The 63,206-nt window shown below is 39.6% G+C and overlaps 3 long non-coding RNA genes across 6 annotated transcripts; all 3 read left to right on the top strand.

Annotated features, from left to right (window-relative positions):
- The first annotated feature begins 2,612 nt into the window (after window positions 1-2,612).
- On the top strand, window positions 2,613-17,942 carry LOC140687392 (uncharacterized). Of its 3 annotated transcripts, XR_012061645.1 has the most exons (7): window positions 2,613-3,044; window positions 3,617-3,780; window positions 5,005-5,097; window positions 8,437-8,528; window positions 12,293-12,411; window positions 12,622-12,713; window positions 16,938-17,942. It is a non-coding gene; the product is annotated as an uncharacterized lncRNA (long non-coding RNA). The 3 variants fall into 3 exon arrangements; XR_012061644.1 differs by lacking the exon at window positions 2,613-3,044 and having other exon boundaries at window positions 3,439-3,780; XR_012061646.1 differs by lacking the exons at window positions 2,613-3,044; window positions 3,617-3,780; window positions 5,005-5,097 and adding an exon at window positions 6,149-6,323.
- A 6,737-nt stretch (window positions 17,943-24,679) lies between these two features.
- On the top strand, window positions 24,680-27,752 carry LOC140687391 (uncharacterized). Of its 2 annotated transcripts, XR_012061643.1 has the most exons (4): window positions 24,680-24,874; window positions 25,614-25,681; window positions 26,150-26,221; window positions 27,475-27,752. It is a non-coding gene; the product is annotated as an uncharacterized lncRNA (long non-coding RNA). The 2 variants fall into 2 exon arrangements; XR_012061642.1 differs by lacking the exon at window positions 24,680-24,874 and having other exon boundaries at window positions 25,566-25,681.
- Window positions 27,753-52,848: 25,096 nt separating this feature from the next.
- LOC140687251 (uncharacterized) lies at window positions 52,849-56,806 on the top strand. The gene is made up of 2 exons (XR_012061432.1): window positions 52,849-52,965; window positions 56,515-56,806. It is a non-coding gene; the product is annotated as an uncharacterized lncRNA (long non-coding RNA).
- The last annotated feature ends 6,400 nt before the right edge of the window (window positions 56,807-63,206 follow it).

Here is a 63,206-nt window from a genome sequence, read left to right as displayed (position 1 = left end):
GTATTATGGTGTGTTCCCCCTTAATCACTGCATTTCTGAAACTTCTCTTTAATTCAATTTCCATTCTCCCTCTCTCCCTATTTTTTTAAATCTACTGATTATTTTTCTTGAGATGTGTTTTACTGAGAAAAGGGCGGAAGGAGCCGCTGACCAGCATTTGGATGAGACTTGTTTCAGATTCATTTTCTAAAATGTGACACTGCCTTCTATCTTTTTAAAATTTCTTTTCTTTTTTCTCTTCTTTTTTTCTTCTCTTTCCCTCTTTCCATGACATATTTCAAATGTATAGAAAAATGTAAAACTTCCAGTGCAGGCAGCCATGACACAGATGTCATAAAGAATAATGTTTGACTGGATTTCCTTTTGTATATTTTTAATAGAAATACAATGTTACTTATGTATGAAGTTGCAAATGTGTCCCTTCCCCAACTCCACTGGCTTCTCTCCATGAGTCAACCACTCATCAAGATTTGTGTGTCTCTACCAGTATCATTTTCCACATGGATGGACATTTATGCTGTTTTCAAAATTTACTATTAAAGAAATTATAATGAAGTGGGGAGGATATGGATCAAGTGGTAGAGTACATGTTTAGCACACACAAGGTCCTGGGTTCAATCTCCAGTACCTCCTCCAAACATAAATAAATAAGTAAACCTAAATACCTCCCCCCCTCAAAAGATAAAATAAAATAAAATTTTAAAAGTAATTATAATGAATATTTCTGCATTTATTTTTTTGTGAACAGGTATAAGGTTTTCCAGGCTATACCTTTGTGGGAAACTTTTTGAGTCATAGGTAATCTTATATTCAACTAACCTCAATATTTTTAAATTGTCTAGATTGGTTATAATGCCACCAGTGGATTATGAGGCTTGTTATGTCCTCATATCCTCTCTAACTCCTGAGATTATCAGTCTTCTTAATCATTGCTCATCTGATAGATGTTCAATATCGTATTTCTTACGTATATGTCTTTTTGAGGTATAATTTGCATATAGTAAAATTCACCCTGTGAATGTAGAGTATTATGAATTTGGATAAATCATACATTTGCATAACCACCATCACAATCAAGGTATAGAACATTTCCACCCCCCCCCGAATTCCCTTATTTCTCTTTATAGTCAAACCTTCTGTGTATCCCCAGCCCTAGCAACCACCACTCAGTTTTGTCTTATTATATTTTGTGCACTTAGCAGCCCATGAATAGTAGTAGGTCAAACACATTATCAAGAAGCCAATATTCATACAATGGAATACTACTCAGCCATAAAAAAGAATAAAATGATCCATTTGCAGCAACATAAGTGGACCTAAAGATCATTCTAAGTGAAGTAAGCCTGAAAGAGAAAGAAAAATACCATAGGACATCACTCATATGTGGAATCTAAAAGAAAAGGAAAAAAGAAAAAAAAGAGAAAAGGACACTATGAACTCATTCACAAAACAGAAACAGACCTGAAGACTTAGTACTGTCTCCTCTACTAGCTCTTCCAGTTTTCATCCACGAAGAAGAAACCGGCCGTCCAGGGTCATCTAGTTCACTCTCCTAAATCCTCCAGCGCCATCCCTGCCTCCCTTCCATCCTCTGGGTGACCCTCTAGAACTCCGTCTGTCACTCCTTGGAACAAACTGCTCCAGTACTACCAGCTCCAAGGCTTGTTCTTTCCTGCGTGTCTCTGACCGGAACCGTCCCTAGACGGCAAAGTTTTGGAACCTGGCTCGCAGCTTCCGGAGCCCAAGGAAATCCTGGTCTCCAAGCTGCCGGAAGTGCGGTTGGAAAACTTCCGGGTCAGGGAGAAGGTTGCAGAGGATGCTTGACCCATCTTCGCTGTTGGGATCCTCCTCCAACTTCACTCTCGTAGTTTTCTTCTTCCTCGCCTGGAGTTGGGATGATAAGTATTGCATATTCTTCCAGGGACTGTGCAGACGTCCTGATTTATATTCCTCAGGCCCGGGAACCGCAGCTGCTGAGCGTCCCCGGCGAACGCACAAACGCCGCTCACAAGCCTGTTTCCTGGTTGCTGAGTTTTTGAATCTGATTGTTGTTCCTCCATATTGTTTTAGTTTCTTTCTCATAGTTTTGTTTTTTGTTTGTTTGTTTGTTTGGGCTTGTTTTGTTTTGGTGGTAAAAAGATTTCTGATTGCCTTAACTTTTCTAGCTGTTGGCAGAGAAATTTCTCCTGCTTGTTGCATCTCCTGCCTTTCCTCTTGGGAGCATGATTCCTGGTATGGTTTGGAACTTTTAATGTGCTGTTGCCTTTAGCTAAAGCACAGTTTGCTTTTACTGTGGAATTTCTATCTCCCACGGGTTGTGGCGGGGTCCCTGTGGAATAATTTTTGTCCTTGCTAGGCCATGGGTATTTTTACTGGTTGTGAAAGTGTTGTAATGTTAACGTTCTGACTTGGGATTCCTACATAAAAATACGGTGCTGACTTAGGCTTTGTATGTCTCACAGGGGAACATTATGGTCCTGCCTTGTTTTGTTTCTCTGGCATATCAATCAGGGTTCATTGTAAGGTACAGGAAAGGGTTTAATAGAGTAAATTAGGTTGGAAGAATTGAAGAAGTGGATTCTAGAAATGACTCCCAGACTAACCAAGTCACCCTTCCCTGGAGACCACCACCAGTTCTGTCATGAAGCTACTCTGGGTACCCCTATTTCTATCCCCAGTGCCTCTCTACTCCCAGGAAGCTAAAGAACAAGCACTAGACAGATACAGCTGAAAATTTCACAATTCCACAGCGCTACTAACAAAAGTGGTTGAAGAACGGGCCCAACTCTTTTCCACCTTCCAGTCTCAGGTGAAGGCGATTATTGGTGGAACCGGCGACCCCAGCTCCCTTGCTGCATGGAAATCTGGGAAATGTAGTCGATTTTGGTGTCTGCTTCTGATTTATTTTGTTTTGATTTGCTTTTAGAACCTCCAGGCAGAAAGAGGGTGTAAAGGAGCCTGAATAAATCCATCAGTAATGGCCACACCTCAACTAAAGGGGGATATTCCCCTCAGGGAGGTGGTTTTAAGTCTCCACTTCTCAGGTACTGATAGTCACCTGTCAGATGAGTCCTATAGGAAGCAGATTCAGAGATGGAGTTAGGAGTGCAAACAGTTTACTGGGGAATAACACTTGAGAACTGAGAAGGGAGGAAGCCAGTTGGGAGAAGGATCTGACTTCAGTACAGATCTAATAAAGTCTGCTAATGCGACAGGGGGCTTCAGGACAAAGATGGCCTATTAAAGGACTCTATTGGTGTTTAGAAATGGTCAGACCCCCCAGCCACGGGCAGACTCAGTCATTGGCTGCAGCAACCCCGAAGCTATCAGACTGAGGGGGGCCTGATGTGATTAACTAACACCTGAAGGCTGTCAGCTAGTGACATTCCTCCTCACAGCTGGACAATGTGCTTTTTCCTGAAGGGAGACCTTGGCAGGGCCTCACTGTGTCTGCCAGAGATCACTTGGCCTGTCACCAGGTGTGTGTAAACCTTTGCTCCCACCTACAAGGGCCCACATCTGCTCTAATACCCAAATGCATTTCCATTGTATCAGCTCTTATTTACTTCCCTGGTTCCCTCTTCATTCTGGAAAATGGTCTTTTCTTTCTTTCAAGCCTGGCTACATCATCAAAATTTCTAAGTGGTACCAGTAGACAGTCACCTGTTTCTTGTCATCTCAGTCTGTCTTTTTGCTTCACTCAATTTTTTTGCCCCCAAGACATCAGTTCATAGAGACTTACCTGATAGATGACCCAATTAAGATTATGTCACTGACACGGTAAGTAAAAATGATCTTCTTGTTGCCATGAATTCACCTGTAAACTGTCCTGGTTGCTAGGACTGATGCTTAAATATCGGGCTGATTCTAGACGAGTCAACTCACAACTTCCTATTTTGGTTGACAGTATTAGTGATCATTATGCTAGGAGTTGGGAGGTAAATAGAAAATGGAAAACAAATCATTTCTGTATTCAAGAAACTCTTAGTTGGATGTACTAATACACAAGGAAGAGTTAAAAAACAATTAGTGTGAAACTATATGGCTTAAACCCTTCCTACTCAAAGTGTGGATTATGGACTGCCGGCAATGGCCACACCACAAACACATAGGAAATGCAGAGTCTCAGGCCATATTCCAAACCTGCTAAATCATAATCTGCACTTTAAAAAGATCCCTAAGGATTCATATATACTATAAGGTTTGGAAAACACTAGCTTATACAAAAATGCCATTGGCAATGGACTTGAGAGAAAGAAACTCAATAGAATGAGAGAGAAAGAGGACCCCTATATGGTTGCATGAGCTCTCACCTTAAAGGAGAATAAGGAATGGACTTCAGTTTGGTGGAGCAAAATGTGATAATACAGCTTTAAAATCTTTCAGAGAAATCTCCAGTACTAACCCCAGAATCCACTGTGTTATCTTCCTCAGTAAGATCTTATGGCCCATCTAATAATTTTCCTTGATACTGACATTTAGGTTATATATCTTTGATGCTATAGGAATTTCACAAAATACATGAAGTTCTTTTGATAATTCATTAACTTGAACTAGAATGGGCTGAGGTTATAATGAATTTCAATACACAGTCAAATTTGCTATTATAAGGTGCTTTATGTCCAAAATATGTCATTTCATTCCAAAGTGGTCTTAATAAATTCTACTACATGCATTCCTCTGGATTACAGGGAGGCTAATGTTTTTATAAAATGGGTTTTCCCCCATGGTGTTTTCTAAGCACCTTTTCCCTGTATCCCTCCCTCTTCGGTGAAGTGGAAACTGTAACGTTACAAAGCAGATCCACATGCTCGGTAACAGTGGAAATGGGGGCTTTTGTTATAAGTTAAAATGTTCTCTTCTTTGATTTCTGCTCACATTATTAAGACAGGTAAATTGCATTTTCATGAAATGTTTCTAGTAAAGAAAAAACAAACTCTGCCGATTTATAATGTAATTTCAGAGGGGCTCAGCAGTTTGCCATCCTTTTATGTCTAATTCCAGATCAGAGGGAGGGGAGAAACCTTGAACTGACACAGCTGATTCAGAATCTCAGTATATGGAGAGAAGGAAAACACCTCTAGATACGACTTCAAGGTAATTTGTAAAAATTGTCCTTAGGGATTCTGATTCTTACAGTTTGAGTTAGAAGACATAATAGTGGTACCTAAGAGGGAAGTATGAAGAGGAACCTCAGTTGCAGAGTGTAGTTTAAGCTCGGTATATTAGGAAGGAGGGCACTGGCTGAATTCCAGTTTGTTTGTTTGGGTATCTCTTCCTGTTGAGTTTCTTCCTCCCAAGTCCATTAACAATGGTATTTTTGTATAAGTTAGTGCTTTCCAAATCTTAAAGTTCACACCTCCCTTTTAATGCTCTTGGTTTCCTAATTTATAGGCAAGTTCTAATCCTCAGTAGTACTGAAAAAAAAGACAAGCAATGGGTTAACCAATTTAGTGAGTAAACAATTATGCTTCATTTTAACAAATTGGTTGAGATATAATTCACACACTATAAAATTTATCCATTTGAAACTTACAGTGCCATGGTCTTTAGCACATTTAACATATTAATGGTTTAACCATCACCACAATCAATTTGAAAACACTTCAGTCACCCTCAAAAGAAACCCAATATCCTTTAGCAATTGCTCCATATTCCCTCGTACCCCAGCCCTGGCAAATACTAGTTGACTTCCTGTCTCTATGGATTTGCCTATTCTGATATTTCACATAAATAGAATCACACAACATGCAATCTTTTGTGGCAGGCTTCTTTCATTTAGCATGTTTTTCAGATTTGCCTATGTGGCAGCATATGTCAGTACTTCAGCCATATGATTGAATGGACATAACAACCTGTTTATCCATTCATTCATTGATGGACATTTATTATTTCCTCTTTTGGGCTATTATGAATAATTTTGCTGTGAGCATTGGTGTAAAAGTTTTCTGTGAAGTCAATATTTTCATTTCTCTCAGGAGTGGAAATGCTGGGTCATATGGTAAGTCTACTTTTACCCTTTTAAGGAACTGCCAAAACTATTTTCCAAAGTGCCTGCAACATTCCACATTCTCACCAGCAGTGCATAAAGGTTCCAAGTTCTCTACATCCTTGCCAACACTGTTACTGTCTGTCTTTTTTATTTGAGCCATCCTAGTGGGTGTGAAGTGGTCTCTCATTGTGGTTTTAGTTTGCATTTCCCTGATGGTGAATGATGTTAAGTATCTTTTCATATGTGAATTGGCCATGTGTATATATTCTTTGGAGACATATCTGTTGAAGTCCTTTGTCCATTATTACAGACTACTGGCTGGAGACTGAGGGTGAGTGTCAGGACCCTGGTGTTTGTTGTTCTTGTTATTATGTAATTGAGCAATCTGCAATATTTTTATAGCACCTTATGATATATTAAGATTGATCTTGGATTATCATCCACACGAAAAAGATAACCTTCTATACATAAGAAAAATGGTAGATTTTGGCAGATTAAATTCTTCCCCAAGATTTGAGAAGGTCTTATTTCAAGCATTTATTTCATATAAAGGGCTGTCTCTGGTGCGTGTGTGTGTGTGTATCTATGCATACCATCACTGGGAATTTACCCTTTTACTGAGTTTATTGAGTTTTAATGAAACCTGGTATTTTCCACCAGGGATCTACTCTCTCTGTTGGGTTCCCTGGTGAATCAGTTGATGCCTCAAAAGCTGATGTTCATGTCTAAGGGCTTGGGGTTGTCTGGTTGTGTCCACTTATCTGTAGAGTTTGGGGCAATAGCAAGATTTGTGGACTGCTCCACACCACTCCAGTCATTTATGGGAAAGAGCTGATATTTATACCAGTGAATTAAATACTTTGCATTGGTCCCTGCCAGCTTTTTCCTCTTAGTTTTCCTGGCTACTTGCATTATCTATCTTAGTTCCCTGTGATAAATGTACACAATGGCTTAGTCTTTTGAAACATTAGGAAAAGGATTTCATTCAAACTAGTAAGAATAAGGAAAACAATAGTTACTTAAGACAAAGTGAACCAGACTTAGGAACAGGAGTCAGCTGCTCAAGGATAGCTATAATATTGGCTTTAAAAACATTTTTGGCTATAAAAAGTCATAGGAAAAAGGTGAAATGTCATAGGAAAAAGGTGAAAAATATTATAAGAAATTAAAGTATTTGAAGGAAGTGGTTGTTCTTTCTGAATTTTAGTTAAGGATATTTAGCTGTTTCTGTTTAATTTTAGTAATAAGAATCGAGGCTGAAGTTTTTTAACTGATCAAAGAAGTTTGGATTTCCAAATAATTGTCTAAATGAATTTAGCATTAGCAGGGTTCTTTGTGTGTCTTGTATAATGAACCTTTTGCAGCAACTGTGTTTTGCTTTCTTATTTGCCGTTCACCAACCACTCTTTCAAGTGTATTTGCATTGTCTGCACTAAGCTATGCAAATAAATGAACTTTATCAAATAAGAGACAGAAAAGGAAGAAAGTCTAAAACACAGTGAGTCTAAAATTATTTTCTTTACTCTTCTCTTTGATGTTGTATGTTCTCGTGGCTCTACAAGCCTTCTGCACCTACTTATGTATTTGGCGCACATTAAACTTGATTTTTTTATTTGGAACCATTCTCTTCTTCATTTGCATTTGGCTTATCTCTTTCATTAAGGTGGAAACTACTCCAGGGGACTTGGTTTTCCCCGTGGCTGAGAAAACCAGCCCTTTGTTGAGTCACCGGCTGCTTCTGTGATGTAGGAGGACCGGCCAGCAGAGCAGGCATCATTGTTATTTTTTAACTAGGATGTTAGATTCCAGAAGTTATTATCCTATATGTGACATCCTCCTTCCTACCCATCCCATCCCTGAGTCTCATCTCTGTTGCTCTTGGGGAGGAAGAACATTAGGCAGTCAGTCCTGCACTGAGCAGCTGAGTTGTCCACCTCAGGTGGAGAATGGAACCACAGAAGAGATACTGTGCCGTTGTGTTGAGAAAGGTTTTAGACTAATGAAAGCAAGAAGGAAGAACTGATGTCAGTCTGAGAGTAAAGGTCTAGATTCTTGTTTCAGTGCAAATATGATTATATTGCCAAATCTTTGCAAGCATTCAACATATGAATGGGTCTTTACACAAAATCAAATGATGGTGGCAATGGGCTACATTTATTTACTGCATTCCCAAGCCCCTCACTGTTGAAGCAGTGTAAATGTGACTCTCACCAAACAAGTGTCTTTAGGAAGCACGGAGAAGTAAGTGAAGTGAAAATGGGAAGATTACTTGAAGACAATTCAAAGGCAATGGAAGTGACACTATTTGAAAATCTTGAATGCTCCCAACTTTACTCATATGAAGTGCAGCATATTTTTAATTTTCAATTATGTTTTTATTCCTGGGAATTTGTATCCTCCCTCAGCCAAATCCTCATGTATTTGTTTGCTCTCATCTTTCCTAGAACTTCCATATTTTATAGCAAGTAAAATGCCTGGTTAACCAAAGGTACTCATCCAGGAGGAAGAGTTCCAGCAGGAAGCATTTCTAGACTGGGTAAGTAACAGACCAAATGAGCAAAGAAACAGACTGGCTGAGCTACTTTTTGGCTGATACTTTTGGAAGCAACACTCCAAACCAATTTGCAGCTTTGCAAAGTTTGGGTTTTAAAGCAGTCCATGGCTCCTCATTCATTAGTAAGTTTGCAGGGTTAGCAACTGAGTGATTTCTTCCAGGTGCACGTGTATCAGTCCCAGAGCCGAGACTATGTGCTGAGAACATCCATCAGTGCAACATAAAAAGTAGAATCATTAACATTTTAACTTTCTTCTTTTTAATTTGTAATAACCTCCTAACTGCCTCCTCAGTCAAGGACATTCTAAGAAATGTATAGGGACGGAGACTACTGTATTGGGCTATTTTTCAAGTGAATGGCAGGACAGCTTTTTTTTTTGGAGCAAAGTAAATTGAGAGATTCCAAAATAAATGAAAAAAGATCAAATTTCCTAGTAAACTTCACTTTAAATAATTTTATTTTTTTTATTGTGGTGAACTATACATAACATAAAATTTACCGTCTCAACCATTTTTAAGTATACAGTTGAGTGGTATTAAGGATATTCACATTATGCTGTTGTGACCACCATCCATCTCCAGAACTCTTTGCATCTTGCAAAACTGAAACTCTGTTCCCATTAAACAACAACTCCCAGGTTCTCCCCACCCTCAGTCGCTGACAACCACCATTCCACTTTCCACTTTCCCCTCCATGAATCTGAGTACTCTCAGTACCTAATATGAGAGGCATTTTTAGTGACTGTCTTACTTCACTTAGCATAATGTCTTGAAGGTTCATCCACCTTATAGCATGTACCAGAAGTTCTTTCCTTTCAAAGACTGAACAATATTACGTAGTGTGTGTATGGTGTATCTTGTTTATCCATTCATCTGCTTATGGCCCTTTGGGTTTTCCACCTTTTGGCTCTTGTGAATAGTGATCATCAACTTCATGTTGAAAGGGAAAGGTCTCCACACCCAAAGTGTTAGTGTTTCATCACAATGTTTTATGGTTGATCTGAAGACAGCGAAACCCATTGAAAAAAATGGAGATGCAGATATTGTATTGAAATCATAGACAGTATTTGTTTATTTTTCTTGTCCAGGAATAAAATACTCCCAGAAACTTTTTTATTGTAATATAATATATTATATATTATCCAGTCTTTCAAGCTTTGTGTTTCTGGGTCCACTGACTGTGTTTACTGTGTAACTGTGAAAGGGTGACTGCATTATCTTCTGGAAGGGAGTGATACATGCTCCCTTTGCCTGTGATATTTATGGTAAGGACTCTGTTCCAGGGATCTGGGGTTTTATGAGGTTATCCTCAGTGGGATGCCTTTTAATTGCTTGAGTTATATTAGTCCTTGAGGTAAGATCCTTTTCTCAAGTGTCCAACCAAGTCTCCTGATCAACCCTCCTCAAAGCCACAGTAAAATTGGCATGCTTAAGTAGGGAAGGAATGCTAACATCCCAGATCTGAGAGAGGTAATTTGGTCCAAAATGCACTCCAGTGATGTTTATGTTTCAGATAAAGTGCTTACAACACTGTTGCTGCCCTTTCGACCCCTGCTTCCTTGTTCGTGTGCTTCTAGGAGAAAGTGATACTTAAATTCAAATCTTTACTTTTATTAGCTCCCAGAGTGAATTAGGATTTCAGTCCAATCTTATCTGTGGTATAAACATCCTGTTACCATTCATATCTTGCAGATATCTTGGGGAAAACAATTAAATACATTCCATCAAGGGAACAAAATGGAAACTCACCATAATCAATCTTTTTCTTTCCTTTTCTTCTCTTTCTGTTCTTTCTGTTCTTTTCTTTCTTTCTTTTCCTTCCTTCCATCTTTTCTTCCTTCCCGCTCCCTCCCTTCCTCCTCCTTTCTTGCCGTTTTTCCTGCTTTTCAAATTCACGACCATATATGTTGCAAACTCAAGGAATATAAAAGCGCACACCCTGCAGTGGCTGTTGTGGGGAAGGAGGGGTGGCCCATGAGGTGGGAGTGGGGAATGGGAGCGAGGGCTAGAGTTACAGCCATATGCGGAAGTTATTTCTCAGGCTGGACTCTCCTGTGTGGACAGCATCTTCATCTGAGCCATAGAGGCTGAAAAATCACACTTTAACTTACTGCAAAACACAGCAGTGAAGACGCATTTCCCAGTTTTCTTAAAAGCAAAACCTGCATGTGCCTTTAGAGATTTACAACTTTGAATAAGTAGGATCACACTTCCTGTGGTTGGCTCTGTTCTCCTAAACCGCATCTCTTCAAATGTAACAAGCGAAGGGGTGTGAGCAGAGAGGGAGGAGAGCTTCAGGCCACTTAGCTGATGTAGCCTCTGAAGGTAGGACAAGAAATCAAAAGTTGAAACTGAGGCCAAAAGGCAGTTAAGTCTTTCTGTCTGGGAGAAGGCTTGTGCCGGCCAATTGAATGGTGAACCATTTTATTTACTGAGGATATTAAAGTGGTTTAGACAAGTAGATTAAACAGCTCAATAAAACAGAATTCTGCACATGATCAAATTTCCGTTCTACAGTAAAACTTATCTGTTTGTTTGACAGAAATCAATGAGCTAGTAAATGTGAAAGCACAAAGTGAACTGAAGCCAAATGCTAGAGACATAACTGTCAGCACCTTGCGTTCAGTTGGTGCTTTTCACGTGAGAAGCATGAGACGGGGGGCTCAGCACCTCACCACCAGTGTGGGCCCGAGCAAAACCCTATCGACCTGGAGTCCCGAGCAAACCCCACAACTGCCTGTCGTATCCAAAGACAAGGGACCTCATATGATGAAGACTGCCTGGATCTTACTGTGACTTTCTGAAGTTCCTTTTATTTTATTTTAATTAAGTAGCTTTTCTTGTGCAAAGGGAGAATCATATGTTCAGTTTCTGGCCCAGAGATTGTACAAGCAGAACCACCCTATTTTCTGCAATTGTGAATATGTATTGTGTTAACATCTGGAATCCTCTTTGCACTTTTAATTGTTTTTATTTGATAGATATGAAAAATGTCTGGGCGGTGGAAAAAACAAAAGATGAAGTTAAGCACATAAACGGGAACGTAGCAGAGACATAGAGGAAAAACAAAAATCGTGTAAATCTTACTTTGTAGAGCCGAGGAGAACAGGACTTAAGTTAATCCAGATGAGGTGGCTTTGGACTTTTTAGAGCACCGCAGAGCTGAGGATATCTAACCTGAGAACAGTCTTAAAGCAGTGACTCCATTTATAAGAATGCTCGTTACGTGGAATCTTCTTTATTATCATAATCATGGTTACTTGGATGCTCCTGTCTAAACCCTGGACAGGCTTTCATAATGACATAATATTCTTGGCATAATGACAATTTCTGGAAGCTGATATTTACTCATGTAAAGGACTCAGCCACTTGCTATCTGTATGCATACATCTTATTTAACTTCCGAATGATGATTAATGTCCAAAGCAGAGAAGAACGATTCAGTGACAAATTATTTCTCCATTTACATATCTATTTCTGAAGCGAGTTGTTAAAGTGAAAGTTTCTTCCTAGTTTATAAATCTTTGCCAAAGAACTTCATCTACTGTTTGAACATAGAATGTTTTGCATTTCATACCAGAAAACCAGACACATCTAAACGTGCCCAAAATAGACACTAAATTCAAAGCAAATAAGCACTCATAGATGTTTTGGTTATGTATTGTTATGTAACAAACTACCTCAAATTTTTTTTAGTTTGAAAGAACAGTAATTATTGAATGTCTCTTACTGTTTCCTTGGGTCAGGAATTCAAGGATGGTTTGGCCGAGTGGTTCTGTCTCAGAGTCTCTCGCAGGGTGCTGACAGCCTGTAGTCACTTGAAGGCTTCACTGGCTAGAGGATTAGCCATTCATGGGACTGGCAGGTAAGGGCTACCTGTGAGCAGGACACTCCAGCATACTCATAACGAGAGCCTTTCCAGAAGGGCTGTCTGAGTGTCTTCACAGCCTACTGACTGGTTATCCCAGACCAAATGACCCAAGGGACCACAGTGGAAGTTAGAATGCTCCTTATGACCTTGCCTCAGAAGGGACACACTGTCACCTACTCCATATTCTGTTGATTACATGACCAGCCCTGGCTGCATGTGGGAGAGGACCACACAAGGGTGTGAAGACCAAGAGTCAAGTTACTGGAAACCATCTTGGAATGTGGCTACCATTATAGGTATGCTTTTCAATAATTAATATGTGTATATAATGCATGCTTATCATATAGATGCACTGAGAAAGAACATCACACATCATAGGCACATTGTAAATAAATATCGAAGGACTTCATGAGATATTTATTCAAATATTTAATCCATGAAGAGTAAAAATGGATACTGTATCACAAGGAATTACTATTAGAGTCTGAGCTTGACTCCATATATAAATTAGACCGATGTAAGCATGTTTAAGAAGCTGGAGGGCTGTCTTGCCAGGAGACCACTCATGCAGGGCTGAAGAAGACTTGGAAAATGTACGCACAGGGGGAAACGTACTTTGACCAAAGAAATAACCAAGGGTGTTGGAGGACAGTATTGACACCTGGCTCTGGAATTGGTTTACATCCTGAGCTCCACTAGACATTTTTCTTTTTTCTTTTAATCCCAAACACAAACAATATGGTAGTATCACTTCATGTTGCATTTACTTGACTAGTGAGGTTGATCATTTCTTCATGGATTTGTTGGTCATATCTAGTTCTTCTGTGAAATTTCCGATCACAGCCCTTTGCTCATTTTCAAAATTCAGTGGCTTGTCTTTTTAGATGCATTTGGTGCAAGAAATGCAAGATGTAACACTTCTTTAGATGCGTTTAGTTGTTCATATTTGCTAAAATAATCCATTTTTAGACTTATTAACATCCGATTATATATTTTATTTCAATCTACTCTAATCTTAAAAATATCTCCCATTCTGTTTATCAGGTCCCAAATGCTTTATATTTTATTAACTCTCCTTTGAATTTTCAATTTCTTCTTTTAATTTTCTCCTTACACCTAAAATTATACATAAAAGAATGTTTTTGTCAAATAGATTTGAAAGCTATTCGTCTAAAGATAATTTCTAGTTTTGTAGCATTGTAAATAGAGGTGGCCTCTATAATATTAACATTTGACACTAGATAATATATTCTCTGTGGATTAATTAATTGTTGGTCTTTTAAAATGTCTAACAAATACTTAAAATATGACTATGTTTTCTTCCTTAAAACGTGATTGGAATCTCTCCTCTCTGCAGTCTCAAAATCTTCAGTATGAATCTAAAGAGCCTCTGGAAGTTTCCCAAATATTTCATGCTCTTTGGCAGCTTGGGGGCCTTAGCTCATGACATTTCCCATACCTGGAGTGCCCTCTTTTTTTACCTTCAGTTGGCTAAGATCTGCTGTTCTTCCTGGTCATTTTAGAAAACATAGCCTGTGCACTTTCTATAGATTAATAACTTCAAATGCTACTTTTTCTGCAAAAGATTCTCTAATCTTCAAGACTGCTAAGTATTTCTATGGGGCTCCCTGCTAATGCTCTACCCTTCTCTTCTGAATGTGGTGCCTACATACTTATTTGACTTTTTGTCATTGGGCTACAGACCACTTTGAGGCAGGGGTTATATGCTGTTCCCTCTTATATCTCCCATTTCTTAGCAGGGTGACTGACATCTAGGAAATGATAAGTAAATCATGTGTTGAATGACTCAGGAAGAAAAGTAACTGTACAAATTATGGAGGAGACTTGATATTACCATATAATAGGGAGCCCTTAAATGTCTTCATGCCAAATATTGTGCTAAGTATCATAGAAATATAACTTCTAATCCTCAAAACCCTGAAAGAGAAGTGGTTCTGTCATACAGATAGGAAAACTGAGAATCAGGAAGTAAGCTATTATTGATCAAAAGTACACATGTGTTGGCTTAAAGGGGCAAATGAGAGTAATTGAGAATAACTTGAACATCTTAAAGAGTAAAGCTAGCTCACTGGTAGAGTGACATCAATGAAAGTGATGGAAAAACACCAGGAAAATGAGCAGAGACTGTCACAACTTTATCAGACCTCTGGGAAATTGTCAAAGGTTTACAGCAATGAAATGAACACTGAATAAAGAAAAAAGTAACTCATAGCTATGGTCAAATCTCAACATGCTTCCAGGGTGACAATTAGACACTGTAACCCAGGAAGAAATAAAAAGACCTTGCTAACATGTACCAGCAGAAACTGGGAAACATGTGTGGGACTGTATTCCAAAGGTGTTAGACCAAAAAGGAGGGACTGTAACACTGGCTTAGACTTAATTCATTAACATGGGAATGCAGCCCCATTCAGGGGTTATCCTGAAGGACAGTGATGAAGAAAAATCTTCCCAGGAGGCAGAGGTCCATTTTATGGGGTACGTTGGTTGTCAGCTACTAGTGAAATGACAGCTGGCCAACGTGAAGATCCATACTGATTTATGGGGTACTTGCTAATAGTTTGGTTCAATGGTTAGTGATGCTGACGAAATAAAATTGGAAGATTGATAACAAATATGCTTGGGGAAGAAGTATGTGGGTGGACCTCCAAGAATGGACATAAAATGTGAGAACGTTTTGGTTTCATGTGAACACTAACCAAAGGACATCCACTATAGAGGAGTCTTTTAATAATTAGTAGAGAAAATAATGACTGTGGATATCAGTCAGCTTCTTTCCCCAACCAATCTAGTTTTTGCTCAGTAGACCCATGAACAAAGTGGCCAAGATGGTAGGAGTGTAAGCTGTGCATAGACCCAATGTGAACTTGCTCTCACTAAGGCTGACCTGGCTACCACTAATCTATGTAGCCTAATCTGCCAATATGGGGGATCATGAGTCCCCAATATGGCACCATTCCTGGGTACCACCCTGCCATCTAGTGGCAGGTTAATTACACTGGCCCTCTTCCATTATAGAAGTGACAGAGATTTGTCCTCATTAGAATAGACTTATAATTTGGATATGAATTTGTCTTCCCTGCCTGTAATATTTCTTCTCATACAGCTGTCTGTGGATTCACAGAACACCTGATCTGCCATCATGGCATTCCACATAGCATTGCATCAGATCAAGAAATATTTCACAGCAAAGGAAGTGCCACAAGCTCATGCCTTGGAATCAACTGGCCTTACCATGTCCCTCATCGCCCCAAAGCTGTCGGCCTAATTGAAAGATGAAATGACTTCTTAAAGACTTAGTTACAGTGTCGATTGGGAAATAACACCCCGAAAGGGTGAGGTTCTGCTTTAAAGAGCGGAGTTTATACTTTGAATCAGAGACCATCGCAAGGCATGACTTTTTTTCTTTTCTTCCAGTAGACAGAATCAAGGGGTGGAAGTGGAAGTGGAAGTGGCTCCTGTCACTCTTATACCTAACAGTCCCTTGCAGATTCTTTGCTTCCCATCCTGGCAGCTTTGAGCTCTGCTGGATTGGTGATTTTAGCCTGCAAGGGTATAATGCTTCCACCAAAGGATATGATGGCCTCACCAAATTGGAAGATGAGAGTTCCATCTGGTCATTTTGGGTTCCCGATGCTACCAAATCCAAGAGAGTAAAAAGGAGGGTGGGCTAAAAACAAGGCAACCGAGTAGTGGATTTTGATTCCCAAGGTTGAAAGGTGAATCTGGTTGCTTCTGTACAATAAGGATGAGGAGAACTAGGTCTGAAATTCACAGGATCCCCAGGGAGCCACTGAGTGTTTCTGCATCCCACTCTGAAGGTTAGTGGGAAGCAGAATCAACTGATTCTAGGCAGGATGACTGAGGAATCAGCCCTTTCAGGAGTGAAAGTTTGGGTCACTCTTATCAAGTAAAAAAAAACCTGAAACAGCTGAGGTTCTGGCTGAGGTCGAGGGAAGTGTGGGATGGTAGATGAAAGTTACCATAGAAGTTGACTATGACTTGTGACCATTTATAGAAACGAGGACTGTGGTAGCTTTGCTGAAGTTCTTTGTGCTTGCTACGTGTGTATGTGAATCATTCTCTTCATCGTTCCCCTTCTTGTTGATGAAAAAAATCGTATGCCAGTTAAAGGAAGTTAACAAATTTATTGCAGCTAATAAATAATTAGAGTCATTGGAGGTAGTACATGATTATAAATTAATTTAAATTTAGGTAACAGAAGACTTTGGGACAAATATGTGACCAAATATGAAGAATAATTAATAATAATTAATAGCCTGTGATGGACACAAGGACTGTCGGGATTGTGTATCTCCCCATTTGGGGGAAGAGTGAGAACTTCACTTATAAAAAGGAAAGTTGTATCTTGTTGTAAAAGAGATTGAACGTGTAGGAGAGTACAGATGGAATCTGAGTAGCCAAGGGTGTGAACTGTTTTCAATTATTTGTCTGTCTTTGAATTAACCCTTCTGTATGTGTTCTATGACAAACAACAGGATTTGTTCAAGCATTTCCCCTTCAAAGTGAGCATGATGTTAAGATTTCTCAGCAGAGTGAGCTGGAGGGACACAGCAGGAAGAAGAAGGTAACGGCAGTGGGAGTGAGGACAGCCAGCCACGACCCCTCTGTGACCCTGCAGCATCCCCTGGCAGTCACTTCCGCAGTCTTCCTAGCGTGTCCCTCACATGGTCTGCACGCAGCACCTGCGATGCAGAGTCACATCCCAAACAGCTTCTCCTTCTGTGAGCCCACGTGCAGCCAGGGGTCCGGAGAGTCCACCCAGAGCTACCGCTCCCTCTGCAGGTCCCGCTGCACCTGGGCTCCGACAGAGTGCCCACGTCACCAGTTCCTCATCGCCTGCCCCCTCACCTGCACCCCAGAGGGCTGCCTCTTGTTTATCCAGAATCTTCAGAGCTGTTCTGATTTAGCTGAACTACTGAGTTTCTCTGTTATCTGGTGGCTGAACCTACCTTCTCCTCTAAGGTCTGAACCCCTTCCATGCTCGTCTTTCTCAAGATACTCTCCTTAGTCCTACAGTATCTTATAGACTTCCCTTAGATCTTACACTTAACTCTGTTACTACAGTTAATGCTTTTCTATCAGCCGTTCCCTATTTAACCTACTATGTTATTTCTGTATTCTGATTGGACCCAGATACTAAAATAATCTTCCTGATTCTATATTAAATTCTTTGGATGTAGTAATGGTAAAAACAAACAAACAAACATACAAAATTATGATATTTATTATCTTGGAGGAGGAACATGAGAATAGGGTAGAAGGTTTAGGTTATTAACTTTTTTTGTGTAATACTTGAAATTTGCCAATGGAAAATGTTTCACCTAAGTTACACAGTTAACAAAATTTAAGGAAAAACTTGTGCCTTTTGAAATGTTAAGACTATTTTATTAAATATGTACATATATACTTATTCTGAACCCAGTTATGAAGGGCTACTGTGTTAATAAATTCAATAAAATTTATTTACATTTATATATCAATTTTATTTCTGGATATGTCGTATCACTGATCTGGTCTAGCTGTAACTAACTTCTGTGTAAAAAGCCACAACTAAACACGTCTTTGTGGTGTAATGTCACAGGGAGGGACAGATCTGACTTAGAGGCACACTGTCAGTTGTGATTTCTCAACCTATGTGCTAATATTAAACTTTTCTCAAGACTTAGGTAGTAAAACTTTAAAAAAATGCAATTTTTTATCACTCTGCCTATAGAATGTTATCTTGGAAAATACTGAATTCACGATTATTAATGTGGTTTCAAAGATACTACCATAATTTAAAAAAGAGTTCATATTTTCCTATATTTAATACTTTTGCTGGTTGCAAAATCATAAAATTTTAATATTTCATCTCTGGCATTCCTCCTTCATTACACAGGCACACATACACACACACACAGAGGAATGCCTTGATGCATTATCATACGAGGTTAAAGTTTGAAAGTCTTGAAATTCTAGGTTGTCAACAAGATACTGTGTTTCCTAAGATGTTTCAGGGAAACCCACAAATTAGGAGTTGGGATTCACTTCAAGGAAAGTCCCCAAGTAAGTTTGTTCAAGAGAAAATTAGGAAAGAAAAAGAACAAAGAGGTTTAGTTATGGTAGAAATTATTAAATTATCTAGTTTTACCCCCAAAAGTTACTAGATGATAAGGAATCTGGTTAAAATGTACAATTCACAGCTCTTACTATTTTACATCTGATTTTTGCGTCCCTTGCAGTGAAAATAAGCTAAAATATTCCTGTTAAAATGATGACTGAATAATATGCAGACCTAGGCTTGACCCCTTGCTCATGCAGTAAAGTTTCATTCTGGTATATTGGCTCCTTGTCCGTAGGGCTGTGGCTGTTTAATCAAAGATGATAATGTGGGATTAAAGACACATGGAAAAAGAGAGAATCATTTTCTGAAAGGCTCATGATGATTTGCTTTGCTGTATCAGGGGTTCAACTTTGAAGGTAGATCATTGCAGAGTAATGCTTTGGTTATTGAATAAGGAAGGAAGAAAGGGAGGAAGGAAGAAAGAGAGAGAGGCAGAGGGAGGTAAGGAGGAAAGAAAGAGGAAGAAAAGAAACTGCTACTTACCTTCCTTAAAAGAAAAATGAAGGAATGAGGAGTGTTATTTGTGAAGGAAGAATTGGCTTGTGCTGCCAGTTACTCCCTGAATTTGGCCTGAGAACTACAAGCCCTACTTAGGGCTTTGGAAGTCAAGAAATACCACTAAGGGAACAAGAAATTTGCTGGACATGGGATGGTAACAAATGTGTGAAGTAGGGTCCAAATTATATTTGAGGATATCTGAATCATCAGAAAAGCATAAATGCAAATATATTAAATGTTAGTCAAGGCACAGCGAGTGCTAACAGTAATTCCCAAAGTTTGGAATTGTTGAAACTCACAAAATGGTACTGCCAAAGAAATGAGCAGTGCTGGACCACTTCCTTCCAGACACGGGGATGGAGACAGACTAAGGAAATGGTAATCAGATAGGCAGGAGGTAGGGAGACAGGGGACGTGAAAGCATGGTCAGTGGGAGGAACAGAATAAAGACAGGCAAATGAAAAAAAATTAAAAGTAAAGACACAAAATATAATGGCTTGTTAATCTTGTCCTATGTATTAAGATATATTTGTTACAGAACTAAATCTTTTTCACTATAATTAACAAGTGCTTCTGCATAAGCATTGATTGATAAAGACGGATGCTATTCGTTGAAGGTACAATCATAGCTTTTACTCTTCTTGTCTGCAAAATGGCTCAGTAACATTTGTCTCTCGAGGCAGTTGGAGGGTGAAATGGACCAGGAGTAATTAAATGAGGCAAGGACATCGTCTTTGAGCTTCAGAGCATGTGAGACTCCAACACGTGCCTTAGCAAAGATGGATTATCACACAATGAGATGTCACCACACACCCACTCGAATGGCCAACGTGGTTCAGAATGTGGAGTATCTGTAACTCATAGATTCCAGCCCAAATTTAAGTATAATCCAAGTATAAAAAGGTACAACTCCTTTGAAAAATTAATATAGTAATTATACCCATCCTATGACACAGCAGTACCATTCCTGATATATATATATATATATGTATATATATATACACAAACACACACACACACACACACTGAAAAGACATGAGTTCCTGCACCCACAACTTGTACAGAAATGTCCATCACAGCCTGAGTCACACAGAAAACAAACACCCATCAATAGACAAGTCTCCATTCACAGAAGACTGGAAAGTCAAACTGTGGTATTTTCCTACAGTAGAAGGCACCAGAGCAGTAGGAAGGACAAACTGACAGAACAACATGGATAAGTAAATCTCAAAAAAATTAATGTCGAGTGACAACTAAGCCAGTCGCGAAACTTGGCGCCCTGCAGGATTTCACCTCCTCGAAGCGGAAAAGAAGGTCAACGTTAAATCTACAGGAGACAGAACAGCGGTCGCCTGAGTCTGACGGTGACGTGGGGATTGAGTGGGAAGGGACACTGGGGGGCCTAGAAGTGTTCTATATCTTGATCACAGCGACTGTTGTGAGGGTGCATATGTGTGTTGCAGATAATAGAGCCATACTCGTACACAGCGCCTGGCTCTGTGTCAATTACATGTCAATACAGTATTATTAGCTAAATGAGTGAATGAATGAGTGGCTAAATCAATGAAGATAGAGCAACAATTTTTAAATGCTTGCTGATTGTACTACTACTACTAATAGTAATGGTGATCATTGTTTTTATTATTACAACTACACATGTTTTTCCATACCGGGCCCCAAATGTCTGTGCTCTACCCACAAGTCTGGTGGAGATGGCTTGTCGTGTTTAATATGGTGAGTCCCCGAGGCCCCCTGTGGGTGAACCCAGGCTCACGTCTTTGCTGGTTCTGGAATTTAGGCATATCTAAGTTCCCTAATCTTTCATCCTCATTCTTAATACACGGGTAATAATTATACCTCCCACAATTTTATAAGGATTGAAATATCTGTAAGAGAACCTATAGCACATGACATAATATATGTTCTCTCTCCTTTTTCTTTTCATCATTAAAACCCTTGCTAATTTAGGCAGGCTTTGTTGGAAATGTAGTTGGTTTTGCTCCTAGACTTTTAGAGTCTTATTAAAGTACATTTTTTATCTTTTATGTAGGAGATTTACAAAAAATCACTTTCACATTAATTTGTGTTATCTTTTGATTACTCTTCATGGTTAGTCACTCTGGTGACTGGTTGGCTCTTCTGAAGGTTATTGTTACTACAGTCAACATGATTAATATAATCTTCTAGGAAATTCAATGCTTATTGTACTAAAATGAACGCTGCTTGAGAGCACAAAATTTACTGTATCTGTGGCTACAGGAGTCAGTGATGTACATGGCCTAACATACAGTATATGCCTAGTGAATATCTATTGAATCAGTAAGTTACTATATTTGATAAATAAAAATCTAGTCCTTAGACTTGAACATGCCTAAACTCTCTCCTTGTGAAAGTCAAGAAGGCTGCAATTTCAAAAGGCTGCTAGTATATATATGTGTTTCATGCAATTCACCAAGAGTTGCTAAAATAGAAATCTCAAAATATGATAGACTTTGCTTCCAGGAGAGTGTTTTGTATGTAGGTCAGAATGATTTTCTTTGGATATATAGGACCTTGGATGATCACAAGACACCACAGCCTTGAGATGGTGTTGGCATGGCTGGAGGTGACCGGAGACATGAAAACAGAATTTAAGAGATCTATTAAATAGAGAAAAAAACTCTGTTACCAGTGGCAGTGGACCAGAAAAGGGTGTTGGACCAACTTCTGGGCTCCTACAAATTTTGTGAAGTTTGTTAGATGATTTTTCCACAAATTGTAGTTGTTTGAATGGAGCTCAAAGTCAAAACCACTCCATTGCCCCTCTGACACCTTTTTTTTTTTTTTCTTTTCTTTACTTCTTTCCCTGTTTCAATGTTCAGGGAATTGCATCCAGTGATTCACTCCCAGAGCAGATGACAAAATCCAGACTTAAACTACAGCTGCTGATGCATGTGGAAGAGTTCTGGATTAAATATCCTGTCAAAAAGCATAATTGAAATGTTAATTCGATAGAAGTATTCCGACCAATGAGTCACAAGGAAAACAGGGCTGAGTTGCAAGATATGCGGAAATAAGAAAATGTTTATTTTCACTGAATGGAAACTGGGATGGAAAGAAAAGGTCATATAAAGTAGTTTTAAGATGCAGATACTTATGAAGTTCTTTTTATACTGTAAATTGTGAAAAATAATTACCACATCAGATTCTGTCTGTACCTGTCTGCCCAGCTGTTCATTTAGGGAGTAGAGCCTGGCCGCCTCCAGTGTCCTTTGAGAATGTGTGGGGGTGTTTATTGCTTCACAAAACAGGGCACTATTGGGCTTGAGGGTGACAACATATATTATATTACATGTATTATGCATGCTATATTATTATATTATACCTTATATATAATATATTACATTACACATACATTATATATATTACACATATTATATTATTATATTATACTTTATAATACATTACACATATGTTACATTACACATTTATTACACATGTTACATTGTTATACCTTATATATATTACATTACACATATATTATGTTACATGTATATTATGCATGCTATATTGTTATACCTTATATATAATATATTACATTACATATATTACACATATTATCCATAGTATATTATTATACATTATATATAATATGTTACACTATATATCAAATGTTGTATACCAAACATATATTAAACATACTTTATAATGTATGTGTCATGCAATGTTATATATATTCATATATGTTCTATATAAATAAATTATTCTTTGGAAATGCTAATATTCTCCTGGAGAAATATGGTATTGTGTGAGACAGTGTTATGCATAGCTTTGAAAATGGTATTGTCTATAATCACAAGGAAACTAGCAAACAAGCCAAAACTGAAAGTTATTCTGTGAAACCACTAGCATGTCTCTTTCATAATATCAACTTGATGAAAGACAAGGAAAAGTAAGGAGCAATGCAGATTGAGAGAGAGTGGAAATGAATGATTGTGGGCTGGATTCTAGACCATCTTTCAAAAAAAGACAATATTGGTACAATTGGCAGAAACTGAATTTGGACTGTATATAAGATAATAGTATTGTAACAATGCCAAGTTTCTTATATTTGATTGTTGTATCATGATTGTGTAAGAAAATGTCCTTTTTCTTAGAAAACACATGCTAAAGTATTTAAAGACAGAGTCATGATGAATGTAACTCACTCTCAAGTGGTTCAACACACAAAACAGAAGAGCAGGCATATGATAAATTTGCACACACGTTGATGATAAGTTTGTACTCATGTTCATCCTGGTATCCATACTCATATCCGTGTCTATAGCTGCCTCTGCAGAGAAAGGTAAAAACAAATTTGAAAAATAGTAACAATTTGCAACTCTAGGCATAAGGTAGATGGTAATTCATTGTGCTTTTCTTGCAACTGCAAAAAAAACTTAATAAGACTTTTTGAAGGAATAAGATTGGGAGATAGCAGCTTTGTTTAAAGGCTGAAGACTTACCTAGAGAGTACACCTACTTCTGAAATGGGACAGTTGCAGTGCCATATGTGACATGTGATGGTTTTAATTAAATAAACTTTTGGAATGTTCTGTTAACCGAGCAGTGAGTGTTTCTGAGACCTAGGGAAGTGGCTCATTGTTTAGAAAATTTTCTTAAAAGATAAGTCTACCGGACCCTAACACATGTCATTAAAATTCAATTTTAAAATAATAAATGGGATTGTCTTCCACCTGAAGTGAAACAATAGCTAGACTGACTTTTTTAGTTTCTAAAATGCTGTTGGGAATCATGTAGGCTATTAAACCAGTTGGGTTGAGCTTAACTTGGAATTAACTTAGTACTAACATAACCTAGACATTCTGAATACATTTTGATTCATGATCAGTTTATTGCTGTTTTGTGGTTAAATATGAGGCAAAAGGTCCTAAAGCAATTTATTTTTCATCATAATCTCTCTTTATCTCTCCCTCTCTTCCTCCTTCCCTCACTCTACCTCTGAATTTGTACTCATATGCCCTTTGTTTTATATACTGGGAAAAGCATATTTTCAGTGTCACGGTCACTTCATGCTTTTTGTTCCTTGGGGGAGCCCATATACCACTTGTGACCCTTGGCTGTGTCCCTGAGCTGTGGTAGCCTTTTGCAGTTCAGGGTAATTGGCAGTAGGATACACTTTGTTCTATACAGTGTTAAAAAATGGGCCCCTTTGTTTGGCCAACCTTCATGAACTTCCGTTTACTTCAGTGGCAAGTGAAACATTTGTGTAAGAAAGAAATATTGTCTTCAATGGGAAATGCATTCCACGTGTGCTGTATTTCATATTATGACAGATTTTTCTTGGGTTATACTATTTTTATGCACAAAATGCATACATGGCTTTTTTTTCCCCAAGGGTCAGTATTCAGAGGCAACCACTATTTGCATTTGTGGGAATAGATGATAAATATTAAATATATTTAGATTAAGTATCGTGTTTGATTCAAGTTCCTAGTAAAATACTGATAATATGAAAAGTACTTAAACAATTCCCTTTCAAATAAAGAAAAAAATACCTGTTTTCATGAGGCACAGGAATGGGAGGGCAAGGATGGAGGATGGAAGATGAAGGCATGTGTTAAGTTCCATATCATGTCCCACTCATGAATTTGGTCCTTTCATGTTGACCTTGTCTTTCCTCTTTAATCTAGCCTTACTCAGCAAATGATATCACAAGGTCCAAGCTTCCAGAAGAATGAGCTGGTGGTGTCTCCAAGTGGTCTGATCTGATTACTATTTGGAGAAGTTTTGAACCATTGGGCAGAATCCTGGAGAATCCTGAGAACAGAGGTTTTGCAGTTACCTATGTCCTGGGGGGAGGGGGAATGCCATAGGAGCCAGGGTGTCATTGATTTTTTGTTAATAGATAGAAACACAGAATTTACAAAGGAAGAAGAAAAGCAGGAAATGAGCAGACCAACTCTGTGTGTGTGTGTGTGTGTGTTTGTGTGTGTGTGTGTGTGTGTGTGCGCGTGCCTGCGCACACACTCTGTGCATGCGCCAGTTAAAGGACTCCAGATCCCTGAGGGCTGTTCATGGACCCCGTGTTTGGGACTTCGGCAGGTGACAGTGCAGGAGGTTTATAGAGGCCTCTGGCCTTTCCACCTCCCCTTCTGTCTTTCTTATGAAGCATCAACGTCTTCCCAGTCATTTTAAGAAGTCAGCCTCTCGCCCTTTGGGACTTTATTAAGTACAGTAATTCCATTGCCTTTAACATAAACCCTCTGACACATCCCTTGACAGTAATCCATTCTTTGCAGAGCTTAGGGGCCTGAGCAGCCACAGAATGTTTTCATTACAGAGCTCTGGGCTTCCTCTTGTCTGGAGCTTTAAGTACCGATGTTCAGCTACTTAACAAAGACCGCATTGCGATCCTTGGCTAAGTTTGCGACAAGAGAGTACAGTGTCCTGGGCTTACAGTCAGCTGTATCCAAAGAATCTTGGATTTAATGTCTGCCCTTCTCCTTTTCAGTTTCCCTACTCCCACTAAAAGATTCTGAAGTTATTTTCTTAATTGTTTCAATACAAGTTTAGAAAGTTTGAACATCATTGCCCAGAGGGAGCCTAGCATTTGTGTTTCATCGACTGTTACGTGAGGTAAGTGACGAGTGTTATAGATTCTGTGTGTATGTCCAAGAGCACCTCCCATTTATCTCTGTACTTGAACAATTCTTGTGCTCAGATACCTGCTATTCAAAGTGTGGTCCAAGACCCAGCGGCAGCAGAGCATCCCCTAGAAGGTTGTCACAAATGCAGAATCTCAGGTTGTGCATCAGGCCAGCTCAATCAGAATCTGCCCCTTAACAAAATCCAAACACGAGTCCCATGCATTTCAAAGTTTGAGAAAGCTCTAGTTAGGATTTAGCTAGTCGATGGTTTTGTATTATTTAGCCTATGATATAGGGGTCTACCACATTTTTCTCTTACCACAAAAATAACTTGATGGCTCAGCACACACAAAAAAATTCACATAAATTAAATTATCTTTTCCAAAATTCACTTGAGTAACTGTTCTGTATTTTTGTGTCAAATTGTTAAAATAAGTCAAAAATATTTTATCCACAGGTCATAAACCTTTAAGAAATGAGGACCTGATAGTGCAGACTTATAAGTACTCAGCACATCGGATTGTGACAGGTAGCTGCCCAGTGCTTGGTGTTCCATGTATTTATTCTAAACAAAAACTGCATGACGTGCGTTATCACTTATCATATCTCCCACATGAAAACAGGAGGCCCAACGGGATTCTAAGCTCATTTCCAGCACAACACTCAGTGAGCCCATGCTCAGCGCTGACTCCTGTGAATTTCCTCCTCTTTCTTCTCTTCTGCATAAAAGACTATTCCAAAAATCAAGAAGACTAATTCTAAGCCATTACTGAGAGCCAGCTTCTCCACCTCCGAGCTATTAGCTTTTGAGGCTACATGACTCTTTGTTGAGGGGGAGCCGTCCTGTGGGATGATCCCATCATGGGATGGTTAACAGCACCCCTGACCTCTACCTACGAGATGCCAGTAGCAAGTCACCAACTTCTCATTCCACCTGATCTTCCCTCTGCCAACCTCCTCTACCTCCATTTCCCCACCCCCTCCCCTACTCCCCATCACCCCCCTCTGCTACTCCCCACCTCCCACCATTGCGAAAACTAAAAATGTCTCCAGAAACTGCAAAATGTCTCCTGGGGGCAAAACTCACCTCCAGTTGGGAGCCACTGGTCTAGAAATATGTGTAATTCTATTTATTCCTGGCTTTCATCTGATTTACTCTAGCATGCAACTCTTCTTTTTTTTAATGAGACTGCCCCCTTCTGGTTAATTAAAGATTCCAGGTTGCCAAGGCTTTAAACCTTCCACAATTGGTGCCAGTTTTTCTCCATCTCCCTGGCATTCCATACTTAAAAAAGGACGCTCAGTTTCTGCTTAAGGATCCTAACAGGTGTACTCACAAGTCTATGAGCCCTCAGTCGTTGTGTTGTAAGTAGAGCCTGTACGAAGGGAAAGATGCTCGTACCGTGGAAGCAGTTTCCAGTTAGTGGATGAACATGCAGGGCTTCAAGCCCACAGTTTTCTCCACCACTTCCCAGCTGTGTGATGCTCCCACTTTGTTTTCTGTGTGAAATAGATTCCCACCTGATAGGGTTATTGTGACTTAATATCTCATGTTCCACTGATACTTAGAATAGCGTCTCACACAGAGAATATCAACAATTGTTTATAACTATTATTCCTTTGGGTGTTATCTATACCCCAGGATCTTGTCAGGGACAGAAGAAGGTCCAGGCTCTCATTCAGCAACAAATACTCTGTGGTTTTTTCAGTTTTATTCAGATCAAAGTTTTAGCTTCTCTTTTACGTATGTAAATTGTGTAACGTGTTCTGTTTCCACCTCAGACTTTTCCATGAAGGACATGGCAAGACCACTGAAACACATGAGCTGACTGTTAAAATTGGCTACTCTTGATGAATTCATCAAAAGTTAAAAAAACGAACAAAACCTATCAGTGTGAGAGAGGATTACCTCTGGTGCTTTGGGATGGAGGTAAATTGAAGGGACCCTGATGAAGATTCTGGAACCACCCAAGTTCCATTTTTTGGAGCTGGTTCTGGAGGAGTGTTCAGTTTGTGCAAATCCATCCAGCTGCTCACTTATGATGTAGACGCCTTTCTTTACCTGTGTTTATACTTTCATAAAAGTTCAAACATACAACACAGATCAATTACAGAGAAATAAAAGTCTTGTTCTGCACCTAACAGTGTTGTTTCTGAGAAAAGCAGAGATTTTTGTTGCATTATGGTCCCTGCATTATTCAAATGGTTTCCTAGGAAATCTTGATTTCATCAGCTCTGTCTGTGCCTGTGTTACAAATACGGGATGGGGTGTGAAAAGAAGTTATTATATGGCTGTTCACATTTACATGGCCAAACATAAACCTAATTTTTTTTTAACCCAGACATAATATTGAGAAGTGCTACTTGGATGACTTCAACTGTATTTTTAGCCACTTATGCTATTGTTAATGTGAAAAATATAAAACTAAATTACAGGTCCCCTATTTTCATTATGGAACAACTTTACAGCTGTCGGAACAGTCGTGTTTCACACTTTCCACATTCACAAGGTGACAGTGGTCCTAAAGGCTTATCTTTTGCTTTGGCTGCTTTCCTCAGTAGCTGAAAAGTTGATATTGGAATGTTTTGTTGCAAAGTTGTCAAAGTAAATGAACCACACAAAACGAAGACGAGGACACTTACATGGCAGAAAATAAGGGAATTTAGGTTATAACCATGCATGGTAAATGGAGGAGCTGTTGGTGGAATCACCAAATTATGCCCAAACATTTTTTCAAGCCAAGAGTTTCACTTCCCCCTCTTTCCCTCCCCGCTCCCCCTTAACTGCTGTAGAGGAGGCAGTTTGACTGATGAGGGTTCATGCCTTTTTTTTCGTCCGCCCTGTCCCCTGTAGAAGTGTCAGTAAGCAGAAAACTAGTAGTAAGACCCAAGGGCACAGAGAAGGTGAGGAGGGAACCTGGAAGACAGAGCTCTTACACCTCGGTTAAACCCTCAGTTAAGACAAACAGCCCATAAAATGGTTTAGGAAAGACTGCTTGTGAAAACTTCATGGAATATAACAGCATCATTAAATGAATGAAATTTTCTAGGATGATGTAGGAAATTTCATAGGATTCATCATTCTAGCAAAAAAAACACACTCCCACAGCATAAAAACCATGAGAAAGTTTCAGATAGTATTACTGTGAAACATCCTTAGTCCTTTTTGATTATGCTTACACTTAACAACATATTTAAACATTCATTTACTAGAGCTGATCTTTACATATAAGCAATGGAAACTAATTTCACCCTTGAGAAAAAAAAAATCATTGTAAGTTTCAAGGCAGATTCACGGTGAGGCTCTGATGTCGTCACAAATGGCCCTCCTCTCCTTCTAGACCTGAGCTGTGTTAGTTTCCTCAGACAGCCTGGTGGCTTGATGGGAGGGGGGTTCATGGATCTAGTAAAATAAAAATGCCTATAACTAACTTCTCTTTTTAAAATTTTTATACCTTTTTCCCATTCTGTGGGTGGTAGGCCAGGCCTCTTCAAGTTTTTTTTTTAACAAAGGAAGGCAAAGTGGTTCGTAAGAAATTGCACATGCTTTGCCTTGAGTTCAAAGCCTAAGAATCGGCTTTATCCCTGGGGTAGGAGGTGGCAGTCTGGTGACAGCACTGGCCATGTCCTTTGTTCTCCTCTGTTCACTTAAGAGACTGTGCAAGGTTCTCATTAAGTGCTATTAACAAGCATTAACACAAAGCATGACTAAGGAATTCCAGGAGAGTCAAACAGCAGAATGAACATCGCGGAGGACGTGAGCCAACCAAAGCCGCTCAAGTCTGACGTCTTCTACGGAACGAAGGTGCTGATGGCAGACGAGTCTTGAGGGTCTGTACGTGACGTAAAGACTGTAACAGGATCAGGGCCACCAACTACTGTATGTGCATCTTTACCATAGGAACTCCCACACGTGAGGGAGATGCTTGTGCCCTAGAAACGAGTGATCCACGTATACCCGTGGAACTGAATGTGGCGATGGTAAGAAAAGGCACCCCAGTACCCGAATGACTAAGAGCAGTCACCCAGGGAAGGCGTTTGGAAAGGGGGGTGCCTTTAATGACTAAACCCAATGACAAATTATTCGCTGGTGGAAGTCACATCCCTTACGCCGTTTGGGAGACGGTTTCCAACGGCGTTCCCAGGAATATTCTCTTCCGGATGCCTTGGTTCTGTCAATTTTTCATCTCCGTCTGGAGTTTCTTAATCCCTGAAATTGACCTTGACCCTCTATATCAAATGATCAGTTTATTGTACATTTGCAATTTATTCTCTAAACATAGGGGCCAACATACAGTAAACAAAGTGGACACGAGACTGACTTTCCTCCCAAAGCCAAGCTGGTTGCTCAGTGCCCTGCTCGCAGCTTCTGGGGAACTCGCAGCCCTGCAGTCAGTCATCCCCTGGAGCTGTCCCCATGAAACTGAATAACCTCGGTCTCAGCCTGCCAAAAGGTTTCTCAGTTCAGTGCTGCCCTTGACTGGCACTCTGTCATTACGCTATATTTAGACCATGAAAGTTGTAATTAGCTTTGTTCTACTGCAAACAGATCCAGCTTCACATGCAATATAAAAAGGTAATGAAATAGGTAAGCAGATATAAAAACCTGAACAAGTATCTTATGCAGGGACACTTCAAGAGTCCCAAACTGATGAAAGAACCAAGGAAAGGGAATGTTCACGACCTCCAAAGCAGCTAAGAAGCACATCTGGGTATGGCCAGCATCCGACAGAATGTTAGGTTAATCCCCCCATCTCTCTTCCATCCCTCCAGTTCTGCCCACTCACAAGACTCTTCTATAATTTGGTGATATTTGATGGAAACTGCTTTTTTTTTTAAATATGGCATCTCACATCTCTTTAAGGTGCAAGTTTTGTTTAAAAGTGGACTTTAAGAATTCCACTGTTCGGTGTCGCTGGGCTATCGTCTGGGATGTCAGCCATCCATTTTTATCACACACAGCCATGTGAGTTTGTAGGAATGGATGCTACTTATGAAAACAGAGCTGGCAGGAAGTTACCAAAACACGAGTTTCATGGTCCCAAAATCACCCTTGCAGTCTCCCAACTTGATTATATGCACCTTGAAGGTGAGACCTTCTGTTGTCTCTTTCACAGGCTTTAGTTCAACATGGGTTAGCTGGAGATTATTCATAAATGAGTCAGTAAGGAGATGCACTTAGAACAAAATAGATGCTTTCTTAAGATCCGGGGTATACATTTTTCAACCAATCTTTATTAAGCTATTGACAAAAGTTTTTTCTGACATCATGCAAAATTTGAGGGAGCCTTATATGTTTGTCAGTTTATTTAATGACTACAAATTCAAATAAAAGAAACAGATGGATATGTATAAGGAAAGATTTTCCAAGAAAGAACAAGTATGTATTTTATGTACCCGAAAGTATAAAGAAAGAGAATAGAAACACAAAGGAATTCCAAAGGAAAGTAATGAAATATATTGATGAGCTGGGATATAGTACTTAACAGTGAACTTGAAGGCAAGAAATGTTATGGTTGCTGTGTCTTCAGGAATGAGCTAGAGAGGGTTATTTCTCACATATAAAGTGGTGGGGAAAGACCACTCATCCAACTTAGAGGGGGGCTGTAAGAATAAACAAAGCAAATGGTATCATACAAATGAGGAGAAGGGACCCAGGTACCAGGTACATATAGACACTTTCTCTATCCTCTTCTGTTGGGTTTGTATGTAGTGAGAGAAGTTAGACACAAGGGGACATCTGAGACCCCATATTAGACAATGCCTTATATCTGTGTAGCTTTTGACAATGTATGTGTATGTTTTTGCATTCATGTTCCTGTTTAATCTGCATAGCTCTTTGAATTGGGAATGATCAAACTCATTCTTCGGATGAGTGGACTGCATCCAGGAAGGGTAGGAAACCTGACTGATCAGCTTCTCAGCTGGTTAAAAGCAGAGGCAAGATTCCAACCTAAACCTATCTCCCAGTTTAATGCTCATTGAAGTCCTCACTCCCTGTCCTAAAAAGAGCTCCCACAGCCTTGAAGGGAAACCAGATATCAGGGATGTTGGCAATTTCCTATACATAAAGAAAGTAGTTATAATCCACCGCCAAAGTTTCACCTGCATTTTTATAACCAGAGTGTGCAAGACCCCAGCGCCAGCAGCACCTACCACCTTCTGCTTCTGGGTCTTAGTCAGGAGGCAAAAAAGACTCAGTTCCCTCCTTGTGGCCACTAATTAGAAAGCACGGAATTCAAGGTTGATGGAGTAATTAATTATAAAGAGAAGTCAAGGACCTTGAGAAGTTGAGGGTGAAAGAAAGACATTTGAGGATGCCTACTCACTTCCCTGATGACTGGTGACAATTTGGCCATTGTCTCTGAGGGAGGTTATCCAAAGTAAATTTCTTCATGCTGACTGAGTGGGTTTCCTATTGTTATAATAAATATGCTTTTTAAAAAATTGAAGTAGATTCAGTTTACAATGCTCTGTTAGTTTCTGGTGTACAGTATAGTGATTCAGTTTTATATATATATATGTATATATACACATATACATATATGTACACACGCCTTTTCATATTCTTTTTCATTATAGGCTATTTCAAGATGCTGAATACGTTCCCTGTGCTGTTCCTTGAAGGACCTTGATGTTTATCTAATAGATATGCTTTTTATTTGGAGGGGAGGATGAGAGGCTTGGATTGCATTTTTCTTTTGTGAAGATTGCATTTTTTTCAGTTTAGACATTTAATATGGTTCACTTTGTAAGAAGAAGAGAAGGAAAAATTAGGATATATGGAAGGTTTGATTACATTTATTTCATGGAACTTGGTCTTGAATTTTAAATTCATGGATTTTTTTACATCAATTATGTGCTTTTTAAAAAAGACAAGGTAACGACTTCTTTTATGCCATAGCATTATAACAAAAAGTCCAGTTATAAGTGTTTATACTATTTATAACAAGTGGCATTTTTTTTTTCATTCACAGAGGGCTTCGTTTGTTTTCCCAAAGTTGACTTTTTCATATTCAGAACCAGGCATTTGAAGGATTTGACATTTTACAGCTGATGACAGAAAATGGAAAAAAACACAAGCTTTTTTCCTCCCCCTTTCTGCTTTCATAATTCCATCCTGGCTCGACATGACTTTTTTATTTTTTTCCTCCCCTCAAATTTTCCAAAACTGTTTATACTGTTGTGATAAGACCCAAAGTCAGTCAGTTTAAAGCTGGAAAGAATTCTCCTTAAGAAAATGTTGAAAATGTGATTGGAAGGAAAATGGGTAGGAAGAGAATGAACACTTGTTTTGCTGTTTCTTTGACCGGGTGTCAGCTCAGCTGTCTCTTTAGGGTGCCACGTCATTCTAAAGGACAGAGAGCCAATCAAGCCATACTTCTTCACCCCAAATTGGATTTCAGTGTTGTACACTTTTTCTTGAAAGAGGTGTGACATTTCTCTTTAAGAGGACACTCTCTAAATATATACATATTTATATTTCTGTAGATAGATAGATAGATAGATAGATAGATAAAACACATGAACACTTTCAGCCAAAATCCAAAGGAAATCAATTTTTAAAATGTGAGAGGTGTTTGGAAAGTCTCATTATCAGGCCTAAAACAAAAAATGAGCTTTGAGAGTAGATCCCGTAATCGTTACGAACGTTAGCTTTCGTTCTTTCTTTTTGACACAAAATTCTCACAGGTGGTTGTAATTAGACATAAGTAGTGACAGTGGCCAGTTTGACTAAATCCAGAGCCTAGCCAAGAGTAATGGAAAAAAGTCTTCAGCTTGCCTGCTTAGAAAACAGAATCTATATTGAGACAGTTCAAGGAAGTGACACCCACGACAAGATGTAAAAACCATGGCTTGAGTCCCTTTGTGTTTTCTTCCTTTAGGGAGCCAAACAGCATAAAACACTTAGTTTCATGTTTCTTGCTGCCTGTATTAAATTCCAAATTTCTTAAAGGAAGCTCGTATTCCCCTAAGACAGACTCTGTCCACCTTGCCACCTCGTAGGAAATATACAAGCGATGTATGTTACATGTGTTGTCAAGTCATTTTTATCCTTTTGTCTGGCATGGCTGAATGGCTACTTGATAATCCCGTCAAGTCATTTCCTAAATAATTTACTGTTTTCATTAAAACTCTCTGTCGCCTTTAGTTTAGTTGAGCCATGCAGGAAAGGAAAAAATCTTTTTGGAAATAGTTTCCAAAAATCAGTAGGTTAGTAAAACTTGAATTGTTTAGCTTACAAGTTCTATGATAATACAGATTTTCCGTCTTTGTGTTCTCTTTCTTACTGATTAACACTAGTATTCTATGAAGCAAGCACACTCATTTTGGGCTGAGAAATGTCTTAAAAAATCCATGCAGGTATTTGATGGCTATCCTGAGTAATTTTTTTTTTTTAATCTTCTTAAGTGGGACCATTGTGTATAGTTGTGTCCCTGCCCTGGGACACGCAGTCAATGGGATGAGTGAAGTTTGACATTCAAGCCGTATCACCCTCCTGACCACGGGGTGCATCTGCCTGGAAGAAGTTGTTGATTTTCTAATTTACAGAAGCTGAACTTCCTGCAGTCTACTCATAAGTCATTCTTGCAAATCCAACCAAAAGATTTAAAAAAAAAATGATTACTTACGTAATTATTTACTTATTTTTCCTACTCTCCAAATATCTTAATATATTATTGTCAATCAATGAATCTGAATTATTTTCAGATGTTTTCCCTGCAAGACATGATGATACATCAATCACTTACATTTCACTTTGTGATTTCTTAAGCATGGCACCCAAGTTAGCAGAAACATGGGTCTCCTTGGCTGATTTAGTGTACGTTGATAAAGTAGATTAAAAGTTGAGGGAGTGAAGGGAGAGGAAGAAATACCCAAAGAAACCCATATGCACTGTCCTACACTTGGTAGTAAATACACTCTTGATTAAACACTTTTCGGAGCAGATGGTGATGGTCCATTTGTTTCTGTACACCTGTCCCTAAGATCCAGAGTGAAATAACAAGAGTGTAAGAAAATAGCCCTTAGCACTCTATCTTTTAATGAAACAGCTCTTCCTTTTGAACATGTTGATGATGATAATTTTATCATTACTATTACCTTACCTTATACAAAATTATGCTTGAATTCTGAGGACTCACAAATCCTGGATCTGATCTTGGAAGGATGAGTTCCTCCTGAGTCAACAAGATTAAAGTGTGAAGGAAAGCAAATCAAAACAGAGTCAGCAGTTGATAAACAGCATCCGTTTGTGAATTTGACTTTTTAGCAGCCCAAGCGAATCTCAACTGTATACCCCTTGAAGTTCTTTTTAGCTCTGGCTGTTTGCAGAAGTAAAATATTTTTTCATATCAGTGCAAAAATAAATGCTCCTCATTGGTGATTAGATTCCTAATGAGGCTGATTTCCTCCAGAGGAAGACCTGGAATGTCAGCCCCAGCCTTTTAACTAATAGTCACAAAATAGATAGTCCTGTTCTATTGCTTTGGGGAATGTGTTTGATCTTAGCAGGGGATCCACTGATAATGAGAAGGGTTCTGGAGATAAATGTCAGTCTTAAAAGGTAGAACATAGTGTCCGTTTTGCTCCTATCACCACCAATCTAAGAAATCCCAAGAAGCCTGGGGAAGTTAAAAAAGATTCAGCAGTTTCTCTCTCAAAGCTTTTCCAACTCAACGGAGGTGACATACACAGAAGAACTAATGGTCTTAGGATCTGATAAGGATTTAAAGAATATTTTTCCAAGTGAGGTTCAAGATTGGACCCTTTCAGAAAGGAATCATCTTGAGCAATATTTGTTTCTTAACACCTCTCTACTTCCCGAGGCTGGGATGGATCTCCAGTGCACCCAGAAGAAATTTCAGATCCATATTCAATTTGCCTCCATCCTGTGTATTTCATTCAAACTTGCCCTTAACAAGAAAGAGAATGTTTCAAGCAGCTGATTTCAGAATAAGAAATCTTGGCTGGGGATCTTCAGGGGCTAAAGTTACCTTGGTCGTACTGTTTTCTTTTTGTTTCCTCACCCCCTCTCTCTTTATTTTTATCTTTTTCTCTGGTTGTTACTGTCTGTTTTATTGTTTTATTTTTACTTCTTTGTCTCTCTCTAGTCAGTGGCAGCAGCTAGAAAAATTCCTGGATGGAATGTTGACTTTCATGTCCTTTGTCATCCCACAGAGGGCTTCGGTTAGGGGTCCAAGCTCTTCCCTTAGTTTGCAGGACACCTACTGGTCTAACCAATCCATCTTCAAAGATAGATCAGCCTTTCTTAAATGCTCGGCTTCTGTTGTCTACAACTGATACCCATTCTCTTATCTGTGGAGTTACCTATTAAAGTCCTCACTTGTTGACCTTAAAGTTATATGTTGCAACTTTTAATCACATCAGTTCAGCTTTCTCTTCCTTACTGCTGGAAACAGCCCATCAAGGAATCTATTTTCTTGTTGGCATTCCTACTGCCTCCAGCAAGGAGGCTGGGAGGGGACTTCAACCTGGCACTATAATCCTAGACCTACCCTAGGTTTTACTTAAGTAGTTGTGCTGAACCACAGATCCTCTCGTTCCATTTTGACATGAACTCACCTAAAAAAGAACTATACATTCCGTATTTTCCCCTTCAAAACATATAGAAAGGACTGTTCACAATAAATTACTGTAGAGAATGCAAAAGCACAGTTAACAGGATGGTGTCTCCAAGCATGATAACTGAATCATCTTTCCCAGGAGATGCAGGAGTTGATGAAGTGCAACCAGCTTTGGACTCTTCATAATCCTCACCTCTGCTCTGCCCCTTCTTTTTCCTGTTTGTAATCATGGCTGATGGTGGTGCTTCTCGTAAAATTCTTCCGGTTCTGTCACAATATATAATTACAGATGTTAAGTGTATACATTTCATTTGAATTTCTTTCAAAAGAGATGATCTGAATATTTCAACATAATATTCTACTGTGGCTCACAATGGCAGCAACTGCTGTGTAAATATTTCCACTGGTAAGATGGTCCTAATAGTGAAGAATAAAGTCCATGGAACTGGAAGGGAGAGCTTGGCAAGTCGGTGTTCTCTCGGTCATAGGAGCCCTATTGGTTGAGAGAAGACGGGTGAATAGACTTGGTGAGGTCAAATATTCATACTTAGTAGATATAGCTAGATATAACTAGCCAGGTTACAGTATAAAGGGACATTGAATGTATCTCTCATCTGTTTATTATATTCGTATAGTGTGCTCACTGCCTATGAGGTGTGAGGATTTCTCAGGAAAGAATTAGCTGATTACTAATCTAACTTCCAGACTGCATACCTCATGCTGGGAGCCCAGCCCTGTCAGTGTAGGAAATGATTCAGGGTGTGACCAGTACTGTGTGCTAATTCCAAAGTGGAAAACTCCCCGCTACCAAATAGGGAGGAGAACACTGGGGTCTGGGAGGTTACAGGCAGGAGCATCACCTGAGGATGAGTGGCTGGAAACAGAAGGTGCACACACCCTCCTGGTCATCCTTCCTCACCTTGGGCTGGGCAAGTCTTCATCTTCCGTGTGGCCTCTGCCTCTTTGACTGCGGAGCCAAAACCACAAGCCAAATTTTAAACCTACAAAAGAAAGGGAAAAAGGCAAGTCAGTCCTTTTGTGTGCATTCTCTCTTTTCTCTACTTAGGAATACATTAAAAAAGTAGCTTCTATTCTTAGCAGATAAGGAGACAGTATATACACTCTTAACATTTTACAGCCTTGATGTCTGTCCCCCCAACAGGTAGTCTGACAGTTAACACACAAACCTATTAATAAGGGAGAATGGGAAGGTCATGTCCCTTGGTTCTCAGACAAATTGGTTTTGTGATGCTTGGAAATTGTGAGAAATGGACAAATCAACTCTGAAAGTTGTAGAACGAGAGTCATGATTTTTCATCATAAATGTTTCATCAAAATTGGACACTGAAACTCACCACCACCACATGGAAGGGTTCTGCGCTCCCTGCAAAATTTCAGATATCTGCAAGGAAAGCTTGGGTCCAGCAGGCTTTTGCTAGAGTATAAACTCCTTGAGGGCAGCTTTGTATTTCTGTTACCTGGAATACTGGCTGAATAAGTGCATAACTAAATGCTCATTGAAAGTACTGAATCCCCCACTTGGTGCCTAGTGATCAGCAGACGAATGATCTGCATAGATTCTGGTCTGATGCAAGCCCCTTACAGCATAAAAGATGTGAACTCAACCTGAATGATCTGGAAATGATGCAACAATTCTATGCAAAAAATAAATGAAATGAAACAAAACATAGAGGCATCTTTTCTAGTGAACCGTCTTTTTAATGCAAAAATTATCTGCACGTGTGTCCCAGAAAGTTAGTGATAGTACATCTTCATAAAAATAAAAGTTTTGAAAGCCATTCTTTTTTCAGGAATTTTCCACTAGCTTTCTTCCCAGGGTTCACCTGCACCTTACAGGTGCTGTGTGAATATGCAAGTCTGGATTCTTTCTGGATTCCTCTTTCCAATTAGGTGGATGGCTGTCACACTGCATGTAATCTTAATAACATTCAGATTTTACATAAGCCATTTGAATAGAGAAAGACTCTTTGAAGGTAAGCAAAAGGGATAATAGCGCTTGGCAGTATTGTTGTTCAGGAAATTCCATAGGAAACTGAGAATACTTAGAGGATTTTAAAGTGAACACAGTACACAGATGAAAAACCCCCATTTGGAAGCTGGCTTTTCTCAAATAGTTTCTCTAGGCTGACTGTGCTAATAATTGTCCCACTTAGTCTGAGGCTCTTCACACTAGAGAGCAGAGCATTGTTTGAAGGATCCTTTAGTCTGATAAATCAAGTGTGGAGATCAAGTGTGTGGTACCCTCCCTTGTAGTTTGCACGAGTTCCCTGTTGAATGTTCACTCCCGGCCAAGAGTTTTTCAAGTACTGTTGTCCTTTGCTTCAGTGTTGGAACCCCAGCTCTCCCTGGCATCTCAGCAGAAGAACGCCATCCACAGAGACAACAATAAAAGATCCCAAGACTGAGCGTGTGCACGTGTGTGCCCAGCAAGGCAATCCCTGCACCAGTGATCCTCTAATCTTGTGGGCTCAGTGTTCGATGCAACAGTGTATCATTTGTGATTTCTCAAAACTTCAGAATACTTTCGTTTCTTTCCTTTGTGTAATATCAGCAGTTGTGTGTGCCCTATGAGAAGTACAAAGCCCAGGCACTGCACTTGAAATAGAGTCATGGGTCCTTAGCTTAGATGATCTTGACTGTGGTTTGTAAATGTTAATATACATAAGAAGTTCCTGAGAATCACATTTAAAGACAGATATCTGGCTTTCACCCTAAATGTATTTCCATGAAATACACTGTAATTATTCTGAAGAGAATAATTATGTTTATTTTATAGTTATCCTCCCTGTTCTGGGTTCTCTCTTTTCCCTTGAATTAGTTCATTTGCTCGGTTTCTGCCTCTTTTGGACACTGGTTTCTTCAGTGGCTGATTCTGGGATATCACTTTACACTTGCAGATGATGTCTTGATTTATTAATGTCAGTGATTGAAGTAGGTGTGCATGACACAAATGGGAAAACAATTGTACTCTGAGGATCATTACAAGCTCTCTGGCTCTGCAGAGAGGCAGCTAGGATGAAAGGGAGGCAGGTAGAGAGTGGGTATGTGGCAATGTGGGTTCTCCTTTGGTGGGGAGGGAGAGCTTCCCTCGTGGAAGATGAGGCTTCCTGCCCATAGCAGGAACTGAAACTTGCCTGCCATACTGCCTCCCTTCCCGCATCCCCAGAACATCTTTGTAATTACTGCAGGGCAGATCACCAAATTTGTTCAGAAAGACTGTCTTTTGGCTTTTGCCTGAGGGCAAATGCCTTAGTCATTAGTGACCTTGGGGATCAGATTGCCCTGGTGTCCACTAATGTACCCCACTACCCCTGATCACAGTCTGCTTCAATTTAAGGTTGGTATGAAGCTCTAATGAGAACTTTCACTCTTAAAAAAGTAAGAATAGACTTACCATGTACAATCCAGCAATCCCAGTTCTGGGCATATGTCCAGGGGCAACTCTAATTTGAAAAGATACATACATCCCAATTTTCATAGCAGCACAATTTACAATAGCCAAGACTTGGAAGCAACCTAAATGTCCATTGACAGATGACTGGATAAAGAAGTTGTGAGATGTGTGGAATACTGGAATACTACTCAGCCATAAAAAATAGAATAATGCCATTTGCAGCAATATGGATGGACCTAGAGATCATCATTCTAAGTGAAGTAAGCCATAAAGAGAAAGAAAAACACCATATGATGCCACTTATATGTCAAATCTAAAAAAGGAAACAGAAATGAACTCATTTATAAAACAGAAACAGACTCACAGACATACAAAACAAACTTACGGTCACTGAGCAGGAAGAGGGTGGGAAGGGATAAATTGGGAGCTTGAGATAGTAACTACTATATGTAAAATAGATAAACAGCAAGGTCCTACACACACACAGGGAACTATAGTCAATAGCTTGTAATAACCTATAATGAAAAGTAATATGAAAAGGAATATATATATATATATATATATATATATATATATATATATATATAACTGAAACACTGTGCTGTACACTGGAAGTTAACACAACATTGTAAACCGACTATACTTCAATAAAACAACAGCAACAATATTGTCTAAGCCCATGTTGTCCAGTGGGCTTTTCATCATTTTTGGCTCCACATCTGCTTTGTACCTTCTGTCGTTTCTCATTGTTTGAGCTGGCTAGTGTAAACCCTCTCTGTTTTCCACTGCTACCTTGAATTAATTCTTTTTCTTTTTCTTCTCCTGCAGAGTTTTGGGAGGGAGGAGATATAAATGCATGTGTTCAGTAGCCACCTTAAATGTGAAACTGTCAACTGACCTTGATAAATGATTGTTCCTTTATTCAAAATAATTTCTGATACAACTAGGACTTCCTACTGTGGACTGTAATGCAATGACACTGCTGATTCTATAGCTCAAATCAAATACTAGCCCCTTCTGATGCAAGAGTAATAACTGACCAATTATGTTTCACTCCAACTCCTACACTCTCAGGTCAGGTTGGGACTAACGTGGCCAAGCCAAGCTACTCACACTTTCAAGTTACTCCATTTTCCTATGTTTTGTCAGGAGTGGAACTGGGGGTGGGTGCTGTTGGCTTCGAATTCACTCAACAGTAGTTATGGAGATGTCTGATGCAGAGAAGTCACATGTGAAGTAGCCGTTGATATCATAAAGACTCTAATGAAAGGGTGACAAGGGGGAATTTTGATGTTTTGACTTCGACAGTGATGTCGGAAAGTTTCATCCCGAATCCTCTACAGGTGTGCCTCTAGCTTTACAGTGTCTGTATGCTTTCTTCCTTGAGCAGAATAAAATTATCTGATAATTTCTGTGTCAGGAAAACCTCTCAGCTTTTGATGTTCCTCTTTTAAATGCAGGCAAAGAGGAAGAAGCAGAAAACAGTCATAGAAATATACTGTAGACTATAATAAGGTTGGATTTAACAAACAAGTATGTTGTCATATTGTATATTATACTATAATATATAGTAATATATAGTCAATATATAGTAATGGAGGATAATATTATGATGTCGGAGGTAGCGATAGAAACATAATATAGAACTGGCAATCCAACATTAAACAATTTTGTTATTTTGGGGTAAATATAACTGCTAAATATTTTCAATGTTTTTAGCCTCAATTGGTAATACAATGTGTATATGTATTTTTCTTCTTCTTTTTTCTGCATCATTAAATTATGGAAAAGTAGCCCCCTTACATGAGTAGTTCTACACAGTAATTTCAGAATTTCTGTTCTTTTCCGTAGTTCATACTACTGTAGCCTGGAACATGAGAGCAAGGAGCACCACAAAGACATGGGATGCACGTGCTTAAATCCATTTCACAGAGCCAGTCGCTTGCCCCGGCTGACACATGGCGTTGCCCTTCTCTGGCACGTGAATCATTCATTTTCTCTCCTTAGGTTGCACTTAGTCCTAACCTGGGAGCTCATCCTTACATTTCTTAAAGTAATATTGATCTCTTGATAATTTCTCTGATAGTAGCATGGAGCTTCCTTTGTTACCCTGTGTTCTTTTTCTCCTTTTGTCTTTAGATCGAAAGCATCGTTCTTAGAGGAAAAGAGGTGTGGAGGTTAGGTAATCACCAGCCTCACGCGCAGTACCGTGAATTTTGTTGTCATTCAGGAGACCTGTTTTGAACCTTGGACATTTATGGATCTATGCACTGCCATCACAGGCCATATAAAGTGGGTCTCACCAAGGAGTGTGCTGGCTAATCTCCCAAGAGTGAAAAGGAAGCTCAGATTAAAAGGAAGGGTGGTCAGTGGAGGCCAGAGAGGAGTTGGAATGTTGACATTTGCAGCTGTGCCTGGTGAAGCGCAATGAAGAGGGTGATTGTACTCAGTTCTCATCACCTCTCTTTGACTTGTAAATTGTTTAGATGGCCCTGAAATTGGCTTTGAGCTTCAGATGGGAACTGCGGCTTTCAGTGGAATTTAACAAGGGGCTTTCCAAGATCTTGCAAGCGATGACTCCCTCCTATGATGAGTTAGAGGATGATCTAGCTTAATTTTAAACCAACTACTTTAGGAGGATAGGATAGATTTGTAACCTACGTGGGAAGTGAGGTCTAAATGAGTGACATGGTCAAAACAACTCATAACCTTCCCACTTCCTAAGTCAGTAACCCAAAAACGGCTGCTCTAAAGTCTGTCCTCTGGACTCTGCCACCAAAGGCAAGAGGTAGTTTGGGGTGACTCATGAAGTAGTTACTGTGTCCTCATTGATAAAGACAGGACTTCAGTCTCAAAAGTTCATCATGATCTCAATCACTGTCATTATTCCAGCATCTGAAAATTAGTAGAGTGTGGGATATGACTAAGTGAAGACTGGAAGGATTTCAGTCATCCAGGAAACTTGGAGAAGGTAAAAATAGTCTCTATGAACCTAAATGGTGAGGAGGTAAAATCTGAAATACTTTCAACCTAACACACAACATGGCTGTGTAAGAATAAATCTCCTAACTACTTGAGAAGGTGCCAATGTAGCTTTCTGGATTACTTCTGTTGGATATATGAGTATATTGGCAGTGACTTATTAAATCTTTGGGTATTTTAGATGCTTTTGGAGAGTTAAGTGATGGTTTCATCGTTCATTACCGGCAAGTAATTAGACATATTTTTAAAACTAAAAAAGTACTGTTTGCTAGCCACAGGGTGTGTGTGTCCTTCCAGCAAACTGATCAGTGGCAGAGGAGAGTGACCCAGCAGCCCATGTCTTTCAGCAACTAAATTTCTTTTTAAAATGTGTCTATGCTGTGCTGGGGCAGGACTCATTCTCAACTTACAGGATTCTTTTCGTAGGGTACATACAGTGTGTCCCTCAAACGTCTCACTTCTTTCAGTGCCAGCATGTTCTCCTTGATGGCTTTTTTGCCATATGCAATGAGACTAAGGTGATTTTTTTTTGCTTGTTCGTTTTGGAGGGGGAAGAGGTAATTAGATTTGCTTATTTATTTATTTATTTTTTTAATGGAGATACTGAGAATTGAACCCAGGACATTGTGCATGCTGAGCATGCGCTCTACCATTGAGCTATACCCTCCCCGCCTTGCAGCTATGGTGATTTAACAACCAATTTAACTCCATATGAGACATCCGGAGTTTTTCAACCATTGACTCATTTAATAATAGGGATGGGAAAGATGGAGGCCCCTAGACACTCAAGCCCCAGACATGGATGATAGGTTATTTATTGATTTCTTTGTGTGGGTTATTTTTTGATGTTTTCCCTCTGCTGACAAAACAAAGCAACAAAGGCAGTGATTCACTTCCTGGGCTGTCAGCTGCCACCTTGTCACCTTCGGCTGTGTTCATGTGCATGTAGACGTGTCCCTTCAGCTCCCAGGTGGTTTTCCAACGGGAGGTCCTCCGTTTAGTATCTTCTCAGGCAATCTTTAAAAGAAAAAAAAATCAGATTGCAGGAAATATCCCATTTGAGGCATATTGGCTCCAAGTAAAAACAATGTGAGTATATTTGGATTTCCCTTCCCCCACTCTGGGCTCAAAGGTAAAAATTGTCTACATTTAAATGAAAATGGATGTATGTTTTCCTTTCCTTCCTGTTCTTAGACAATTAGATAAAACCCCCTGAGGGCCTGCCAATCAACAGGTGAGCCGGCTGGAGATGCTACTTGAACGGGGGTGATTGTGGTTATTTGCAAGTCTGGCTAGATCTGCTTCGGAGATAGCTGGGCTGTGGGTGGTCAGTCTTCCCTACTTTTTGAAATCTCATTATTGTCAGCCTAGTTGAGATAAAGTTCATCCTTAACTTCTTGAAGTTGTGGATAGAGACTCACAAGGGATTTTTTTTTTTGTAGTGAAGATTTCTGTACCTCTTTATTTGTACTGGCCATGCAAAACCCTGGTCCCACAACCCAAGTGGTTATATTAGTTTGGGAAGGAAAGAAATGACAAGCAGTTCTTTAACTTTTTTCATTTACGTTAAAAAAAATAGCCATTTAAGGTTCAAGAGCTAAAGTTGGATGGTGTAGAAGGCTGCACAAATTATTTCAGGGTTTCTAAACTTTTATTAAGATAACCTGTGTAATTTTTCATTGAATTTCTAAAATTACTTAATGTTAAAGATGGATGCAAAATATTTCTACAGCCATAGATTTATGTAAAAGCTGTGTGCGAATGTGTGTATATAGATATCTAGATAGACATATAGATAGATATAAAGATCATGCATTTTTTAAAAATTCTTGAATATTATAATATTTTGAGTGTTAAAATCTTAAGCTACAGGTTACTCATGAATGCATTCTGTAAACTTTATTGGATATAAGCATTTCTGGTGACTTTAGAACTGGGTCCTTCAGTGGATAGTAAAAGAATTAAGATAAAGCCATTGGGAACCATTTCTGAAGACTAGCTAATGTAATTTAAAGACCAGAAATTGGAGGCCTGATCAGATTTGAGATCATAAGACAATATTTCTCTGAATTTTTTGGTATACCAAATAAAAGACTAAAAATCCTTTACAGTTGGATAGTAAATGGAACACTGTATCACGTATTAAGGAAAATTTTTTATTTTTCACTAGCGTGTGTGAGGCAAACCCGACTTGCAAAACGTTAAGTGAAATGGTTTGGGAATTAAATTCTTTGCCCCTGTGCAACCATACTTTACAATGTTCCCTTAGAAATATGGGCAACTTCTTCCCCATGAGAGTCCCCACTGCCAGCCTTTCCTTATGCCCTCCATTGGGTTACCCAAAATTCTCCTCAGAAGATATCCAGGATTTCACCCTTGACTCCAAATATCAATATTAGAACAAAACATGCGATAACCCTGCTCAAAAGACGAAAGCCAGCTCAAAAGACATGGGCATTTGACAGGAAGTTAGAAGCAGTGTATATGACAAACGTATACTGCGGTTTTCCCCAGAGTTTCAACATTAGCCCTCATTCTACTTCTTTAGTTTAATTTTGATCCACAAGAATTTGGAAAGAACTGGGTATATGATTTTATTTGTATTAGTGGAGATGTGTGAGTGAATAAATGAATAAAGGAACTGAGGTGCTCCCGGATGACCACCATGTGCCAGGCAGTCTGTAAGCTCCTTTTCTAATCTGAATGTTTTATTTAATCCTCACCATAATTGTCTACACTTTACAGATCAGGAAACTGACCTTTGGGAGGTGGCTCGCCCAAGTTCACATAACATAATCAGTGGCAAAAAAAAAAAAAAAGAATTCAATCTTAGGCCTATTCAGTCCTGGGTCTACTCAATTCTGCCTGAGTTGCCAAAAATCTTAAAGAGATCCGAAATTTTTATGACAATTTTGTACTATTTCCTTAATTTAAGCATCTGCATTCCTGCCAGATTTTTGAGATGTTATTGGCCTTGTGACTGTAAATAGAGAGATGGGGGATTAGCTGAAAAATAAATTTTGAGAGTGATGTTTAACATCTTTTTGCATGTAGTAGGAAAAACGCATCAATCTTGTATATGTGTGGCTATTGTAGCTGCTGTCAGATCAGCTAAAAAGACTGGACTTGAGGTTGAAGCAAGCCTTCCTTTTAAATCAAAAGCAGATTGGCTACAACTTTTTTACCCTACATGGCATATGTGAACATGATTCCACAAAAGTTTCCGGTAAAATGAGGAATATAGGTATCTGACTCCTGACAGGTATTGAAGGAACAGAAATGTAAATATATTTGAAATACATGCTGTGGATAAGGAGAGGATAAGAATTTTTGCACGTATACATAGAAATTTGATATAAATTAAGGTATGTGCTCTCCAGCTGTGCAAAGCAATCCTAAAGCTAATTGGAAAATAAAACAGAATTAAATGTACGATGCTTGTATTAGATTCTTATTTTACAAGAAACATCATTCCTAAAATGATTTCGACCTGCCAGATTTTTAAAATACCATACTCTCCACTCCATTAGTGGAAAACATTTTATTTGTATCTCTGGTGTCTACTAAGTGTTCCTTTGTGTTTGACCCGCAGTTTATCCAAATCCCTGCAATTGTCTTCCCTCCTTGCTCTTCCTTCTGCTGCATCCGGGGAGGATCTCTATTCTGCTTCTGTTAATCTGGGCTTGTTTTTCTCTGTGCTATCTTCCCGACCTTTCCCTTCTTTTATGGACCTTTAATTCTGTTGCACGCAGAGTGATCGGCCCCTTTCAGCTGCTAACTTTCCACTCGTTGTTAATTCTGCCTTTCTCCTTAGGTCGCCTCTTTCTTGAGTGCTGGAATCGTCTTGTATGCTTGTTTTATGTCTGCTATGCTGTCCTCAAAAGTCTGCCATGAAGGATTCTCTTTCTCCATTAATTACTAAGAACTATGGCCAGCAGATATATGTTATCAGGAGAAATAAATATAAATACAATACAAATTAAAACTTTCTAATAGATAGGGTGCTCCATTAAAAAGAAAGAAAGGAAGGAAGAAATAATGAAAGAAAGAAAGACAGAGAGAGAAAGAAAGAAAAGAAAGAGACAGAAAGAAAGAAGAGAAAGAAAGAAAGAAAGAAAGAAAGAAAGAAAGAAAGAAAGAAAGAAAAGAAAAGAAAAGAAAAAAAAGAAAAGAAAAGAAAAGAAAAGAAAGAAAAGAAAGAAAAACCATGTTGAGAGGCTGTGAAGCTGTTCAAGTAGTGATTGAATAATAATTTAGACCAGATTGGGGAAAACTGACCTGCAATTGGCAATCAACAGGATTTTCTGAGCTTAGGGTCTAGACATTAGTGGTGTTATTACAATGGATGTTCCAAGGAAAGAAAAGAGTAAACGAGGGAGGGTAAAGAGTAAAATCTGTTCCATCTCATTTTTTGTTAAAATGTACCTTCTTCTCCCCCAGGGAATCCCTTAATGCAAGGTCAAGGTCTCAACAATGCCTGAGGAATTGCTTATCAGTTATGAATTGCAAAGACTGTTTGTGAGTGGAGATGCTCCCACATAAAGTGCTTACTTTAGAGAGTGTAGATGGTTGTTACCCAGAAACCAAATAAAACTTGCCACCAGATTCAAGCTCACTTTATTTCAGTCTGTTTCTCCCTTCACTGAAAATACGATTCTTTGAGATATCAAGTTTTGCCTTATGAGAAGAATTATTAATTTTCGAATTTAGAAAAAGATGCTGTAGACTCAGCTGGCTCGTGGCTGTCAGGTCCCTTCAGTTCTCACAGAATAAATGGAACGCTTGGCTTTATCTCCACATCAGGGCAGAACGTGGTCTCCTGGCCTGTCTGCGTGCTTCAGCTGATGGCTCCAAGCGCACATCTGCCCTGGCAGCGTCCCTCCTGAGTGTGGAGGTGGGTGGAAGAAGGAAATCTTCAGCCCAGTGCACCATGATCACAGATACAACCACCTAAAGCAGTGTTCCATGAGTACAGAAAGCATGCTGTGGCTTTTCAATGCATAAAGGAGATATGGTTCCAGAGGAAAAGAGAAAGTGTATAGTAACCTCTCCCTGGCCAGGTTAAGTTAGCTACCACATATTAGGTTTTTACTCTGCACACCTGCTGTTCCTTGTAAAATGCATCTACTGTAAAGTAAAAAAGTCTAAAAACCATGGATAATGTCTTACTCTTAATACTAGTACGTGTGTGTGTATGTATGTATATATTCATTCATTCATTCATTCATTCACCAAAATGTTGGTTTGCTTGAGAAAGACAAATGTGCCCAACCTTCATGCCCTTGCTATTTGTCTGTTTACCTGCTAGTCTGATACCAGAAATTTGTTTCTGACTTATTGCCAGCTCTTGAGTGCCCTATAAGGGTATTTTAGGCTCTGGATAATAGTGAGGTCTTTAGCTGTGTTCCTACAAAGTACATTTTCGCTGGTCACACTGTAAAAAGAAAAGGCATTCTCCGATCTAAAAGTTCTGATCTCTCATTGAAAAGATCCATGGATTATTCCTCAACTCTGAGGAAGTTTCTATCCCCATGACATCATTCTCTCTGTCTTTTCAGGGTGCGTGAGTTCAGAAAGTCCCATGTGTTTTCTCCTGACTTACATCTGTCCATAATTGGCAAGAAGAACTGCAGTTTCCATAAATTGTGGTTGTAAATAAGGTGTTTAGGTTGACTTTGGAAAGAAAAAACTATTTAAATTGGCATCATCAATTCCTATCACCTTGCAGGAGAGGCTCACAAAGCCTCTGGGCTTGCAGAGATTCGGGGCATCACGCTCATTCCAGGACGTGCGGGGCAGCAATGATGCTCATGGTGCTGATGCAGATCCTGTGGGTCAGGAGACACGTGCCGCTTCAGGTGTCTGTCTGCACCTGCACTCACTGTGCTGCCAAAGGGATCATTCTACCCTTCTGGCCACGGTTGTCTTACCTGCAGTCTGGCGACACCAAACTATGTCCCTTGGAACCCAGTGACAATCTTGTCACACAGATTCTTCTCCTTGAGACAGACCTGTTATAATCACTTAGATATGGAAAGGTGAATGCAGACACAGACATTCAGGAGCTCTGAAAAATACTTTAGGGATAATTTTATTGTCCCTTTGCAGTGTCATCCTTTTAAACAAAATAGAATTAAAAAGTCAGTTTTTAGTTTTTCTTTGTGTGTGTGTGTGTCTCTCCTTGTGGTTTCAGGTGTAATAAAGTAAAGCATTGAAGCTGCAAAAAAAATAAAATAAAATAAAGTCCAGATGGAAAAGCTGTGAGTAATTAATATGTAGTCCCATTTTTCCCAAAGGTCAAGGTTACCATTCTTAAGCTGTATTATTGCAGATCTTTGGGGCAGTTATCAGCTTCTACTTATTTCAGCTATTTCAGATATTTGAGAACAAATTGTTGCTACCAGGAAATTATATATATATATATATATATATATATATATATATATATATATATATAATTCTTGAGCTGTGATGTCTAATGCAGGAGCCAGTAGTCACATGTGACCAGTGAACACTTGAAATGTGACTAATCCAACTGAGATGACTATACATCAAATTTCAAAAAGAAAGTGTGAAATGTGTCATCCACAGATTTCATGTTGATCACCTGTTGAAATAATTGTATTTTGGAAATTTTGGGTTACACATAGTATTTTATTAAAATAAATTTCATTAAAAAAAACTTTTGTTGACTACTAGAAAATGTGCATACATGGTTCACATTAGGTTCCTACTAGACAGCACTGTTCTAGAGAGCTTGCCATGTAACAGGCAACAAGTAAAGCATCTTGGAAACATCTATCTAGTTCTAAAGGTGGCAGAGCACTTTCCTATCCACAAGTTCCATGAGGGTCAGGATGCCTCAGGGACCAGGGCATCCAGGCTCTGCATGTGTGTTTTCCACACTGGTGGTTCTCATGGCATGTCCTCTGTGCCCAACACTAACCACCTCTACATGAAAATCATTTTCCGATTTCCACAGTTTGTAGCCAGAGTGAGCATCCTTTTTTTTTTTTTTTTTTTTTTTTTTTGCCTATTCAACAGAATGTCATTGAAAGGAATGTATTGGGAAATGAAATGAAATTGCTTGTGTCTTGTGATGACTGCCAAGCTTTTATTTGAAATTTTGAAACAGCAGCATAAATCATGGTCTTTTATGGTCCTAAGAGAAACATACCATTCTAATTTGAAAGATATCGTAGGATGTGAAATTCTGTTGAAATATAGTCTGGTAAGCACAAAGAGGAAGACTCCAGAAAGGAATTTTGTTAGCTCTTCTGCTGTCTGTGGCTGGAATAGACCAAACGAATTAGGTGGAAAGAACCAAATAGTCCTTCTCGAACCAGAAACCTTTGAATGCTCCTTCCCTTCATGTGTACCATCCTATTTCTCAATAAAAAGTTACCTTTGTCACTCAAGTACGTCCTGGGAGCTTTGACTCATCCTTCTGCTGCCATGGTTCCTGTACCAGTGCCATTTTGCTTTCCTGGATCACTGTAATCATATCTTCTCTTTCCACCATGTCTGCCTTGAGTATACTCTGCCATAGCAACCTGAGCAATTTTCCAAAGTTCTAAATCATATCATGCTGTTGCCCAAACTAAAACCCTCTGACACTTCATCATAGTATTAAAACAAAGGCCAAGCCATCACCTAGGCTCCTGAGAGTGTGCACGCCCTGGCCCTCTTTGTCTCCAGGATCATTCCTCCTTTCTCAAGGCATGAGCCACATGAGGTCACTCTGTCTTCCCCAAAGAGACCACGCTCATTCCTGCCCTTAGACCTTTACACTTGCTGTTTCCTCTCCTTATCCTCTTACCCCAGTTCTTCACATACTTCACACCTGGTCATTCAGATTCCAGCTCAAATGTCACTTCCCAAGGAAGGCCCTCCACAACCATCCATCTGTGGTCGTCATCAAGTCACTTTCTGGCCGTCACTTGGTTCCTAACAGTGCTTATCACTCTGTGATTTGATCTTGTTGGCTTATTTATTTTCTTGTTTACTATCTATTCCCCACCATCCTTGAAAACATTCCAGCCCACTTACAAAAAAAAACCCAGGTACTTTATCTGCCTTATCTTCCAGCATGTTATCAGCCAAGAGACAGAGCTGTGGCAGGCAATACTTCCCCAGTGACTGCTTGTGAAATGAATGAAAATATCAGTTGCGAGACCATTTGACTTGTGTCCATATCCATGGGTTTCTCTTAGTAGTTTGAAGGTGTCTTGCTCCAACATCATGCATTTCATCACAAGCCAGTGAGCTTTTTCTCATAGGGATCTCTTGCCTAAAAACAGCAATGTATAGAGCTTCTGCTCAGTGTCAGAGGTCCAGCTTGAGTAATGGGTGATGCACTGGTTAGAGGAGGGTGGAGACCTTGGCCCTTCTCCTGACTTTCAGCCTCTATTTGACATTCTCAAGACCTGTTTCTCTGCAGTGCCCCTGGCCCCGTCTGCCTGGAATTTAGTCTCTACAAATGTGGGTCAAGACTACACAGGAGTGTAAGCCTGATTTTTGGCTTATCCCACAGACTGAAACAATAGCCCTGCCTCTGGTTGCCGTTTAAAAGGCAAATTGTCAAATACATCTTAGGTTCAGGGCACCCAGGTAAGTAAAGGTTGATTTCAGCTTTATCTTCTCTGCTCTGACTGTGCATGGTTAGTACTGAGTTCTGAGTCCTTTTCTTGCCAGGTGGGGGAAAAATGCAATTGAGAAGGCAGGTAAGTCTTTTTTTGTGGGGGGGGGTCCTTTTAAAAAAATATCAAATTTATTTTAATTATAGATATTATTATAGCAGAATATAAAAATTAAATGATAAATTTCTTCTAAGAGTACAGTTTAACTTCATCTTAAAAAAGGTTCATTTATTTTTTTAAAATTTATACATACACAGGTAAGAAAAGGCCCTTTGACTGAAACTTATGACTTCAGAGTTAAACTCTAGGAATAAATGCTATGGCCACCTAAAAGTTTATGTTGACAAACTGCATACATTTTCAAATTATAAAGCAATATTTGTACACAGAATAACCATATATACACTTCACTTACATGGCTGATATATAATAGTTACCCAAACTGTCTTGAGAAATGAGGCGTAATATAGATTCAAACTAAGTAGTAGATCAGTCTCAGTTACAACATTTCTTTCACAACTAGTAAGAGATAATCCAAACATTTGCTGAATATAAAAAAGCCCCACGCTGCGTGGTGTGTTCTGGGAATCCCAGTATGTTTTAGATGAGAGATGCTGACCGTGAAGGAGCTCACGGCTGTGCTCACTGGTCAAGTTGGAGGAGCTCTAGTCCAAGGGAAGGGACTGCCCTCCACCCACCGGCCTCAGTGCAGCTCAGGTGGAGACCTGACTGAGTGAATGCAGCCTGGCAGCCTGGGAGGCCTGAGTGGAGGGGAGGGAACAGCTCGACTTTAACACGAGGGCCCACTCCTGGGATAGGGGCCATCAGGACTTGGTGCCCAGTGTCCTGGCTGGTGCGTAAAAGCCCCTTGTGATGGGCTGATTCTCATGACCTCCTCCAGGAACTGGAGCACCTTTAGCATCTCCGCCATCTTTTCTTGTATAGACTGCAGAGATCTCTCTTTCTTCAGTGCTTGGACTAGAAAATTGATTTCCTTCCTCGAGCTCAGGTTGGCCATCATCAGCTTTCTGTAGGTGTCAGCGAGGCTGGGTGTGTTTACCAGGTCCTTCTCTAGCCAGGCGTCCTTTACCGTTGTCTCCATCCTGGCACACTCCTGTTTAGCCACATAAAGCTGGTCGATGAGGTGGCACTTCTCCTTGATCTGTGCAGCCAGTGTTTTTGCCAGTTGCTTTTCATAGCTTCCATTAAGTTGACTTCTAGCAGACTGAACAAGTCTGAAAGTAAATAAGACACCCACGAATAAGACGAGGACAGGCAGACTCAACACTGCCTCCCAGTGGAGGCTCTGGAACATGAACTGAGAACACAGGCCTCTGGGCAGCAACAAAACCAGCGTCCTAAGGATCAGCCCAAAGCCAAGCTCCACGGAGGACAGGAGCTCCTCCATAGCACTGACCCACCCAGGGCTCTGCCCAGTTGCCGTGGATCCCCCAGCCACAGCAAGCCCCGGGGGACACCCCAACATTCCACCTGGAACCCAACCAGCAACTGACATCCTGGATTGGCCAGTTACCTGGTCAGTGTCGGTGTTGGGGATGGGGGGGGCGGTTATCAAAGGAGAATGTTATAACTAAAAGTTCATTTTCTCCATTCTTGTCTAATGGAAATTTTTTCACAGAGAAGGCAGGTAAGTCTTTGATTATAGGAGTGCTTCATTTGACATGAACACCTTGCATGAAAGTATATATATTAGCTATTTTCATTAGTCTTCTCAACTGATAAAAAATGTACTTTCAACATTTTAAGGGATTTCTTCAATGTATTTTAAATAATTTTTTTAGTGAGGTTTTTGGTTTTTGTTTTTGTTTTTTCCCCTAGAGCAGGGAATTCTGCACTTGGAGTAGCCATTTTTACATTCTATGAATTCAAATTTAGAGAGGCAACCCCAGCACCAGTCCTTATGGGCACCTGGGGACAGAAAACAGGAAATAAAAAGTCTGACAAAGTTGTACAAATCAACCAACTCTATTTGCACAGTCCTGTTTGAACTTGACGATATATATAAAATGCAGTCCTTTAATTCTAATTTTACTTCTGAATTGTTGTTTTACTATTTGTGAAAGCATCTAGGTTCTATTTCTGCAGAATCATTTTCTCCCTGAATTAGTAAAATCTTCTCTTCAAATCTGCCTGGGATGTTTAGTGAATTCACGACACAGACTTGATTTACAGAGAGAGCGGTTGCTCACAAAATCTAAGCATAAAGAAGCTTTGCAAATACAGATGAGGCTGGCATTTTTGAGATTACTAAGAAGACAGCAAGAGAAAAGCATGTCATTTAATTCGGATTCCTAGATGGAGGCAGTGAATCAGATTTCTAAGAGGAAGAGCACGATTTTTAACTTCAGAATGCAGTCCACTTTTAGTAACATCATTCTTAAAATGTAGGGAATGTAAAAAAGTATCTTGTTTTAGGCAACCTGTTGATTAGGTAAAAAGAAAACTTCTGGTTTATTTATAGACTCCTTGAAATGTTCAGGATAGCTGAGGAATTTAGCTACCTCTCAATTAAAAGAAAAAACAACAGCCATAAAAATAAAGATTTGGCTGACGGAAAAGAGATGGGCTCTCAAACATACTCATCCTCTAAAAGTCTTCCAAGGTGCTCTGTTTTGTTTCGAACGATCACCGACAGTGAGCTGGACTCCAGGCTGTGCATAGATTCACAGAACAAAGGCAGAAACAGAAACAAACCAAGAAACAATAATAAAAAAAGGAACCCTGTATTTGTAATGATTTTTGTATCTTGATTTAATAACTGAGAATGAAACAGAAGCATCCTCTTAAAGGTTACACGTGGCTTCGAGCTTGTTTTGCACTTTTGGAAAGTCTGGTCTGCCTCCTGGTGACAAGACCTCTAGCATCCTCGGGCTGAGATGGGGTAGATTCACTCGTTCCCCATAACCCCCCCAAAATGTGCATCTGAAGAAGAACAGTGACGGGGACTGAGTCCCGGAGAACGTCCCCAGGAACGCGACCCTGTCTGTGGCACATTGTGCAGTCTGACCCAGCTGGGCACCAGGCCGGCCTTGGCTGCCAGCCCTCGGGCTGGCCTCCTCCCCAAGGTAGGGCTTACCCTCACACGAAATTGCCAACCAGGGCCCACGTGGGGAGAGAACTAATTTAGCCTCCTGGACACTTGATGAATGAAGAATTTCCTCTTGGGACTAAATTATAGGGCTTGTCGGAGTTGCTCTTTCGTGATCTGTTATTTGGAGGTAATTTTCCAAAAGGGCTGGAACACATGGCCATGAGCGAGAATAGGATTCACCATGAGCGGCTGCCACGCGCTGGTCAGCACACCCCGCCATGCTCATCCTCTCCCTGCCTCCACCCTGTCTCCCCCAGAGAGGGACCCCTGCCAACAGCGCTGGACGCAATGTTAGATCTTTACTTTCCTTCTTAAACTTCAAAAATGGCATCATCCCACCTTTTTTTTTTTTTTTTTTTTTTTTCCTGCATCCGGGTTTCTAGAAATCTAACATCCTGCCCGGACACGCTTAAAAACAGTGAGCTGGGCTTCTCCTCACCACCCTCCTCCCCCCAGCGAGGATGATTACAACCTTCTGTCAGATTCCACCTACCCTCCCTCCCCTGTTGGCCAGAAGATAAGCTTCTGATCTTCCCTTGGCTTTTTGAACTGCTGGGAGCTGTGTAAACACAAACGGTAGGTTAGTGAGACTCTGTTTGACCCAGGGCCTCCTGAGTGCAAAGAGATTACATTTGAAAACTCCCTTGTCTAATTAAGCAATGGTAACCTATTACGGGGTGGTTACTGATGAGGTCAAGTAGCAAGAGGTTTCGGGCTGACCTGTGGCAGCTGGTCACTTGCTGATAAAGAAAGAACAGCTAGTGTTTTGTGAGCCAATGTCCCTGTAGAGCTCCTGTTTCATAAAACACTTGAATTTGGTCTGGGTTTTACCTGTGTGTTTCAGCACTTTTGAGAATTTTCAACAGCAAGAGACACAAGGATTTGTCCTCCGTTGGCAACTGTTCTTTTCCTCGTCTTTGCCCAGTGGCGCCCCGTCCAGTGGTTCACAAACAGGTGCCCTGAGCCTTTAGCTCCATGTGGACCACTGACTTTCTTGCGATGGTCAGATGAGGACCACTTCGAATATTGCCATTTGGATGGGGTGTGGTGATGCTGGTAGCAGACGAAGCCTCAAGAAACAGGTCACAGGACCTGGACCAAACTGTGTAGAGGAACCATGATCATTGACTGAGTACCAACTGTCTAGCATATTCGTCTCATATGGATCTCCAGCCCTGAGCGTGACCCTCCAAATATGTGTCATTATTCCTGTCTCACTGCTGAGAGTCCTCAGGCAGAAAGAGGTCAGCAAGTTTCACAAGGGCATGTGGCCACCAAGTGAAAGGTGTGGGATATGACCCCAAATTGCTTTATCTTTAAAGCTTGCCCATTCCAGGGAACTGCGGAATTTTCTTGTGGAATTGGAAGTGTCCGGAGGGCCCTCCACCCCCAACCACGAAGGGAAACATTTGATGAATGCAGACTGTCCTTGGGAGTAGGTGATAAAAACGAAGATAAGAACTTTGGAACCATAAACCTTGAAAAAGTTATCAGAGAAGCCCTCCCATTGACTCTCACGCCCTCAGATAGGTTTCTCCCTAAATCTCTTGTAGTGGGTATCTATTGTTTTTTTCACCACCAGCTGTATTTCCTGGACTTCTGGGAAAAACATATGCAGAATTCCCCTGGGATACCACCCCTCCTCCAAAACTGTGCTTCAGTCTTCTGTTTGGGTCAGTGTCCCTCCGAGGCCCTGGTGGCTGTGATTCCATGGGGCCCAGTCAGAACCAATGAAATAAAATGCATATTTCCATGGAAAGTTGTAGAACAGACACAGTTGTCCGCCCCCCGCCCTCCTCGAGTCAAGAAGGACAGGCTGGAGCTCCTCCTGCCATCCCGCCACCAGATGTGCTCATCTGGATATGCCTGAGAGACAGAAAGAATCTGGGTCTTGGTGATATGGTTGGAATCCTGATCAAGCTGTGTGTGATCTCCCTCTGTGCTTCACTTTAGGAATCTGAGAATGTTTTAGATGTTTTCAAAAGAAAGAGTTCAAGAGGTTAAGTATCAGTATCTTGCCAGATGCATGCATGCCCCCATCTGGTTATGAGACAAGACTAGAATAATGTCTCTCCCTGTCTCCAGAAGCCGCTCCTTTGTGGAATTGCACTGCGTCTGAGTTTGGAGGAGGCCATGGAGAGGAGAGGACACACATTTGCATCAATGTGGCTTTTCTTTATGAGCAGAGGAGGATGGAGTGTGACAAGTCTAAAGTTCTAAAGTCACATCTCTTGCAAAATCTTTCAGCCTGTCCCACAGTTCATTTTTTAGCCTTCTCATAAGGTGATCGTATCAGAAGTTGGTAAATATTTCTGTTAATTATCCCCAATAAAACCATGCAAATTCTCTAATAAAAACAGTTGCTGATGCCTTCCAACTTCAGTTTAGACAGTTCTGAACAATGTTTTATGAACATTTCTCTGGCTACATTTTCAGCTAATGCTCTGTCTTCAGCCTCACATGTAAAACAACTTTCCATATTGTAGCCAGACCACAATTCTCATGAATTTATTGATAGGGATAGTGAAAAATCTGTTTTATTTATACAGGGTTTCAGAGTTTACAGAATACTTTTGTGTAACTTGTTTATTCCTCTTTTCCAATCTAGAAGGTTGATTTATTATCCATATTTTAGAGATTCGTATTAGAAGGTTTAGGGATCAAGTGATTGGTCCAAATCTCCCCAACCCCTCCAACAGTGGGATTGTATTTTACACTCAAGTGTTCTGATCTAAGTTCAGACTTTCCATAGTTCCAAATAGTCTACTGGTAGTTGGAAATCTTTGAATAGAGAAGAGGAGCTTGAATTTAGAACGCCACCATGTTGCTTCTTTTCTCTAGGTTAAATAAGTGAGCCGAGTCTCTAAGTATCTGAGGATGGCTTGGCGTGTTTTCAGTTCATAGTCATCCCTTTTGAGAACCGCAGGAATTTTGATTTTCCTGACCATTTGTCCTCCATTGGGCCCAAATGTTTAAAAGACATTATTTTTATATGCCAAAGATTGCAGTATTTGCATGTGCAAATCAAGTAATTACTTAACTACCCAAATTGTGCATGCAACTAAGGTAATTATGAACTTAGAAAATTGCTAGAAGAATCTGACCCTGGAAAAATTATGATAGCAGAAAATGAGTGTTGGAGTGGAAATTTCTTGCAAGGCTGATTTTGTTGTTTTCAGTGTTGTTTAGTGGAAAAATAAGTTAAGCTGATTAAGTTGCTTTCTTTGCCTCAGCTTCGACATCTGAAGAATGAAAATAATAATGTTTGCACTACCAACTTGCAAAGGGTAATTTCCATGTGAAGGAAATTGAGACAATGCGTGCAAGAGATTTGAAAAAAAAATTGACAAAATGTTTAAAAAGGGGGATATTATGTTTAAGTGGCCTCGTTAGCTGCCACTTTGAAATAAGAAGGGATTCATATTTTTACATGAATCTTTGTTTCATCTCTCCAAATATATGTCACGTTGTGATTAAATAAGATGTGAAAAACTAAAATTTTGAAAAAAAAAATAAGATTGTTATCTATCTCTAGGGTGCATAACAATTTCTCATGTGGCTTTCTTAACAATTACACGTGGAACATGGAGAAAGATTAACCATGGTTACATATGATGAGACTGAAGCTTGCTTAATTTAAAGGTCTGAGTAAGATTTAGCACCAGGGTGTCTAACTGGAATTATGCTCTTTAATAATCCGGACATTCCTGTCAGAGAGACCATATTGCCTTGACACTGATAGTTATGGATATGTTCAAGCTGCTGAATGAGTTTAGAAAAATATCTGCTCCCCAATGATTTGGTGAATGTAATCACTTGGATTGGATTGACTGGTAGGTTACTGTTACTTAGTATAGGCAAGAAAAGGACTTGCTAAGAAAGCTAATGATGTACTTAAGAAGGTGGAGGCTTTTAAAATTTACTTAAAAGGACAAATAAATCAATGGTCTGTCATTGTACTTCGTTTGTTGAAACAAAGGGTTGGAGACTAGATTCAGCTCTGTGAGCAGTTAGTTTAGGCTCCTGTCCCATTGAGAAGAAACTCATGTATGTTCCCTGTGAGTCTCCTAACCTTTCTTCCCAGGTGGTCATTACGGTCAGGGCATTACTACAATTGTTAGAATATCATTCGATTATAGCATGCAGCTTTGAGCCTGTTGCCCAAACAAGGCTCACATTTGGTTCCCAAGACTTTGTGCTACCGTGTAGGTCCCAAAGAGCATAAAAGATGAAAAGAGTTTGAAATCTTGAAGTCCAAATAGTGTGTGAAGTTGATTCTGGAGTGAGTGGCAGGAATGGAGCACCAGCCACTGAGCCTGACTCCACATTCTCTTCTCTAACCAACGTTCTCCTTCTGTCCCCGGACAGAAAAGGATCAGAGATATCTTGGCCAGTAAATGAGAATGTTTCAAAGAACAAGGTCCACTAAGTCATCTATCTGTATCCGATGACTTGGCAAGAGGTAGAATCATCGCCTCCTTTTAGAGTGACAGTATGCCTCAAATGGTGTTTATTTTGGTAAAATAAACAGTCATCAGTATGATTCACATTTTGTCCAACTTTAGAAGAGGACAGATATATTATCTAACATTATTCTACTCCACCTTTCACCTCATTTTTTAAAGGTCAACAATTTATAAGAACAGCTACCATTTCTTAAGCATTTACCAGGGGTCCTTCCCCTTGCTAAACATGATCTATGCCTTACCTAATTTAACATCCACTCTAGACCCATGGGTTAGGCATGACTCTTCCTAAATTCACAGATAAGGAAATGGAGGCTTAAAGAGCTTAAGTAACTTGCCTAAGCTCACCCTTTTAGGCTTATATTCATAAATACGCCTTTGAGTCACACCTCTACACCCTGAAAATTCATCACTGATGACTCCAAGATGGGCATGCCGATGACAAACATTCATGTATTTCAACAGTTTGACTTGCTTTTCTCTATATGTCCATTAGATGAAGACATGAAGTTACATGTTCCCCGCTCTTTGAAAAGTCAGATGCATTCATTAGTTTTTCCATAGAAAAAATGTAACATTGATAATTGAGAGCATTTTTGCACCATCCATGAGATACCATTTTGAGTACACAATTGCGATAATAAAACAATGTTTTAACAGTAGATAAATTTCAACTCTTTAGGAAATAAATTTTACATAATAAGACTATGTCAAGAGGCTGAATAAACCTTCCAGGATGGAATTTGGAACTGAATGGAGAAGGTTGTCTTGAACACTCAGGGTCTTTGCCGATTAATTGTAAGTAGGGTAAGAACAATACATTTCAAGAATGACTTTTGTCTTTATTGAAGGGACACTAACTTCTACCTCTTCCACTCATATTTAGGGATTAACTCCAATTAGCATCACAGACACTTAAAGGCATCTATCAAGAGAGAGCTATGTGCTGGGGGCTGGGGAGACTGGCATTGTCTATCAGGAGAGAGTAAACACAGAGAGTAGATCGAATTTGAGAGCTCATACTGTGAAAAGGCTCCCAGGCAAGATTCTCCAGCTGGGGCCGCATAAAGGAAACTCAGCCCAGATCTGCTCATAAACACCTTCATTTCTCTAATTCTTTTTTCCTTTTAATTTCAACGTAACAACTTGTCGATAAAAACTGAGAGGTAAACTTCCTCACCCACTGGGTGGGGGGAAGGTCACTGTGCTCCAGCGGTGGCGTCACAAGGGTCTCCACCAGCTCTCAAGCGGTACTAGAGTCCCGGCCAGCCTGGGACTGACCACAGTGAGTCATCCAGACCTGCGCTCTCCGACAGGAGCCACTGGCCACAGGTGGCTCTCGAACACTTGGACGGTGGCTGGCATGAGTTGAAATGTTTTGTGGGTATAAAATACATGCTGGATTTCAGAGACTCAATATGAGGAATCATGTATAATATCTCCCTAACAATTTTTGTGTCAATTACACGGTGAAATGATTTAGGTGGGATGTATTGGTTTAAGTAAAATATACTATTAAAATTAATTTCATATGTTTCTTATTACTTTTTTAATGTGGCCATTAGAACTTGAAATTACATATTTGACTCATTATACTTCTGTTGGCCAATGCTGCTATCGAGCTTTTCTGCTTCCTCAGTGATACAGATATTTTTGAAGATGTTTTTTACTTGGAGGAGAGAATTTATATTTTATGTGAAATGATCTTCCAAACAGCAGAACAACATTTTGAGCAAATACTATTTCTCTGTTCCTCTTGCCCCACTGCCACCCAGAAATGTATAAAACCTTTTAAACATGATCCATGAAATGCCAAGAAATTGCAGAAGTCACGAAGAGTATTTGGAGAAAAATAGCGAAAGCAAATCTTTGAATTTAGAAAATTGATGAGGGGTAAAATTAGAAAGCAACTTTTAAAAATCCTCCTTCAGCTATAATTTTGTAAATTATCCAAACCTAAATTTTACTTTAAAAAAAAATCCAGGATTTTCCTAATGTTACCATCTCTTTAATGTTGTTGGTTTCAAAAAGTACATTGAACGGAAATGATTAGAATTAGGGTTTAGTACTCAGCACAGACTTCTGTCAGGGGCTCGTGCTCTGTCCATGCGTTCTGCAGGTGTGTCCTTCACCATTCGAAGGAGGGAACAGAATAACACTATTTTTATATTGCTTTTTGATTTAGCTTCTCTGTGTTTCTACGTACACTACAAGCCAAATTTACAGGAGAAATAGTCATAAGTTTAATAACTGGAGTGAAATTTCTAGGCTTTATGCTCTTACCCTTCATAAAAGTTATCTTACTCAGGATTTTCCTTTTTCTTCAAAAAATTATGTTTAATTTTGATCTGTTACCAAGGCAAAGTTTCCTCATTTATAGATTACAATGTTTGAAAGTAATTTTATTTCTGTACTTAAAATCTGAAGTGGAATGTTTTCCCTCATAAGATAAAGGGGAAAATATTGTTTACTCCCAAAAATATCTTCAAAACCTTTTAAAAACAGGATTTGAAATTGATTGATAAAGAGAAACAAGAGACTGTTGGGGTGATTAAAAAAACACATAACTACTTAAATTTCTGTTAGATAGGAGCCTTTTTAATTTTTCGTTACCAGTCTGAATCTGTCAAGCAAAAAAAACCAAAATCAAATTTTTACAGCTTAAAATTGCTATGGAAATATATAATATATATTATATAACATAATAGGTATAACCGAAATAAGTCAGGTGCTCGAACTGTATGTTAGAGGTATTTCATATCATTCATTACTAGTATTATTGTTAATAATAATAATAACTTTATAAGCTTGCATTAATTAGCACTTTTCCATTGACCCAGTGTGAATGCTTAATATGTCATGATCTCATAGTCCTATGATAATTATTGTGTTAGAAATGCTAGTAATTCGGGTCTATAAAGCCAATGCATGGCTGTTACAGCTGTAATTTTGTTTCTTAAACTTGCCGCTTTTAAAATGTAGACTTTAAACCTCTGACTCAAATGTCTGCAATATGATGGTTTTGTCATTCCTTATATATCCTATGTGCAGAGAGAAAAAGTATATTAAAATAATAGTTCCCTGGTAAAGTGAGAAATAAGCGTCAAAGCATTCTTTGAGCAAAGCTTTGCAAATTGTGTGAGACATTTTGATAGCTTACAATCAGAACATTTTCGTTAGGAAAAAAAAATGAAGATGGTGTTTCTCAAGCGGTTTTCTCTTTACATGTGGATGAATGCCAGAAACAGTATGATTTACTGCTTATTGTTCCAACTGCCTGGTTCTAACTTGCTAAAATGAGTAAGGGGACTCATACCGGAGTAAACTGAGGCATCGGGCCAGGGGAGCTTGTTGCAAATTTCAGCCACATTTGAACTGTGACTGTTGGAAGTAATTTCAACCACTGACTCTGAAATGCTTCATCCTTCTACTGCCCAAGGGTGCGTGCACGCCTTGCTCAGCCCATGTGACTGCTCCAAGCTACCTGGACAATTAAGGGACTTGGTCTAGTATGTTAACTGAATTGAAATATTTTTGACAACTTAGAGCCCTCTGGACAATAACCAGGTGATAAAAGCCTAATAAAGGCTGGGAGTGGTAAACTGAGTTTGCTGCTGGCCAAAGCAGGGAAAGTTTGTCCAACATACAGGAGTGAGATTCTGCTGGGTGAGCCACCAGCGTTGGAAAGGAAAAGAAAATAGTGAATTGGCTTGCAAATGGATAAAATCATAGAAGACAGTCCCTGAGAATACCATGTCCCCAGCCAAGGCAAGGGTACCACTTATGAAGGCTTGAGATTCCACAAGGGACAGAGATCTGTTGGTTCAAACATGTCTTTGACCTGCCAGTTCCGGATTGGATGGGTGCTCATAGTCTAGTTTGGCGCTGGTCAGTTGCAGAACCCCAGATCTATTTGTGGTTTTGGGGAGCTGTCTTGGCCCACAAAACCCATTAAGGTTAAATTCAGATAGTTCAGTTGAGTCACAGGCCACAAGGAGCGGTTAACCATCAGGCCACTTTTTCTGCTGATTCTCATCCGTTTTCTGGAAGGGGCTGCTCTGGTTTCTTCTTCTGGAGACTGTTTTGCAATCTCTCATTCTCTTCAGGCACAGGGGCACATAGCAAGTCCCTAGGTAGGTGTTCCAAGCACACACAGATGTCCTTTGTCACAGATGAAGAAAGAGCTTCTCATGGGCTTACTGAGAAGCAGCCATGTGAAGAGGTAAATGTTAGTGATGGAAAGAAAAGTCACTTGAGGAAAAACCAGCACAGAGAGAAATGGCATGTGATCATTCCTCTTTAAAAAGGTGA

The sequence above is a fragment of the Vicugna pacos genome, chromosome 19 (assembly GCF_048564905.1).
Source record: "Vicugna pacos chromosome 19, VicPac4, whole genome shotgun sequence".
Lineage (NCBI taxonomy): Eukaryota > Metazoa > Chordata > Mammalia > Artiodactyla > Camelidae > Vicugna > Vicugna pacos.
This window is presented reverse-complemented; position numbering and strand designations above follow the sequence as displayed.